The 72,089-nt window shown below is 38.0% G+C and overlaps 1 protein-coding gene across 1 annotated transcript; it reads right to left on the bottom strand.

Annotated features, from left to right (window-relative positions):
* Window positions 1–34,087: 34,087 nt before the first annotated feature.
* Ent3 (equilibrative nucleoside transporter 3) lies at window positions 34,088–49,014 on the bottom strand. The gene is made up of 7 exons (XM_090380529.1): window positions 48,181–49,014; window positions 44,100–44,174; window positions 40,342–40,586; window positions 39,951–40,224; window positions 38,380–38,567; window positions 36,314–36,554; window positions 34,088–34,479 (listed from the first exon to the last, which is right to left on the bottom strand). Exons 1-7 carry the CDS (start codon window positions 48,632–48,634, stop codon window positions 34,178–34,180), a joined length of 1,779 nt encoding a protein of 592 aa, XP_090236655.1. The 5' UTR covers window positions 48,635–49,014; the 3' UTR covers window positions 34,088–34,177.
* Window positions 49,015–72,089: the final 23,075 nt, after the last annotated feature.

Here is a 72,089-nt window from a genome sequence, read left to right as displayed (position 1 = left end):
GAAGGAAACCAATTCACAGAGGATACACTGCAGCCATGAAGGGATGCACGTGGTCGGAAACATTTTCTAGATAACCAGGAAAAAATTTCTAGAATTTAAACATTGCCACAAACCATGTGGCAATGTTTAAATAAGCAGGTTTATTATGCTCTCTGTCCAGGTTGGGTAGATGGCCCGTCTCCCTTGAGCTTTCAAGGATGTACTCATGTTGGCTATTTATGATCTCTCTGGCTGTTTTGTTTTGTTTTTGTGGTTTTACTACCCTGGTTAATTAATCCCCTACCTATTTTGATGCAAGAATTATATACTGATTTTGTTAGTTATATACTGCTTTGCATACTGTCTTTGATATTATCTTGGTGCTATTAGAATTACGAGATTATATGAATGTGTGCAATATGAATTAATTTGTATTGTATAATACTTGTTTCGGCCTTACCCTACTTATTGGTTTTCTTCAGCTGGGTTCTGAACTGAAGTAATGACGTAATTAATTGATTTTGGCATGTATATAGATGATATAATGTTACTGTTAAGTATTATTTTAAAAATTAAATTAAATTTTCTGTTTATACTCCGGGACGACCAAACGGTCAGAGGAGTTCACAAGATAGATAGAATACAATAAATAGCACCGTATTCACGGGCTTGAACCCCGGTCACTCAAGGCATGTGTACTTACGCACCCGCGCACCTGACCACTAGGCTACGGCAGCCCCTAGTTTAGTTTGGTATAGTATAGTATGATGCTATTGTATAATATAATGGTACGCAAAATTTATGGACTAGTCAGGTTTTCACCTGTAGCTTCTCATAGGAGTGGCCTGGATATAGGAAAAGCATACCAAAGGAACCTCGTGAGGTGCAGAAATTATGAAGGAAACAACAACAACGGAAATAAAACGGTACAGAGGGATTTTATTCAAAAATGTCAACATAGCACTGGCTGCCATGATACTGATGCATCACTGCCAAAGATGGAACAAAGGGAAGAGGTGGTCCTCAATAGGAGATATGGTCACCCCTAATGTCGATGCAGGCTTTGCACCACCTGTCCATACTTAGAACAATGTTGTTGATAAGTTCTTGCGGTAGCATCGTCCGTTCCTCTGTTAGCGCCATCTTCAGCTGGTGAACATTTTCTGGTGGGTGCGGACCTGCCGCTAGGCATCTCCCCGGAGCGTCCCATATGTGTTTGATGGGATTTAGATCGCGGGAACGGGCAGACCAATCCATAAGAATAATTTCCTCCCTTTCCAAAAGCATATCAACAGCTGCAGTGCGTTGGAGTGTGGCGTTTCATCCATAAACACAAACTCGGGGGCAATGGCGCCTCGGAACAGACGCACATGAGGAAGGATTACTTCAGTGCAGTAGCATGCACCGGTTACAGTACCGCCTTCCAGTATCTGGAGTTGTGTACGTCCATCCAAGATAAGACCTCCCCAGATGAGAACACCTCGACCGCATATCGATCCCTTTCAGTGATGTTTGCGGTGTGCTACCGTGTGCCAACCTCTCGGCAGATTAGCTGACGTCCAAAATCGCTGCTGAGACTGAATCTACTCTCATCAGTAAAGAGTACCTTAAGTAAAGATTTTGTGGTTATAACCTTTAGAAATAGTGTTGGTCCTTAAGTTTTGCACACCAATGTACTATTTTTGATTAAATCTTGGTTGTTCTAGTTGACTTGCCTGGATTTGAAATCATGTATTTCTTCATGTACTGACTTGTAATTAATGCTGTACATTAATGAGGTTATTGTTTTGTGTTAGGTGATTTTCTTTGTGGGGTGAGGTTGGCAAATGTATCGTTTCCACTCTCCATATCCTCTTTTTATTCTTTACCAAGTTTTCTTCTCTCTTCCTTTTATGATGAATCCATCTGTGATTCCTCACTGTACTATTCTTCACCAATCCTTCCAGTTCCCATACTTCTCCCTACTGATTTCCAATCCTTTTTCTTCTATTCCCATTCACTTAAGTAAATGTGGGCAAGATGATTAGTAGATCCTGGCCGCCTCCTCGCGGCAGGGATGGAAGGTGAGACGCGGCGACCGGGTGTTTCCGTTTCTCATCTAGTAAGAGCCAGGCTGAGCAAAACATTGCACATTCTCACTACAACACTCTACATAAAAATGGCCGGCTTTGCCGTTTTAGCTCCACCACAAGATAAATAACAGCGGCTAATGGGGGAAATCCTGGGGTCCGCTTCTCAACACTTGAATACTTGAACCAAGAATCCACCATGGGGTGTCCAGTATCAAATAATGCCCGTTTTTGTTCCTGATGTTAAATAATTTTACGTGAATAATAGTAACTGCTCGTTCTCATCGATAAAAATAAGAAATGAGTCATAAAAAATATTTCTTTTAATGCATCAAGTTTTAGCTACTTCGGAAAGAAAAATATTTCACTTATATCCATGCTGTTTCTTATATTCTCTCTATCTCAGGAACTCTTCTGACCGTGTGGTCGTCCTGGAGTATAAACAGAAAAGGTTTTTTTTTTTTATTCTTTTCGCTCACGAATTCCCCTTCTCCAAGATGTACACCACCTTCCAATTGTGTCTTGTCTAACGTAGAGGTACTTGTGGACACTCAGTGCGCGATGCGTTGACCCTTTATTGAATCTCTCAGTTTCATGTCTCCTCTTTGCCTGCGGCATTTTATCTACTGCAGGAGGTCCTGTAAACTTCTTAGTGATCACCCAGTTAGCTGCATAACTAAACCAGGTTTAAGATTTCGCTGAAGGCTCGAATATCGCGTTTAGTTCTTTCAGTCTACTAAACAAATCAAGAAAGGAAAGACTGAATTGCTATAAATATTGAAAACATAAAGCATTATTAGCTCAAATTTTGATGATACTATAGATACCACTTTCAGAGCGCTTTTGCTTGATTTTTGGAAAAACGTGGCCTTGAGGTACAGTTGGTATTGCAACACTGAAGCCATTGGTGTCATATTTCCTGTCTAGACGCGACACTCTGAGCCAGGCATCTGTCCATTCTGCACTTCTTTTCTACTTAGCAAAAACTTAAAATTTAGCATGTCTCGGAAGTGCATAAATAGTGCGGAAAATTTTTGTTACATTTGTGGTGAAGTGACATTTGCACCACAGAAGCATGCCATTACTCTGATAATAAAAAAAACATACAACTGTCATTTGGATAGACGGTTGGGAACCAAGACAAGGAACACCAATGGAAGATTTACTGCAATACTCGTGCTTCTAATCTCCACAGCTGGTTAAATCACAAAGGCCCCATTGCTTTTCGCCGAGTCTATGATATGGACAGAGCCTTCAGATCATTTCTGTGCGGTACCATCTCTTACAGCAGGGGATTTCCAAGAAGAAAAAGTGGACTTTAGGCAACCCGAATATACCATATGCAGTTCCACCGATACCCCAAGGAAAAGGTGTTCCTGTTTCGTGAGCCACCAGCTGAATATGTTTTATAATCTGATGAAGAGTCAGGTGATGGCCAATATAAATCGTTTGAACCCTTCACATCCACAGATCCTGATTCTATTTTCAATTTCTCCTTGCAGAGCCACACAGAATTATGCAAAATGAATCAAATTATCTTGTCAGGGATCTTGATTTAGGCTCAAGACTGCAACAGTGCCTTCAAGATAATGTAGAAATGTTTGTATACCGGGTTAAATCCTTCAAAAGAATTTATCCCAGTTTTTAAAACGGAAAATAACCTTCTTGCTTGCACTGATATCAATGGATTCACTTAATATTGTTGTAATAGGGTTTTAGGAACATCAATTAAGGCCATATTTCTCCGTGTATAGTGTCTGTAAATTGCGTTTGGTTTGTGGTCGATTTTCTGTTTGCTTAACGAAAGACCAGAATTTCCACGAGAAAAGCCATGCTACCCTTGCCTGAGCCCGACTAACTCAGCCACGTTGTGAAAAAGGCCCATAAAAATTCCCCACGCCACCAACGGGACTCGAACTCATGTGTTTTCCACCTGGTGTGGAGAGGACGGCGACTCTACCAATTGTGCTACCCAAGAGGGCGTAGAACGCATGCCACAGGGATTCTACTCCATTTGAATCAATTGTAAGACCTTGCATTTTGCTCCATTTAAACATAGCTGTCACTTTAACAGGCTTCATTCTTGAAACCTGTTTAAGTCATCCTGAGGAGTGCTGTTTGGCACTGATCATTAATGTCTTTATGTCTTCGTCGATGTCGTTTATGAAAATGAGAAACAACAATAGTCCAGGAACCGTGCTCTATTGTACCCCACTTCTGAGATTGTACCAGTCAGAAAACCATCCATTAATCATAACTCTCTGCCTTCTCTCCTGTATTCATCTCGAGGTCCATTGAAGAACCTTTCCCATTATCTTCGTCCGCTTATCATTAACCTCTCATGATGGACTGAGTCAAATGCCTTTCTAAAATCCAAATAAAAATGGCTAAGCAGGTTGTTTAATCTCTTAACCAAATCATGTCGTGTGAAATAAGTATCAGTATCAAATACCTAATGGAATTCAGTTTTATTTACTTCTTATTTTGGGGAGGTGGGGTGTATGTGTGTGTGTGTGTGTGTGTTCTTTTTAATTTTCTTCAGTTCTCGAAATCTGCTTCTTTGATAAGTCGGTGAAAAATCGATTAAAAATATCTCCTGGAAATTAGTTTTTATTTCGGGAAAAAATAAATTTCAAATCAATGAACCGCATAAAAAAATTAATTTCCATATTTATGCTGTGGTATTTAATGATTCTTAAAACCCACCTGCGCCTCAAGATTTTTGAATACTTGTCAAGCTGGCTTCACTTAAGAAACTGCTGATCGCTTGAAAGGATAATATTAAAAAAAAAAAAAAAGAAAGAAAGAAAGAAAAATAGCACGAAATATTTGATTAAAAACTGCATTCGAACTATAATGAATTTACTCTTTATACAAGTGAAATACAAAAAAAGTTAGCAGTTTATTATTTAAAGAAAAATTATACGAAAATTGACTTTCATTTCTGTATTGGCACTTGTATGGAGAGAGAGAGAGAGAGAGAGAGAGAGAGAGAGACGTATGGAATAAAAGATAATTTACTGTTTTTCGGGATGGAAACCGATATTTGTTTTTCGGGATGAAAAACGAATTTTTCTGGGTGAATTTCCCTGCTTACTGACCATCTCACTTACCCCTTCGTATAAAATGAGAAAAATCTCTTACAACGACTCCCTTACCTCACCTAATATACCTTATATAACCCTTTGAATATAATCCCCTCTCCCCCTGTTCAAGCACCTAAATAAAATTAGAACAATATTAGTTATTCTTATCTGCGTCCTAATATTGTGCGAAAGCAGTGTACACGTAATCAAAATGGGAACAAATGTAATATTCCACTAATTTGTGCAGTAATGAAACTCGGCGAATGGTCCCATCGGAGGTGTCGACTATGAAGCCGACTAGCGTGTCTAATGAGTGGTTTCGTCATCGCCACAAACGCTAATCAAAGCGTCACAACAAATCTCTTCCTTATCTTGTCTTCCTAAAGAAAGGTCCCTTCTGAGAGTTGGCCACGTTCAAAGACATCGTATTGCAAATCTTGTCGTTATTGCTTCGAGTCATCCGGATATGAACCTCGTCACTGTCAACACGCAGCAACGAAGTTAACGAACAAGCGGCCCTCAATACACACGAGACCCCTGTACATCGGCTATTCTCATCGTCTGCTTAATCAGTCGATAAATCAAAACTAAATTATCAATGTTTTTTTTGCATTGCGCACAACAACGTCACTCTACTTTCGTCCAATACGTTACTCTGAACTGTGTTACAAAGAAATAACAAAGAACCACACGCGTTAACTTCGAAAAAAATAAACATCGTTTGGTTTTTCAACAAGGCCACTAAGAATATGAGGCGTAAGTGTACAGCGTCTGTAAATTGTATATATTGTATAGATAATTTGACTGTGACGCTAAATGAAAAACTCGAAGGTTGCAGCTTTTCTGTTACGGAATATTTTCGCATATACCACCCTGAAAAAAAGTATCAGGATCTCGCTATTTTCACATTCCATAAGACAAACAATTGAAATTGCTAATATACAACCCGTCACTGCCAATGACCACTGAATCAAAAGGTATACCTGAAAAATTTCATCCACCCAATCACCTAGTGGTGACATATATGGACATAAACGCATGTCAAGCTGATCAGTGCAGTAGATCGACCAGTAAGGTCATATGAAGAGAGCTTCTTGAGGAATCTGTCGTCTTTGTTGAATGATTTCTGTTTGGGATCCAGTTATGACTGTACTGGTATGGAGACAAAGGGCTACCTCTTTCAAAGAGTGGCACACCATGCCAATATCTAGAATCACGGTATTGGGAGCCATTAGTTACAATGGCCATTCACCTCTTTTCATTACTGATGGCACGTTCAGATCAAGACATTAGGTTGAAATCATTCTTAGACCAATGATTCATCCTGTCTATGCTTCATTCCAATAAGACAATGCCTACCAACCAATGCTTCTCATAGATAGTGTCTACGTAGTGAGGACATGCTTTCTGTGTCTGCACGCTCGCCAGATCTCTTGCCCATTGAACTCGTTTGGGAATATAATGGATGTTCATTGACCTAGACCTCCCAGCTTCCTACCACTCTTTCCAAACTCGCAACACAGGAGGTCGAATGTTCACCAAGGCCAAAGAAGGTCGAATGTTCACCAAGATGGTATTTTCCACCTTTTCGATTCTTTGACGCTAGGATGCATAGCTTCCCAAAGCTGAATACGATTTAACCTTTCACGATTCATACAATCCATCATTAGTCTCTAGAAGATTCCCAAGTGCCCACTTCAAATCAACTCTCGTCTGAGAACTCCCCCAACTATTAATAGCTTTGGAAAAGAGATGTAAAAGACAATTTAAAAAGCTACTGCCCTGAAGTCATACAATTCTCCGCAGAAGATGGCAATAAAACCCGAGGAATATTTTTTTCGGACATCGTGTATATAAAAGCAAAAAATTATGGAAAAAAAAAAACGTCTAAATATTATTTAAACGTTTGTTTTTCCAATATGTACTACAAAAAAAAAAAAAAAAGTAAAATTGCAGACTGAGATGCAATTCCCGGAACCCAACGTTTTCTCTTAATTCGAATGGAAAATTTATATTTACTTAACGCGGGTTCACTTTACGTCGGAACTTGTAGCGCCTTTGACTTATTCTATCGAAATCATTTTTCCTGTCGAACTCCAGGTAAAAATGTTCTGTTATTCTTTTGTCACCAAGTTGACGAAAGCGTCTGTGTTCGAGGTTATTTTTCTTTTCAGTTATGTCCCAGATATTAACGTCTCCTCCAGATATGGCAGAGAGTATTGCACGAAATGAGCAGAACCTTCTAATGCATAGCTAAGTCTGCTGTTTCCTGATATAGGGATCCTCTCCAAGGGCCTCGAGGATGATTCCTGGATTTAAAATTCCATCCCGAACGCCTTCTTGTATTGTGATACAAAATCTACTTCTTTTCTTTCTTCTCCCTAGAAGGAAGTCATATTTCTTTGCTCTGTCACTTGACCGGAAAGTGCGCTTGTCACGCTGACGTCACAGATGTAACCTTCTGATGAAAGGTTTTTTTAGCTTAGTGGAAAACAGATTTTTCTGCTTCTTTGTGTGAGAAGGTTGACGGTAGTTTTCATCAAGGGGTCGCTCGTATGACACGCTGTAGTGTTTGAGATCGAGATTATTTTGGAAGAAGTACTGCGTTTGTTATTCTGTGATCGAACCAACGTCCTTCAAAAAGAGTGCAGTCGACATTGCACTACTCTTAGAGGTACTCTAAAAAGAAAACTCGGGTGTTAAATGTTTGCAAATGCCTCACGATATGTACACCATTTGTACAAGAAGTTCGTGTAGATTTAGCAGGAAAATAGATAAAGAGGCTAAAGGGAAGCTTGCTATTAAAAAAAAAAATCTATTATACAGTTTTCATTTTAAAGATATTTCTTCACTGATTTTAAAAGATGATTTTAAGTTTGCTTGGTTGTTACAGTATTTAGAAGAATTATAAATGAACTGACATGCGAACAGCAAATGTATGTTGCACAATGTTTCTTGATTCGGATAATGGAGGTTCGGATAATCGAATTTCGGATAATCTACTTCCTATGTAGGAGACAGCGTCCAGGGAAGGGAAACAAATCACGTCATCCAAAACATGAAGTTCCCATCCGAAGTGGGATTTGACTCCCTTAAATTATAATTTATGAGATGAACTAGAGGGCGCGTCCATCAACAGATTGCTTAATCGTTACAATATTTAGAAGAATTAAAAACGAACTGACATGTGAACACATGTTGCGCAATCTTCCGATTCTTTAATTGATCCGGATAATCGGGGTTCGGATAAGCGACGTCGAGAGTCAAAATCCTATTTTATTTGCAGTGGACAAGGATGTTCTTCCGTTGCGACTGGTGCAAGTTTGACGACTGAATTTGGAGGAGTTGGGGAAAACGAAAACTGTCTTTTGCAAGGTCTTCGTCAGTCATGGATTCGTTCTGTTCGCGAGATGACAGCACGTTTTGGCCGTTGTTTCTGTGTGCACGTAGTTTGTGTCACCACAATCAGCGGAAATCGATCTGGCTGCTGTATTTATGGAGCGTAGTAGCACATGCTCGAGGGCCGGCGTTTGTCTTAGAAAATCAACGAAACTGGCCAGCGGCAAATCTGAGCAATAAAGTTTTAATTTTGTACCCTTTTGATGTTTGCGTTTCCGCGTGGTGGTGCTGTAAGTGAGTGATTTGTTGGCAACAAATTGCTACAATGGAATAATCGATGGGGTGTCATTGTCAGGTGGTGCTGTTGCCCGTTCCCCATTACGGCAACCAATAAGAAGTGGGGGAAATGACTGTCGAAGTTTGAATTTAGTACACCAGATGGTGCTGTTATCGCAAGAGCTGTTCCTAATGAAAAGGTTGCTTTGTATACGAGCTCTATTCTCGAATCCGTCTCCACAGTCCCCCTGACGTCAAAAGTCCGAAGTAAACATTCCACGTGGTGTTTTTCTAATGTTTTATAAACAAAATGAAAACAACAACAACGAAAGGCTTTATAAAGAAAGCCCATGTGTGCTAATAAAATTCGAAATAAGGGATTTTGAAGGCGTAGCACCAGTTGCAAAGTAAAGTAGTGTGTCTTCTCTTATTTCCACCTCTCTCTCTCTCTCTCTCTCTCTCTCTCTCTCTCTCTGTCAGTCTCTCGCTATCTCTCTTTATCTGTATCAGCTTGTCTGTGTTTCTCTTTCTATCTCTGTCTGTCTCCCTCTATCTGTCTGTCTGTCTCTCACTATCCTTATCTACCAACGTCTCTGTTTCTCTGTCGCTCTCTCTGTCTGTCTTTATCTTTCTCTATCTTTATTTATCTATCTATCTTTCTATCTGGCTCTTTTTCTCTGTCCATATTTATCTGTCTTTCTCCCTCTCTCTCTCTATTTGTCTATCTATCTTTCTATCTGCCACTTTGTCTATCTTTTCTGTCTGTCCATATTTATCTGTCTCTCTCTGTCTATCTTTCTCCCTATCTCTTTCTCTTTCTACCTTCATTTTCTCTCTGTTTATCTTTTTCCCTCCCTCTGTCTCTGTCTTTTCTCTATCTCCGTCCCCTTCTCTATTCTCTCTCTCTCTCCTGTCTACCTTCTCCCTCTCTGTTTCTCTCTCTCTCCGTCATTTCTCTCACTCTCTCCGTCTTTTCTCCCCTCTCTCTCTCTCTCTGCCTTTTCTCCTTCTCCGTCCCTTTCTCTCTCTCCCTGTCTCTCTCTCCCTGTTTCTCTCTCTCTCTCTCCTTCTTTTCTTTCTCTCACTCTGACTTTTCTCTATCTTCCATCCTTTCTCTATTTCTGTCTCTCTCTCTCTCTCTCTCTCTCTCTCTCTCACTATCTATTTATGTGTCAACTTTTCTGTGTTTCTATTTCTATATTCGGCTGTCTCCTATCTTTCTCTGTCTGTCTGTCTGTCTCTCAATCAGCATCTTAATCTGCCTGTGTCTCTCTCTCTCTGTCTGCCTTTTCTATATCTGTGTCCCTTCTCTCTCTCTCTCTCTCTCTCTCTCTGTGTCTAGGCATGTCTTTTCTTTTTTTCCCATATATCTGTGTCTGATAGTCTCTCTCTCTCATTTCTCTGTCTCCTATTTCTTATCCTCTCTCTCTTTTCACTTTCTCTATGTGTTTATCTCTTTTTCTCTCCCTCTCTCTCTCTCTCCCCCTTTTTTCATGGAGAAAATAGAGAACAGAAATTTGTATCTGTCGCTCTCTTTAGAGAGATCCACATCAAAAAAAAAAAAAAAAAAAATCCAGCGACGGGCCCCTGAAGAGGCGTTTACATCCATCCATTACCATTTTCCTACTTTCATCTCCTCCTCTTTCATCAATTCATTACGCCGTTATTTCCTTTATCAGCTAATTTTTCAAACTTGTGTGGACACGCTGTTTTACAAACCTGTTGACAATTTGCGTTGTATACATTGGAGTCGTCCCACGGTCCTCATTCTTCCTTCTCTTTGTTTCTATACTTTGCTTGGAGCGATCCCCATTGTCTACATTCCAGCCGGTTGGGCTGAATCCGGGAAATCGATACACAAGGCACAGACCTTTGTCAACACAGCATATCTCATCTACAGCTTCTTTTCTTTCTGCTCCGAATCCCCGGTGATGGGAAGATCAACACACCTTTCCCCCAATTGTAGTAGGCCCTTCTAATGAACTCTTTAAAATCTTCATTCCCAAAGGCGCTGAGCTTCAGATCCACAGATTAAACAAGTTAGCCTTCTCTCTCTCTCTCTCTCTCTCTCTCTCTCTGTGTATGCAAGCTTTTATTCAGAAAAATTCCTCTGCGTTCAATGTTATACTTTGTAGCAAATTATTATTAAGTACGCCATGAATAAAATATCAGATATTTACAAAAATCCTCCTTAATTATATTTATTATAAAAGATCGCCATCAATTATTAAAGTGCAAAGTGGTTAATCCCCCATGTTTTCGTTCACTTCTTCTCTTCAACAAATTATTTCAAGATTATATGTAAATGCAATTATCTAACAAAATCCTCTTTGCTTTAAAGTAAGTGATATTGAGGCATTAAACATTTTTTTTTTTTTGAACTCATTTCATCCTCTGACGCGTTTTTAAGAATTTAGAATTCTTAAAAACAAAAGATCATTAACGATTAGCTGATTATTCATAAATATCTTAAAGCATTCTGTTTTACAGAAATATTACAGAAATTCTAAAGTTTTACAGAAATTTTACAGAAATTCTATTACAGAATTTCTGTAAAATTCTATTTTACAGAAATTCTAAATTCTTAAAAAAATAGACACCATGTTTGTTATTATAGTTAATAAATGCTTACTAATTATTAAATAATTAGAAATTAACGAGGCGATACATTTTAATAACCATACGTATCGATGTTTAATTTTAAATATCTTCATCAGTACATAAAATATTCTAATTTAAAAAAAAATTAGAACACGTGTCGATGTCTAATTTTCGATTCTTCATCAGTAGACCTAGTATTCTAATTTCAAATATTGGAACCATACGTGTCGATGTCTAATTTTAGATATCTTCATCAGTAAATGAAATATTCTAATTTCAAATATTCCATTGTTTAATCCACACCTCATAAAGACTACACAAGAATTATTACATTTTCCAAGTTTTTTATATTATATAATAATAAATATTCATTGTCCTCTCAAGAAAGTAAGGTTTTGTTTTAGTTATTTATTTTATTTATTTTTTATTTTATTTGTTTATTTTATGGATTGGCCAAAAGATCTGAGCAGTGGCCATATCAAGAATAGTCATTTCAATAAAACAGAATAATTTTTAACTCACGCAAGATGGTCATTTTCTTTGGCTAAAAGGGCTGTTGAAAAAGTAGTGGAACATGGTCATTACAATAAAAACAATGCTAGCTTTATTTACAGGTATTTAGCAGTTGAAATCCTTCAAAGCACCCTCCAGCTTCTGTTATGTCTGACTATGGTCAATGGCAAGATGATCATTTTCTTTTGCGAATAGGGCTGTTGAAAAAGTAGTGGAAACATGGTAATTACAATAAAACAACGATAGTTTTATTTACAGGTATTTAGCAGTTGCAATCCTTCAAAACACTCTCCGGCTTCCTTTCTGTCTGATTAATGGAAGAGATGTCTGTTACCATAAACAGCCTGGTTTTGTCAAAAAGAAGAGGAGGGGCAATCAGATCACCACTGTTCTGCCACTGAGGGACAATCAGCTCGTAGTATGATCAGTGTCGAAAAGCGTTTACCTATGTGTAGCTCCTTCATCTTGTGAAATAAATCGAAGTCGCAAAGACATGTCAGGGAGGGTGGAAGAGTTCTCAAGGATTTCCTAGGACACCTATTAATTAATTTACAAGGATGCCCAATAAACAACTATTGAGCTGCCCATGCTGTTTATCAATGTTTCCTGAAATCCAAGGGGACATTCCATTGCGTTTCGCCCTAGTGCGACTTCCTTCTTTTTCCAAGAGCGCCAATCTTGCTTGGAAAACAGTTGCTCCCTCATTTGAAAATGCCAGAAACACACTTTGGATGGCACGCTGAGGTGGAGAACAATAGAAAGAATGGTTGCAGAAAGAAGTCAAGCCGAAATTATCAACATCGTTGTATTCAGTTGTGAAACTAGTTCCAACGAAAACAAAACATCTCTTGAAGATTAGTCCGCGATCATCTATGACTGAAAGGTCATAGAGTGCACGCCACAACTTGCATCAGGACTTCCTAGTCCACCTTAGACAGTCGCAGTCTAAGCATGAGGAATCCATGTCACATTTACTGTTTTGTGTTTGTTCCTTAAGTACCATGTGCACCTGCAACACACACTTACACTAGTTCGGCCAGCAAACAGTTTCATGTCTTGTGAACAGAAATCACTCCACTACTTTATGAACATCCCTCGTATTATTAGGATAACTATTTCTGACGAATATTCCCATTAAAATTAATTTTTATTTTATTAATTATTTTTGTTGAAATGCTACAATTTGAACGATTGAATTAATTAAATAATTAGTTAATTAATTAATTAATCAAAGTTTTTTGAAACTAAGCAACTATAATCCCGTCGGTAACTTTTACAACTTTAATTAATTTTTATTTAACATAATTTGATTATTAATAGAATTTTACAAAACTTTCCATAATATTGTATTAATGTTATAACGCAACAGGCCTGAAGATGGGAATAAATTACTTCTCGAAACGTAGCCAGAATTGAGGTGCTTGAATAATAAATTACATAAATCTGCCCGTGATGTTTTGCCAAAATCTGCATCTTTTCTCACAACAATTATAAATCTTTATAGATATTATATATTTCTTGGTGTATTGTTATAACTTTTAATTAATAATTATTTTTAAAAATGAACGCTTTCTTCTTAATAAAATAAATTTAAATTATAGTTACATCGAAACTCTTAATTTAAAAGTTATTTATTTATGTTTATTAAATAGAAAAGTTATATACATCTGAGCATTTAACGTATTAAATTGGGCTATTTGATATAGTTTTGGTCTTATATTCAGGTATTATCGGTTATATAATAACGAGGTTCTACTGGAGTAGTTTCTGATATTTTTGCTGCAGTCGGGGCCACCGAAGAAAATTGCCAATCATTTCCTATCCGTTTCTTTATTTTTCTTTCTATTTACCTGAAGATAGAATAGTTACAGGGAGCAGGTCTGTCCAGCGAGTTTCCTGTTACAAACATACTCCTGAATCGGTAACGTTAGCGAAATGGAGGTTGATGAGGAGCAATAAGGAGGGAAAGCTGATCTTTGATGTCGATCAGTGCTCACCAGACGATTCTATCAGATGCTTGTCCCTGGAGGCAGATCTGCGTTGGAACCTTCCAATCTCCTTAGCAATGATTCCGGGGAAACACATCTCAAGTGGCTAATAATTAAACAGAGAGCTCACATACAGACAACAAATTGACGTCATTTCCTGATGTTTATCAATTATTTACGAAACAAATGCCTTAATCATGCAAATGTACTTCCATTGGATAGATTAACCTTTGCAGGCGATAGCTAAATTCACGTTTAAACCACTTAAAATTCGTATTAAAGATAATGACAAATGTATTGATAATGAGAACAGTCTGGACAGCTAATAAGAGCTCGCCATTTTTATTTATTCACTTCCTCTTCTTCCTACCTCCATTCATGAACTTATTTTAAGCTACAACGATGGTCTTTTTTTATTATTTTATCGAGCTTAACGCCCTCTATGAGAGAACAAAAAACGTATGATACATGAAATAGATGGAGCTCGTGCAGCTTGTAGCCTCTAACAACGTGTTAACGACCCTTGTTAACGCCCTCTATAAGATTAAAAAAATAGGTTGATATATATGAAATAGATGGAGCTGGTGGTGCGTGTAGCCTCTAACAATGTGTCATGCTAGTTGCTAACGCCCTCTATGAGAGAAAAAAAAATAAAAGGTTGATATATATGAAATAGAAGGAGCTGGTGCTGCGTGTAGCCTCTAACAACTTGTTAACGACCCTTGTTAGCGCCCTCTATGAGAGAAAAAATAAAAATGTATACATGGAGCTGGCGCTACATGCAGCCTCTAACGTGTTAACGCCCTCTATGAGAGAAAAAATATAAATAGGTTGATATATACGAAATAGATGGAGCTGGTGGTGCATGTAGCCTCTAACAATGTGTCATGCTCCTTGCTAACGCCCTCTATGAGAGAAAAAAATAAGCATATATGATATATGAAATAGATAGAGCTGGTGCTGTGTCTAGCCTCTGACAATGTGTCATGCTCCTTGCTAACGTCCTCTATGAGGGAAAAAAATAAATATGTATAGATGGAGCTGGTGCTGCATGTAGTCTCTAACAACGTGTTAGCGCCCTCTATGAGAGAAAAAAAAATAAAAATGTATGATATATAAATTGGATGGAGTGGGTGCTGCGTGTAACCTCTAACAATGTGTCATGCTTCTTGCTAACGCCCTCTATCAGAGAAAAAAAATAAACATGTATGATATATAAAATAGATGGAGCTGGTGCTGTGTGTAGCCTCTAACAATGTGTCATGCTCCTTGCTAACGTCCTCTATGAGGGAAAAAAATAAATATGTATAGATGGAGCTGGTGCTGCATGTAGTCTCTAACAATGTGTTAGCGCCCTCTATGAGAGAAAAAAATAAAAATGTATGATATATAAAATGGATGGAGCGGGTGCTGCGTGTAGCCTCTAACAATGTGCCATGCTTCTTGTTAACGCTCTCTATAAGAGAAAAAAAATAACAATGTATGATATATTAAATAGATGGAGCTAATGCTGCATGTAGCCTCCAACAATGTGTCATGCTCCATGCTTGGGCTAAGCCAAGTAACCTGTATCATAGCAACAGCTCTATAAACCTTTGTCACTTTCATTGGTCGTAAATACCGAATGAATTCCGCGTTCTAATCTCAACGGTGGTATTTTCGAAAAGGGCTGTCCGCCGGAGAAATATTGACAGCATCCTGCATGGGTCTCTTTAAAACCACTATGCCATATTTTTGGTGGGTTAAAGTGCCCTATTTTATAATCCCCTGACATCTGCTTCGCACCCCTTACCTCAGAATGCTCGAAGATGCTTTGTCACCTCCGCCTTCCCCACAAAATCGATACAAACGGCTCTAAACAGCTATTATTAAGAAAAAAAAATTTCCTGCGCATCCATCAAAGTGTTCTCTTATAGCCAGCACGTCAATGCACAACAGAGCTATCTATTTGTAGTGGAAATAACTGTTTGTGGGGTTCTAATCCGGTTCTTGCATTAATCAAACCTGCGAGATGTGCTTTAGTTCGAAAAAGATATTTTCTGAAGGGTTTTAGCCTCTCTCTGAGTTCCTTTCTAGATCCAGGTGACTGGTTGCGATATGAAGACACGGTAGGCTCCTAAGCTACTGAGCATACGTTGGATTTTTTTCTCACTCTAAAAACTGAAGCTTCATTTCATCCAATGGCTCGTTTATTTGACTGGTGATTCTGCAGTAGCGTTCTTCAAATATTCTATTGTAAAAAAATTCCATGGACAATTCATAGGTACTCTATAGTTTCAGAAATCATCAGTTAGATTTTTTTCGTTAGTCTCTTAACTCGAGTTCGTTATAGTTCGTTAAAGTTAAGAGACTTCCAGCGTGGAATGATAATAGGATGACACATAAGAATCGGTTTGTAAGTGACATTTCAAGAGAACCCTGAAACGAATCGTCCGCTCAGAACACAAGTCGACGTTGTCGCAGCACACAAGGCCCTCAGTGAGACGATTAGAGTGCACGTCAGCAAAGCGAAGGACGCTGCATTGTCGTGCAGTCGTCTACAAGCCACTTATCACCTCGACTGATCCAGACGCCATCTAGTGCAATAGAAAGCTGTGATTTGGGATGACGACTTACAGTACTTGATCTACCAGTCTGACGCTTGTTCCTGGATCTGGGATGTCGATGAAAGCTACGTGCCGGACTGTATCGTCCCGACAATGAAGTTTGGTGGAGGCAGCTTGGTCTGAGAGTAATTGACCTAGATCCATTGGTTGTTTTGGACAAAGCCAAAGCTGAAGTTTATCTTATATCCTGGACAAATAGCATGTGCAGATGATATTAGACCTTGGATTGGCTTCTCGTGCCGAGGGACGGGCAGACAGCAGCTGCCCAGGTGTTGGCTGCTTCCTGGTGCCCGTCTTAACATCCAAACACTAACAGTTTTTCAGGCCCGCTATACAAAGTTTCTGTACCATCACAGAGGACAAAGGTGGAGATGGGCATTTCCCTAGGAGCGCCCCCCCCCCCCGATACAGGAATACACACACACACACACATGGTGTCCTGGACAATATTGCGTCATCTACGTTGTGAGAGAAGGGCCATATCTGTATCAGCAGGACAATGCTCCATATCATAGTGCTTCTGTTGTGATGGACTGGTTTCAAGAAATGAGAGTCCTAATTTGGACTGACCAGCTGACAGCCCTTACTGAATCCTGCACACAACCACTGTGATGAATTGGATTCTAGGGCACATAAGGAGAGACAGCTCCCCCCCCCCCAAAAAAAAAAAAAACAGCTGAATTGTTCCCGTTTTGAAGGCCTAATGGCAGAAAACATCGGGGGACCTTTACAAAAAACAAAAAAACTAGTGAAGAATTTTCCAGGAGACTAAAGGCTAAGGCTTCAGCACACCTTATTAGTGTTCCTGTAAATAAAGGCTATTTGTAGATATGCAGATTACCGGATACTAACAGAAGGGCAGTGTATATGTAATTAAAACTCTCTAGTAAATCCAATGGTCTTAATGTCCACAACAAAAACACCACATTGTTATCAGGAGTTGCCTTGATATTGCGCTACTTTCAAACAGATTAATCAGCAGTACAACAGATTTTCTTTTTTTAAAGAAGTGACAGATTAATATGTTTGCAGTGACTCTCGTTTAGAGATAATGCAATATCAAGACAACTCATGATAAGGGCAAAGTTCTTCTGCCATGCGTTTATTAAACAGTTCAAATCCTACCAGCCACCTTGGATGCCAGATGGAGTCAAATTCAAGATCTTATATAAAGTATAAAAAAAGGAGAAGCGCTAACTTTCAGGAGGGTAGTGTACACGCACACGTTTGATAAAGCAATGAAACACCCACAGGTGTGTAACACGAGGCATTTGCTGCTTTCTCTTGCCTCTGAAGTGTCTCTTCGCCTGCCAACACGTAATCCCCTTTTTATGGCGCCCACTTTTTTTAGTACACCCGTCTAGCTCGTGCTTTCTTAATTAATTTCTTGTTTTTGCTGTCCTGACCCCCAGAACATTAATCACCCACTTCACACCACCAGTGGTTTTTACGTCGTAATTAAAACTCAGTTAATTATCCATTGTCCTGTGTCTTGCCAGCATTTTTGCGTCTCTACCAGTAGCGAACGAAATCCGAACAATTAGGTTGGAAAGAAAGAAAAAAAAAAAAGAAAGAAAGAAAAAAAAAAAAAGAAAGAAAGAAAAAAAAAATCCAAAAATCGCCAGAGACAGCGACGGAGAGAACCCCTGATAAATGACGGTAACTGTGGTGAGTCGGCACTTTTCTCTTCCGCCTTAACCTTTTTTCTTTACTCGCTACCCCTCCTGTTAGTTTGCTCAACAACCTTGATGTGTAGGTGTCGCTGTTGTCGATGTAATTTATTGGACAATCAGCACTTGGCCATTTAACTAGCCAGAATGAAAAAAAAAAAAGGTAATTCGGTTGTAATAAGAAACTAGTATTAACAAGACTTTATTTGATGTCCAGTAAGAAATTTCCCCTGAAGAAAACCTCACAAATTAAATACGTGAACGTACTTCATTGAAAAACACACAAGCTTTGGTTTATTTTGTCTCAAAGACTTCGCGAATACAAACAATTTAAAGATTCCTTTTTTTTTTATTAATTTTCTTTCTTTCTTCTCACTTCAAAACCCAGCCACTGAGACAACACAATATTTTCCATTATCTCTCTTCTTACTCTCTGATTCTGTACATATTGTGGTGTTAGATTCGCCTTTATGAACACGAATTCCGTTAGGCTCTTTCATTTCACAATCAGTGAAGTGTGCGCGAGCAGCCATTAATAGCTCTAGTATCGCCATCTAATGGCAGATATGTGAATTATTATTATCACGGCCGAGAAATATTAATATTTCTCAAAATAAATTTCAACGTTTGATTCTCAAAATAAATGAAATGTTTGTTCTGAATCATTATGCAAGGAAGTAGACGTAATTCTACCATTAGTTATATTTCAATGATTCATGATTTATCGTGTTCCTACATATATCCACTTGAATCATACTAATTTTGATCCCAAATTATAGATTTGCTGAAATTGGAGCATCATTTAGTCATCAAGTTTCTCACCAAAGAACGAAATGGACCAAAGGCCATTCACGAAAAGATGGTGGCTGTGTATGGCAACAGCGCACCTTCACAGTACCAGGCATAATTCTGGTCAAAACAACTCAAGTGGGGATAGAGTCCATCGACGATGATCCACCTCCAGGACAGCCTGTGACAGCGGCCACTCCAGAAATGTGGCAAGCTGTGGAAACCCTTGTGCTCAATGACAGACGTTTAAAGATGTCCCAAATCTCGAGGGAACAGTTATAATCATCCTCCATGAACATTTGGGAATGAGTAAGGTCAGTGCAACGTTCCCGGATTTCTGATCCTTGTGCAGAATCAATTAAGAGTATGGTGTTGTGAAGAGACTTTATGGAAGGGATCCTGAAACTCTCATCTCCAGAATTATTAGGAGTAATGAAACATGGGTTAACACTGAGATCCTGAGGCCAAGCAAGAATCAATGCAATGGAAGCACAAGACTTCTCCCTCACCCAAAAAAATATGGCCACCATTTTTTGGGATACTGAGGGAATTTTGTACATTCACTACTTGAAACACAAGCAGACAGTCACATGCATCCCTACTGGAAAACCTAAGTCATAAAGGAAAAACGCCAAAACTTTCCAGAGGTGTGCTGCTTCTTCAGGACAACCCACCAGTGCTCAGATCACATGCTATTGCTGCTGATTTGAAATTGTGACTTTACAGAACTTATCCATCTACATTATAGGCTGGATCTGGTCCCCGGTGACTATTTCCTGTTTCGGAACCTCAAGAATAGCGTACATGGACGTCACTTTGCTGATGATAATGAATTGAAGTCTGCTGTTTCTGCGTTCTTTGATGGAAGGACAAAGGATTCTATTTGTCTGGTATTTCCCCATTGACAAATAAGTGGAACAAGTGTATTGAAGTTCAGAGGAGTTACACTGAAAAATTAAACCCGATTTTTGCCTCTATCTCATTTCCTTAATAGGTAGATAGATAATTTATTGAACGCCCCTCGTGGCATGCACTGTTTTCCTTCGTATCTTTTTCTAGGAAGAATCAGCCCAATGAATTAATTATCAACAGAAATAAGAAGCAGATAGAGATCAAAAGCACACTTAATGCACTCTCAATAACACTGGTTTGTTATTGAAATAATTAATTCAACACCAGTGTATACGCGATACAAAGACCACTTAGCCTTTGATTCCTTAAAAATGGTTATGTAAGATGTAAGAGTGCTGGGTTTTAAGTCTGATTGGCTCAGCATGCATTTTCCAGATTTTTTTTTCTTATTAAGTAAACTTCAGTTAGTGCTAAGTCTAATTTTAATGTCTAAGCGTGAAAAAAGAAATTTTTTTTCTGCAGAAACATTTTTTTTTTACAAGAAAAGGATTATTCTTAAATCATCTCTTCAACAAACTTTGACAGTTTGTTGGGAAAAGCTTTTGCAGTGAAAGATTTTCCCAACGGTCCACAGCAGGTATATCGTACGTTAGGTTGCAGTTTGTTCTTAATTAAGCAACAAGGAGTAATCATCCGACCAATTAGAACTGTCACTGGGTTTGAAGTTTTCGGTATTACCGAGTTGAAGCATCCCTTAGGGATTTTCCCGAAGAAACTGCTACATTTAAACCTGCTAATACTTTACATACTGCCTCTCAGCCTCCCCTACCTTTGATCACATAAATATCTCCTGTTTCTTAAATGTGATCAAGACTTAATCACTCTTCCAGCATTTTTTAAATCTAGCAACCCCTCCTGGTAAAGTCTGAACTCTACAATTTCTGCTGAATCCAATGGGGGTGGGGAGTAGTACTTTTCTTTTGGGAGAGGCGAAGGCTCAAAGTCGCTGCTTTATCTTGAAAAAATTACTCGATTTCTTTTTTTTATATTGAGTAATAGAAGGAGGCCGAATCCAGCGATCATCCCCCTCCAACCGGCTGAATTATAAGTTTCGATAGTTATGTTATCCTCAGGAGTAATCATCCGACCAATTTGAACTGTCATTGGGTCAAGGGAATTACTGACAGCCAGTGCAGTGGTTAATACCTGAAGGTAGTTTCATACCACCTGAGAGCCTTGGTAAAATAAAAACTCTTGTGGAAATATGTTATTGACGACTTGAAGCTGTTCATAATCTCTGATGACACTAAAAGCATTCAAGAAATAAATCGAAATACTGCTGCACAAATTAATCAACTTGTTGACTACATACATATGGCAGGGCTCCAACTAAATCAAAAAAGTCCTCCAAAATATCTATCATCAAGAAGCTGGAAAAAATTATATTCAAGCTGTAATAAATGACAATAAAGTCACCAAGATACCATCCCACATGGATCTTGGTCTCATCAAAGATGAAAACCTATTCCAGGACCATTTCATACACATGTACACAAAGAAGAAAACATATGCAGCCTTCTGGGCAGTTCGCCGGGAGCTTGTTGGTTGTCAGAATACATCCTTCATTTGCAAATACATTGAAAGGTGCCTCAAGCCCATCGCTTTATACGCATCTGAGCTATGGTCCTCAGACCCATCAAGTACTGCACAGAAATTCCTGATAATTGAATATTGGGTTCTGAGGTGGTTGAACAGGATCCATGGTAACCCATTCACCATCTCTAGATCTATATTACATGCAAACATGAATATGACACCATGGAAAATCAAAATTCTCGAAAAGAACTACATCACTCTTGCCAAATTACTGACTAATAGCATAGATTCCTCCAACGTACAAGCAATCACCTCAGCATCAAGTATCCATCCTAGAGAGTGACGTTATAGGTCGACTCTCACCAACCTTGTCTAATAACAATAATAATAATTATTATTATCTGAAACAAAGTACTGAAAAGGAATTTAAAGGCAAAATTGTCTCTCAGTATTTCTCAATTTAACATCCAAGGAATCGTTCAAATAATTTTCAAACACTCAGATTAATCAGTCATCCCAAGTGTTTTAAAAACAGTGATTCTAATATTTTGCTCTATTAGTATATAAATTGCCCTATGTCTAGTCTTATTTTCACATAGCTATGTCTAGTCTTATTTTCACATAGCTATCGAAATGTTGAAATCCAGAAGATAAATCTTAATAAGGGGGGTAGGAAGTGACTGAGGGGTTGTGCTATCAACCCCCAAGCGGACTGTACGTCAAGGTTTGATGCCCTCCTACGGGAACCATTCCATTTCGCAAAACGAAGCCGATATGACGAAGCCGAGCGCGTGGCATTTTGAAAAACATTAAAAGCGAGGGTAGTTTAGAAACACGTTCCCAATGCGCTAATGTTTGAAGTCTCCACTAAGTAGGAAAGTTTCTAAGGACAGATACAGCCTCTGTTTATCAACCATACTGGGATCAGAGATGCAGACTGGCGAGAACGAAAGAGTTATTGAGATAATACAGCTTATTTCGGTGTAGATTCTGAACTGCTCCTAGCTACAACTTAATTCACTCCCCTGACATTTCTCAAGTTTCTGTTCGGGCAAATCAGCAGTGAAATTGCTTTTTCTCTCTTTTTTTTTTTATTCTTTCTAAAAAAACGATCTTAGAAGTTAGAAGGAAAATTTTATGGCCTCGAGTTAGCCTGAAGCAAAAAAAAAAGGCTAAAATAATCTCAGCTGGATTCCTAAACATTTGTCTCCTTCGTTAGTAATTAGTACGACCTCCTCTCAACAGCATCACTGATGTAGTGAATTATACTGACTACCATTTTCTGTCTATTTTTCTAATCTGAAAACAATTCGATGTTGTTGCTTTTATTGTGGATCATTCCTGGAAGCAACAAACACCTCGATGTGTTTTCTTTTGTCATTCGGGTTTCTTGAGATAGAAATTACTGTCAAGGGATTAGAATTGTTGTAGAAGAAGTACTTGAAGTGAATATTTTTTAAGACAAAACAAAACAAATTGACAAAGCAGAGTCGTTACCGGTTTGAATCACAAACTGCAGCAGCCAAAAATTCATTCCTTTATATCTGAGCAAATTTAAGGGGTCTATAATTTTCTAATTGAATTTATAAATTAAAATAAAATCAATATTTATAAAATAATTAACACTAGCGTGTAGATTTTCTTAAACAACATACGAAAATAGATCACTTTGAGAACGTTGGTACACAACGCTTCCTATTTTTTCACGATTAATAACTTAAGAATTAATAAATACACTTTCTATAATCAGATTCCAAAAAAAAAAAAACAGTCCATATCGGCCTCACACTTAACGGGAGTTGATTCGCGCAATAATTAGGCGAATAACTGAGGAATGAAATTTAATGGTATTCGAGCACCAGAGATTTTTTCTGCATTTAGAATTTTAAACATATTTTTCGACAGTTTCTAAATGTTTAGAACAAAACAGTTGAACTTCAGTAAAAATTATGATGAAAGAATTGCGAAGTTTCTTAAATTTTTTCGCACCAAAGATAAAACAGTTGATGGAACTAGCGGCTAAGAAAGGAGACAATAAAAAGGAGTATTCAGCAAGTAAGCATCTTAAAGAGGAAACAGAATAAATAACAAAGGTAGAAGACAGAAGAATATAAAGAAGATCAGACGTTCTTGATGACATGTTCAAAAAGACCAGGATTTCCACAAAATAAGAAGATGGTTGTCTACTTTAATTAAGAATTGACAAAGAAGATTAAAAGAATCAAAAATTGTTTATGCAAACGAAGGATAAATGCTGGAAACAAACACAGAGGGATTAGTGATGTTTGGTGAAATTATTTAAGATTTTTTTTTAATGCGACGTTATAATGCAACGCAGCAATTCAAAAGCGTCTTCAAGACAGACAAAGTAGGAAAGAAAGGACCAGAAACAGAACTTCCAGTCACGATTTCAAAACTTGGAAGAGGTATTAGTAACCATCCAACTAGGAACATGAACACACTGGTTGTTTGTTTTCAATCGAATAGCAAAGATGAACAGCTCAAACTGCTGATGGTGTTCGGAGCCACTGGACAAAAGGAGATCAGACCTTGGCTCCATAGAGAACAGCTTTTTTTCAATTGAATAGCAAAGACGAACAGCTCAAACTGCTGATGATGTTCGGAACCACTGGACAAAAGGAGATCAGACCTTCGCTCCATAGAGAACAGCTGATAAGTTTGTAAGCTGTGCAGCTGCGTTTAAATATAGAATACTGTTTTGTGTAAACTGAAAGAGTATTAAAAGAGTATTAAAAGTTTTGAAGTCAAACAATAAATGGAATAATTTTAAAATTTATAAAATACTTTAAATATTTCTTAAGACTCCAAAATGACTTCATACGATGATTTCTAACGTATACTTTAATAGTTTAAACTCGTATATCGATTTAATATATACTTATTTATGTAAATTGTAATTGTAAAATAGTTTAAGTAGAAAACGCTGATATCCTATTAAAATTCGTTTTGTGTGGAGTGATTAACGCTTTTGTTGTTTTAAGTAAAAGTAAGCTCTGTTTAAGGGAAAAAAGTGTCTGACTGTTATCAAAATGTAATTATAATTAATGGGATTAATAAAAGTGAAGGTAATTACAGTGAAAATTCTTTTGGGCTATTATTAAAATATAATTATATTTAAATTGCATTTAAATCTGTTTAAAGATTCATCAATTTCTGTCTGTGGTTTATTCAGAATCGCTTAGCGAATATTTTTCCAATTAAAGAAATAATAATCGTTAAAATAAATAAGATGAAATACGAAGATAATTTTTTGTGAAGGGTACAAAAAAATCAATTCCTGTAAGAAAATAATAATGATCTTTATTAAAACAATATACAGTACAATCGGCATAGTTAAGCCAATGTTGGCGTGCTGCCATCTATTGGCTTACTTATCAACTACGAAATATAAAAATTTATTTCAGCATTTTGAACTCTCCTTGGAGTTGATGTGAGGAGCAATTTCAAGAAATTTCTTCGAAGGAAAAATCAAAGAAAGTAAAAAATTCCTTTAATTCAGTAAGTTTATTTCAAATTGTGCAATATCTGGAAATAATTTATGAAAGTTAATGTATAACAGCAGTAAGCAGTTTAATTAATATATAAAATAATTCTCAGATAGCTTTTAGAAAATTTAAAAAGTTTTAAAATTATTATTATATCAGTTTACTAATTTTTTAAAAAAATTAAAATTACAATAAATATTTTAAAAATGTGAATATGCCATTTTACAAATTTAAAACTTTTTAAAATAACAACAAAAAGTTTAAAAATGATACTATGCCATTTCACTAATTTAAAACTTTTTTTAAAATTACAACAAATATTTTAAAACTGTTAATATGATATTCTACTAATTTATTTATTTTTTTTAAATTACAACAGAAATTTTAAAAACGTTAATATGCCATTTTACTAACTGAATTAAAAATTACAACAAATTAAAAAAATGTTAATATAATATTTTACTAATTTATTTTTTTCTAATTACAACAAAAATTTTAAAATATTAATATCTTTTTTCTATTTTTTTTAAATAGTAAAATTACAACAAAATTTTAAAACTGTTAATATGATATTTTACTAATTTATTTTTTTAAATTACAACAAAATTTTAAAAACATTAATATGCCATTTTATTAACTGATTTTTTTTTTTAAATTGCAACATAAAATTTTAAAATGTTAATAGTATTTTTATTATATACTTGGGATTATTTTTTTTAATTACAACAAAAATTTAAAAATATTATTATGCCATTTTACTATTTTTTTTTAAATTACGACAAATTTTTTAATATGATATTTATATATTTTTTAATTAAAACAAAAATTTTAAAAACGCTAATATGCAATTTTACTTATTGAAAAATACTTAAAATTACAACAAAAATTTTAAATATTCCATTTTACTAATTTCAATTTTTATTACAACAAAAATTTAATATGTCATCTTACTAATTTATTATTATATTTTTAAATTACAACAAAAATTTAAAATATGTTAATATGCCGTTTTACTAATTTTTTATGCTTATTATATAAAATTTATTACAAAAAGCACATTTTCTTATCTCAATATGCGTGCAGCTTTAATTTTTGAGTCTAATTAACTTAAGACTACGCCTTTATTATTACAGAGGTGTGGGTTCATAGTCCTTATTTTGAAGAAAGTAGTCTTAGATTTTTTTATTTGAAAAGAAAACTTGTTTACATATTACTGTGAAATAGCAGTATACCGTTTATTTATGCATGTAACGAGAACTTTAGTTATTCACACTGTACACAAATCCTACTTTTCACTATAATGGCATAAAATGAGTGAAAATTACTATAGCTAAATGTGAATAAAGGTGCTGCCATCTATCGGAAATATATGATTACAGATCAGGTTAGAATTATAAAATGGCGATTTAGATCCTAATTTATAAAATCTGCTAAATAAAAAAAAAAAAGAGAGTAATATTTGCCTTATATATATATACCCTATTCCTTTTAATAATAATTACTCATACATGGATGATAATAATGGCGTAAATTATACGTCAGCCAATTTGAAGAGCAATCCTCCCATCATCCAAAAAAAAGGAAGGCTAATACGTTGACCTTGTGAGGTGCAGAGCCTCACGCTGGAACTTCACTAAACTTACCAAATGAGTGAACAAGTTAACTTCCGATGCTCTCTTATCCTCTTGCATCTTTAAACATTAATTACAAGAACAAGACAAGAAAGTGCATTAACGTTTTTATCTTTTCCCTTTTCGCGGGGCCCCCGTGGGATTAATTACTCGTTTCTAAGCACAGTTACCCGAAACTGTGAAGACAGGCTAATTAAGATTTGTTTGTACACCAAGTTAGCCGACGAGGTGTTGTGTTGTAATAAAGAGCTAATTCGTGGACGGTGTCAACCCTAAATAGGTATAATTTCCTGATTGTTGCCTGTTTACATCAACGACGCATTAAAAGAATTAAACTCCTATCTTTGCGCCTCTTAATTTCTTATTAAGGTGATAAGCCAACCTTTAGATGCTCATCCCAGAAGAGAATATTATGTTCACTTCACTTTTTACACAGTGTCTCATTTTATCACATAAAAAAAAAACTTTCTTCGTTGTTTTTGAAATAATATGTACAGGGTGTGTCATAAAATGTGGTGATTTCGGGACCGATTCAGAACTTGAAAAAACGTTTATATAACGTGTGATTCATTCTGAACGGTTATGAAGCAATGCCTGTTTAAATATTAAACAAGTCAGTTTATATATGCAAAACGTTATTTCAAGTACACTGCTCGACAAAATTAAAAGAACACTTAGAAAACGTGGCGTAATTCGTGTAGTTTGCGATGAACCAGGACAAAATTTGGTATGATAGTGTAACAAAGAATAACGATTAAATGAGGTGACAGCGAGAAACTTCGGACAAGTAAAAGGAATATTTAGAGGAGTTGTATAAGAATTACCAAAGAGGTCACATTACACAAGTCTATACAAGATGCTCGAAAATATGGTCAAATGACATCAGTACGGTTTATGATCTCCACCAAAGGCTAAACAGACCTGACAATGGTGAACCATGCTCGATATAAGAGTGTGTATAAGATTCTGTGGTAACAAATCCCATTCCATCAGCGTATTGGCTCACCAACCGAGGAGTTGGTTGTCAGTGTGCAATGCGACGTCCAAGGGCATCCCACACATGTTCGATAGAATTTATGTCTGCTGATCGTGCTGGTCATTGCAATCGTTGGATATCTTAAGTTTCAAGATTTCATTCCACCACCACTTGATCTCTATGTGCAGTGGCGTTGTCGTGCATGAAAAGAAAATTGGGGCCAATCGCACCCCTAAAATGTTGAACATAGGGTTCAAGGATCTGTTCTTGGTACTATGAGGCTACGGTATCCCTAACAAAAACATGAGGAGGGAGTGCGGCCATTGATCATTATTAAGCTCCACACGAGAATTCCGCCTCCACCGTAAGTGTCCCTTTCTCTGATGTTGTAAGGATGGTACCGCATTCCTCATTGTCTCCAGATGAAATAAAGTCTAGAATCTGTTTGTAGGCTAAAACGGGACTCATCAGAGAAGAGAACTGTAACCCATTTGTCAGGGCTCCAAGTCACATGTTCATGGCACCAGTTTCGACGAACTCTGCGGTGGATTTGGGTTAATGGGATACAAACCATTGGTTTCCTTGAGTAGAGTTCACTTGAATTTAGCCTTCTTAACTGTGTTAAGAAGGATGGAAATGTTTTGACATGTGGCCACAGCAACCTCAAGAGACCGTTGATGACAGGACATCGTAGAGTTCCGTCTTGCTGTTAGAGCCAGACAGCTGTCTGTTCTAGTTGACGTGCCATCGGGCGACCTTGGCCATCTCTTCTTGTAATGGTTCCAGTCTTCTGAAACGGCTTCCACAGTGCCAACGGTGACACATTAAGTCAACGTGCCACCTCCCACTGCAACTACCCGGCTTCAAGTTGCCCAATGGCCTACCATCTTAAAGAATCATCTAAACGACAAAGATTTGCCATCCTAAGTACTGGAGATGAGGCTATCCCACTGAACAAGCCAAAAAAATGAAAGTGAAGTGGTGTTGTCCCAACCCATGTTTTCATAGGCATGAATAATTTGCATAATGTGAGGCGCCGTAGAGTGGTAGATCGATTTCTATTGGATACTCGAAATTCGCGTTGTTCTGTTAATTTTTTCGAGCAGTGTATTAGTAACAGTAATAATTCATGATTTATAGCAAAAAAAAAAAAAAAAAAAAAAAAAAGAAATAATAATTGTTGGATTTCTATTGGTCAGACGTTCTGAATATAAGATTGTATGAAAATCAATCCGCTAGGAGTTGAGTTATTACATGCGGTCAGACGGACGGACTTGACTTTTTCGTTCCGAATTTTTGCGCATCACTATATGTATGCGTAATGTGCCTGGTGTCTTCATCAAATTCGTCCGTCTGTCCATCCATCCGGTCGCATTTAATAGCTTCCCTTCCCAGTGGATGGATTTTTTGGACCTTTCAGAAAGTTTCTTTCCAAATCCCAAATTTTATTAAAATAGGACCAATTGGAATCCGGAAATTATTATTTCTTCGTCCGTCCGTCCGTCTGCATGTAATAACTCGGCTCACGATGGAGGAATTCTTATGAAATTTTATATTCCGTTCTTTTAGAACGACTTATTGAGCTTTCCCAAATTTAATTAAAATCGATTGATAGAAACAGTAAACAGTGGCCATTATTATTTCTCTTTTTCATACATATCACATAGACTATCAATATTGTGTATTGTAGCTGAAGCACTGGATATTATGTTTGCTGCCATAGGCTGTTGGAAGAATGAACGGGAAAAGTGGCGGATGCGCAGAGAGGAAATTTTCTCGATTCGTGCATAAAAGTCATTGCTTTTTGCTCTTTTTTTTTGTTATAAATCATGAATTATTATTATAAGCCATCAAAGCGGGACATATTGTTCTGCTTTCAGAATTTCTAATGGAATGTTCACTACCTCATCCTTCAAATATCTGTAAACACAATATCCCCATAATAAAAAGGCTGCTGGAGTTAGTTCGGGCGATCTTGTGGGCCAGGGATGTGGAAAATGACGGTTCATAATGCTTCCTTTCGTGGAGGTTTCATTTCTCATTGGGTCTGTTTGGCACTATTGTCAATAGGAGGTGTAGCATCATCCTTTCTGGATAATTTTTCTCCTCATTAGGCTAAGGTACTTCATGCCGTTAATTGTGCCCAGAACAAACCTTGCCTTCGCAACAAGTGGGCCTGGTATTGCACTGCTTTTAAACTAATGGGCAGATTAAAGTTTCAGAGATTGCATTACATGGCCAAAACTTTACTGTCATCTAATCTTTTAAATTAACAGCACAATAAGCTTTTATGTGATGTCATTTGTGTGAAAATAGTGCAATATCAATGCAACTCGTTGAGAAGACAAAGTTTATTCTGCTGCCAGCACCTAATGAGACGACATTATATGTTATATATATTTATATTTCATAGTTTCTATATATATATATTTATTTTTTAATATAATTTATATGTTAAATCATGTTTCGGGCAACAATTACAAGCATTTTTAAAAAGATTTTCCTTATTTTTAGGTCCTAAATCGATCCTTAAGGTACGGCTGCTATTAAGAAACACCCCGTATATGTGCTGCATAAAATATACACCATGTTGCCAAAATAACGGATCGTGCTATTGTTTGATGCGTGGTCAACGTTGAAATAGGGCGTGTCCCGCTCCCGTTCTGAGTGGTGTAGTCATCTATTCCACCATGGCACGTTCGTTCCTCTGGACAGCTCGCTGGATCTCCTCTCACCACTTTCGTCAACTACATATTGTTGCCTCCACAGGACCTCTGGCTGGTTCCTCTATGGTTTGTCTGCTGTGATGTACACAATACACGGATATGTGGGTTCTCGGGATGGAGAACGTGTTCAAGATACTCATTCCTGAATGCTGTGGTGCAAGGTTCTACCCTCATATAGTCAGTGCACTATGGGGTAGCGGTAGTGACAGACGCAGTTCATGAATTCACGGATGGGTGGGCGGCAGTTGTTGTAGTAGGGTTTACGGGCATCAGCGACTAAGGCCACATAAGTTCTGAGGTCGATTTTCTGTTTGCTGGACGAAAAACTTGAGTTTCCTGGGGAAAAACAGCCTGGGATCGACTAACTCAGGCACGTTGTGAAAAAGGCTCATAAAAATTACTCATCGACGAGATTCGAATTCAGGACTTTTCCACCCGGTGAGGGGAGGACTTAAATCCTACCAACTGTGCTACCCACGAGTGTGATTGGACAGTGGAACAATGGAAGAAAGTCATGTGGTCACAGAAATCACGATACACTTTGTTTTGCACTGATGGTAGGCAGAGAGTGTGGCAAAGAACCTCACGAAGCGATGGACCGTGCTTGCCTTGTTAAGACAACCCAAGCATTTGAAAGTGGTGTCATGGCATGGGGAATGTTTTCTTGGTATCAGTTGGTACTGTGAAAAAGTCGAATATCATCGATGCACCTCAATTTGTATCAGATCTACTGAACCCCGCAATGACACTGCAACATCGCATCGAGACAGAATTGTGCAAGAATGCTTCGGGGAACATGACACGGATTTCCACCATCTTCTATGCCCCCTTCAACATTGACCTAATCCCAATCCTATTGAGAATATGTGGAATATGTGGAGCAGCGAAGTCCTCTTCCTTCCTTTCTTCAACTTAGCATTAGTATTAGATTTAGTAGAGGCATATGATGCAAGGAACCAATCAGCATCAGCCAAAAAAAAAAAAAAAAAAAATATTTCCCATTTCACCCAACCTTTCACTCCAAACGTTTGTTCAGTTCTTCTTTGAAATTATTTCATCTATCAACTTCCACAATGACAGATAGAAGTTTGTTCCACCAATCAACCACCCACTGGCTAAAGGCAAATTTCCGCACATCTATTCTACAACTCTCTTTCCACAATTTCAATTAATGTTCCCTCAGATGCGTAATCTGAGCAAGAGGAAGAATCCCATCAGCATTGAGTTTGCTCAATCCATTCAAGACCTTATACACCACAATCAGATCAACTCGCAGGTGCCTAGCCTCCACCTGCAATTTTCAGAACTTAAGTCTTTCTTGATAAGAGCACCCTCTTTGTTCTATTCACCAAACTCGTTGCCCTTCTCTGTATTCATTCCAGCAGCTCTACATCCTTCTTAAAATGAGGCATCCAGACGTGTATGCAATACTCAAGGTGTAGCCTGGCCATTACCTTATACAAGGGGATAATCACCCCCTTGGCCCTGCTAGCAAAATTCCTGTATATCATTGACAACACACCATGAGCTGCTCTGGCAACCTGTCTGCACTCTCAGGAAACTTCATATCTGACTGCACAATTACCTCCGGGTCCTTTTCACTCTCAGTTATCAGTCATTAAGCCTATTATGTCATCATTAATATCATTGATAAATGCAGAAAACAACAATGGGCCCAACATGGAACCCTGGGGAACTCCACTAATCACATTAGTCCACGAAGAGCAGCGTCCATTGATTACCACTCTCTGTCGTTTCCCCACTCAACCGTCCTTTTATCCATTGTAGCAACTTTCCCTTAATGCCATACCACTCCAATTTGTACAGTAGTCTTCCATGTGCAACAGCATCAAAAGCTTTCCTAAGATCCAAGTACAGTATATGATATCAAAATTATTTTTTGCATCCTTTGTAACCACATAATAGTATCCAGTCATATTGGTCAGACCAGACTTCCCCTTAACAAACCCTTGCTGTTTTGAACTTTTCACACCTACTCGATATATTGCTGGAAGAATGGTTAGCCCAAGCACTAAAACACCTTACAGAATCCACGCCGTTTGGCTCACTTGCTGTGTTTTTGAAACAATGGCAGCCCGATTCGATACTGAATAAAGGCTCCTATTTTTTTGGCCAGTGCGTGTGTCCTTTTTTCTTTTTACTGCATGCGTTCTCCAGCTGAGACGTTTTCCTTTATTTGGAAAATGCTAGCATACTTCATTCTATATTGTTAAACTTTTCAAGAATTATTGGATTCCCACGAAATTAACAGATAGTATACACGAAGCAATATGGTCCTAAGTTGCTGATGCTCCTAAAACCCTGCAACAACAACAACAACAACAACAACACTCCACAACGTGCTATTATTGTTATTGTATCTACTTCTCCAATGGAGCAGTACCTTTTTTAGAGTATTACAATATTGAGGCAACTCATGACGATGTGTCTCTACAGTATGAGATCAATTCAATGTATATGAAAGCAACCTGCTACTCTTCGCGACGTACTAAATAAGGATGTGCCATATTTGTACACAAAACATAGTTTCTACACTGCTCGACAAAATTAACCGAACACGTAGAAAACGTGGTGTAACTCGTGCAGTTTGCGATGAAACTGGACAAAATTTGGTCTGGTGGTGGTGTACCATAGAATGTCTATAAGAGTCCCTTTCTGTGATGTTAGAGGGACGGTATCGCATTCTTCTTTGTCTCCAATGGAATAATATCTAGGATCTGTTCATAGGCTAGAAGGGACTCATCAGGGAAGAGAACTGATGAGTCCCGTTGATACTCCATTTTTCTGTACTGATGATACTCCATTTTTCATGGCTCAAAGTCACATGATCATGGCACCTGTTTCGACGAGCTCTGAGGTGATTTAGGATTAATGGGATACAACCCACTGGCTTCTTTGCTTAGAGTCCACTTGAATTGAGCTTTCTTAACATCCGGTTGTAAATGTTTTCACCTGTGGCCGCAGCAACTTCAAGAGACAGCCAATGACAGGACGTCGTAGGAGTCTCGTCTTGCTGTCAGATCCAGAAAGCTGTCTGTTTTGGTTGACACAGCCCTTTGGGGACCTTGGCCAACTGCTTTTGTAATGGTTCCTGTCACCTGAAATTGCTTCCACAGTGCCAAGACATGTTAAGCCAACGTGCCACCTTCGGCTGCAACTGCTGGACTTAAAGTCGTCCAAGGCCACCATCCTAAAGACTCATCTAAACGACGATGACTTGCTATCCTAAGTACTGGCGACGTGGTTGTCCAACTGAGCAAGCCAAAAGAAGGGAATGAAGTGATATGGTCGCAACACGTGTGTTGATAGGTATGAATAATTTGCATAATGTGTGGTTGTGAAAGGTGGTAGGTCGATTTCTATTGGATACTCGGAATTTGGATGCTAAGATGCTTATTATATCTAATATTCGCCTTCGGCGAGTATTCACAACAAAATTTTCATGAAAAACATTTTGTTCTGTTAATTTTGTTGTAAAAATAAAAAAATAATTGATAAAAATGTACACTGCCCTATCAAAAATATTCTGACACCATCTATTTATGAAAAACTTCTAGTTTCAGTGAAGAAACTAAAGAAGGCAAAGTCCCGCCTCTAGTAAATACAGAGGATGATGGCAGTAAATACTGCCATCATCCGAACGACAGACATTTTCCAGGCATATTCCACTGGACTGTTTCACTTGAATACAGTGTAATTCGACTCGTCGCATTATTGGATCCATTTATTCTATGGTCCACAAAAATGGGCCGCTTTTAAACCAGTATTAATCGTTCAATAAACTTGGAGGGGGGATTCTAATACTTTTGGTAGAGCAGTGGAACTAGATAAAATTATCACCCAAGTTTTTTACCACACTGAGAGCAGTTAAATAAGTTTTATTAGCTCTTTCATATTTATAATGTATACGTCAGGCATGGCTACGAACACAGTTAAAATACATAGGCAACGGCTTAGAAAATACTGGAGTTGTATGTAACCTCTATTGCCAAACTAACATTCCATGTTTCAGTAGTGGACACATTGAGATAGGACAAGAGGCTGGATACGGTCACTGCAGCAGCTATAGAGGAAGCGGAGGTCCTGGATACACTAGAAACAGAAGGGCTGGTGACGTTTGTCATTGGAACGGCAGTCGACAATAGTGGCAGGTCACATGGACGAAGTAATGGTGGACCAAGTAGGTAATCGATCATATACGCTACCCCAGATCCTGTAGTAAGCCCAAGACTGTACGACAAAGTCATGATGTTCCCTGAAAATGGAAAACCAAAAATTAGTGCACAATAAATTATTTATAAATATCCATCACCATGCGATCCTCTCCCGAGACTGACTAACTTGGCCACGTTGTGAAAAAAGGCCCATAAAAATTCCTCTCCTTATCGACAGGATTCGACCTCAATTCTTTTCCATCCAATGGGGGGAGGACGCCAATATACCTATTGTGCTACCTTCGAGGACACAGAGATGGGAGCTTGACAAGTTAAAAGTACATCAGTATACAATTAGTGATGACATAAAATGGAAATTGGTAGGTAATGATAATGAAAAGTTAGGTGTAATCTAAAAATTTCTAAAATAGTTAACAATATTAGGCCATCACTGCGATTGTAATCACTGTTCTCCCACATCGGGCGGAAAAGCTGTTGGTTCGAATCCCCTCAATGACGCCAGGAATTTTTATGGGCTTTTTTCACAATTTGGCCGAATTAGTCGGTTTCACTTTTTCCCGAAAACTGGAGTGTTTCATCCAGGAAACAGGAAAATCGACCACAGAATACATGCAATTTACAGACACAATATATTTACCCCTCACAGCCTTAGTTACTTTGACGCTTATCACGCACGCATAATATTAGCGTGAGATTATGCCTGTCTGGACCCGAGAAAATTCCCTCAAACTCAAGGAGACACTTCGCGTGTGTATTCTTTGCCCTGCCCTGTCAGTAACGGCGTATGAGCCTTAGTGCTAGGGTGTATGTAAGCTTTGTGTCGCAGTTCAAAATGACCAAACATATCATGGTGACCAATCAGAGTTCGATACGACAATCTCCTTATCAATAGGCAAGTAATAATTCGGGTTGCTGAATAACTCTTTTCACCACACCCTCGTTCAGGTTAGCGTGGAACAAGTTTCGTTGGAAGAGCACTGGAACCCCTATAGGCAGAAAAGACAATACTCTTCAAGCTAAATTATTTTGAGGTTTATCCTGGAAAATGATTCCTGGATCCGTCATGGTGAAGGATCTCCGGCGCCATTTTTTCATACAACCCTTGAATGAGAGTGGTTGGAAAATATTCAACTAAGTAATTGGGGAAAATATTCAACTAAGTAACTGGGGAAAATATTCAACTACCCCCTGGCACTAGATCCTAGAAATCCTGCCCACTGGATTTCAGTCCATCAGATTATTTCTTACAGGATATGTCTATATAACGGTGAAGCGTAAAATTCGATGACATAAGAGTGGGCATTCGCTTGAGAGACTATGCGGTCTTCTCTCGAAGACTTCAAGGGTCTGTGTGAATCAAAGATGATCATGTCTGTGGTAAGATGGCGACATGAAATCTCATAGGTTGTTATTGTTGTTGTAGTAGTAGAGTTTTAGGAGAATCTGCGACTAAGGCCGCATTGCTCTGTGTATATTGTTTGTAAATTGCGTGTGTTCTGTGGTCGATTTTCTGTTTGCCTGGTGAAAAACCCGAGTTTCCGGGAGAAAAAACCACGTTATGAAAAAGGTCCATAAAAATTCCTCAAGTCATCTACGGGACTCGAACTTGAGTCTTTTCCACCAGTTGTGGGGAGGACGGCGATTCTACCAACTGTGCTACTCACGAAGGCAAATCTCTTAGGAGTTCAGCGTGCAGAGTGTGCCCTCGTCAGTTGGAAATTGATCGACAGGATCGATGCGCATCCAGGCATCATGAACAGAATTTACAGGTGACAAAAGGGAATATCATTGGACAACGACGATGTCTTTGTCCACTAATATCCAGTTTATAAAAATTATGTCTGTTCTAATCCCCTGTTCTCAAGCTCACTCCCTAAAATGAAAAAGAAAAAGAAATCAAAGCGAACAACTCACCAGTTAGCTCTTTCTGCTCGTCAGGAACCATTGATGGTGCTACTATCATGGGCACAGATCCAAAAATGCCATTAGATATTCCCAACAGAAGAGAAAACACCATGGCCCAGCCTTCACCAGGGATCAGCGGATGGCTGCGAGGGGCGGCACACATGGCCATTAGTGGTACCAACAGAATCCGAGACAGAGTTAGTAACACGAGTTGAATCCGGGTCCAATCGTGAGGTATGGATGCCAGAACCTATACAAAAGAGGGACGTATTTAATACAAGGGCTTTCAATTCCGCTTATTCACTTTATACTACATAAAGTGAATAAGCGGAATTGAAAATAGTTTAAGGGATATTGACTTCTGAATGATAGATAGAACCAGTTGTACATTGTGTAGTATTAACGAAAGGATTGTACAATACCGTTTCATCAACTCTCCACAATGTTTTCATTCTTGAGAATCTATATTCGAATCAATCCAATTCAAGTCGAAAAATAAAGGATTATTAAGTATTTAAATTAATTTACTATTAAAATATATATTATTAAAATCATAAATGTAATTAAGATTTTAAGTTAGTTTTCAATTAAGAAAAAACGCCATTGTTTTTAATCAAGGCATCTCACCAGTCGATTAATTTGGACATTAGATTTCACAATCAATTTTTTCTGAATTGAAAAATTTCTCAAAGACAGAAAATATTAAAATATTTCGTACAAGGTTCTTCTTGTACGGGGAAAGCATAATTCTAACATAATTATTAAATGAAGATTTTACATTTATCTGTTTTATCATCTCGGAGGAAACTTTTCGAGAACAATCTGAAAATCGCATGAATCAGAAGCAGAAGGAACCACATGAGTAACAGGACTTCACACTCTTTGTCAAAAAATTAGAAATCTTTATTCAATACCTAGTTGGGTGGCCACCATTTGCCAGAATCACAGCCTGCATGTCGTGGCATGGATTCCATTGTCTGAAGGAGTCTAGCTCCCTATATGACCATTCTTCCACCAGGATATTTGTCAGCTGCTGTACGGTGGTCAGCAGAGGACTGCGAATTCAAACTGTTCTCCACTCAGCCCAACGTGGCTGAGTTAATCGGTCTCATGGAGAATAGTTTTTCTCCTGGAAACTCTGGTTTTTGGTACAGCAAACAGCAAATCGACACCAGAACACGCAATTTTCAGACATTTTAAATAAGGCCCAATATTGTTTAAGCTACTGATGCGCCTAAAACCCTACGACAAAAACCAAACTGTCCTTTCCAACATATCCAAGAAATTCTCAACTGGATTCGGATACAATTTTTGTATGGTGGATAGTTGCATTACCGTGTTGAAAGAATCCATCTCAATCTGGGTAGAAACGAAGCGTTGCAGGGTCAAGTTGGTCCGATACAACAGAAAAATATTCATTGAAGATGACATGACCTTCTAACGTAATGAGCTGACCGAGTCCATACCAACAGAACTTATTTCCTCCTGCAGCGTAGTTAGGTTGGAAATGGATCCTTCTAAGGATCCGTCCAGTGTGAAATGGATCCGTCCAGTGTGCAGTCGTTTCCTGCACACTGGACCTTCATTTCTAACAGACAATTCGCTTTAAATTCCTGCGATCTCATTTAGTGTTAGTATCAGCCATATAGTCCAAGGAAGCCACAGGCTTTTGCTGCTCTGGCCGATAAGAAAAAGAATAGATTAGAAAACAGACAAGTTATGCGCTTCTCTCTTCATGCCCAGTTACCTACATGAGGAACTTTTAATCCATAACTCGCTGACTAAAAGAAAATCTCCCGCAATCTAGTCTAAACCTCTTCTCTTGTAATTACAATTTATGGCCTCTAGTTCTGGAATTCTTTATAACAGTGAAAATTCCGCCTTCACTCAATTTACCAACTTGCTCAGAGCCTTATAAACCTCAAGCTTAGTCAATCCATCTTTGGATTCTTTTTAGAAATATTAGGTTTCTAATATTTTTACTAGAAAGTGTAGCATGTAATTGCATCAGGATCACCTTAGCGAACTCTTAGATGACTATAGATAAAAGCATTTTAAAATAAAACCCAACTCACCTTTCCAATGAAATCGAAAAAATTAAAGATGGCCATGAGAATTACAGGCATCCAAGAACCCAGGTTGCAGCTGACAATCTCGCTTTCGATACCGGGGAATAAACACAATGTCACAAAATAAGCGAGGGCAATACTCAACATGTAGGGCCATATGCATTTCGCAACATGCCAGCGGTTCACAACGCCCCCTGTTAAAAATATAATAAAGTTATTAGTAACTCACTCCTTGGCATCAAGTTTCTCTGAAACATTCTGTTGTCATACAGAGAAGAGCACTATTGTGTACAGTACACGCAGTGATAGTAATACTTTTAACAACTACAGATACAACGTTGTATGTGAATACTACATACATTATCCTCTCAAAAGTATTCGAACACCAATAATGTTAAATAAAATAGATTTTTAATGACTTATGAGCCTACCTTTCACTTGAATGCGATAAATGCCATTCTTCTGGCAATCATTAAAATACAAACTTTGGGAGGAAGAACCATGCTACCATCTTCTGAGACCGACTAACTCAGCGACGTTATGAAAAGGTCCTTAAAAATTCCTCCTGTCGTTTACGGGATTTGAATCCAGGTCTTTTCCACCCAGTGTGGGAATGAGGATGACTGTCCAATTCTGCTACCCATGAGGGCACGGTGGGCATTCTTCCTCACCGTGTGGAAAATGCCTGAGATTAAATCCCAACTCGACGGAGGAACCTCTGTGTTTCCTTAACACCATAGTCAAGTTAGGTACAAAATTCACCCAGCAAACTAAGAATTGCATAAGTTTTAAATATATATTTTTCAATAGTTTTTTCAGCATTTTTCCCTTAGTTTCCTCGTTGCAAATTAAAGTCAACCGATCCCAACTCTTTTATATCTGTTCCTTATTTACATTTTCTTTACTAGCATCTTTTACTACCATCAGTGTGGGCTTCCGAATAATTTTCAGAGGATCGTATATATGTCAAGGACACTAAGAGCATCACAAGGACATTACAAATGTGTATTATTATTAACACAGGTTTTATTGTAATGTGATATATACTGAGGGTCCAGCTTAAAGTAACCCGAACTAACAACGAACAGAACATTCTGTAGCCGTCAGAACAGCTGAAGACATTGGAGCATGGACTCCAAGCGATCCACTTTTGCCTCAAATTGCACGGTGCAGATCTCTGCTGCGAATAGCTTGTTCTACTTCATCCCACAAATGTTCAAAATTGGGTTGAGATTCAGTTATTGAACATGCCAAAGAAGTGTGGTAAAGCCACCCTCATGCTTCTGGAAGTAACAGTTACCAGTGGATAAACTATGAGCATGATAGAATGCACTGGTCAGCAATAATGTCCAAGAAGACTATAATATTCAGACGTTGATTCACGTCCGTTAACAATCACAAGTTAACCACTGCATCTGATCATCTGATCATAAACAACCATGTTTATTTGTTTTACATAAACATCAAACATATGAGTCAATCAGTTCAATTATTTTCTTATTCTATAAATTTCATGATCCCAAAAGAAACGTATTTCATGATAAAAGTAAAATGAATAGGCTAACAGAAAGTCCTACTTTTGATTCCACTCCACATCTGGATGTGTTTTGTGAATGCAGTCCCACGCATGCGCACAACTACGTCTTGGACTCGGTAAGTTTTGGTTGGAGGAGCAGACGTGACCGACTCTGAAGACATTCTCCAGTCATTGTCATCACTAAAATCCATAGTTTGGTCCAGCATCTCCGTAGATTGGAAGGCTGAGTCAGCTCTTGGCGAGGACGGAGGAGAGCGAAGAGACAGAACCCCATACTTCCCTCCTTTGCTCTCTGCAGGGTCCAGCATGTCCACCTTTAAGAAGTAAACAAAAGGATTCTGTAGATATTACAGCACTAATAGCTAGATTAATTGCCAACTCAGAGAGTAAAAGAGGATTTAAGCGGTTCAGTATGGAAGAATAATACTTACAAGACCAACGTCTTCTGTAGGCTCCAACGGTATTCGTCTGTGTAGATCATCTGAATCGCTGGAAGTTGAACAAAGCCCAATGTAAAACTGTACAAAATCTGTCCTCTGAAGCACAAAGTGGATAATAACACAGAAAATTACAATCCCAATGGAGATCGAAAAGAATAGGATCGTGTTGAACTTTTCGTCTTCTAACAGTGCCTTCGTAAGTATCCGGTTAATGGAGATCAGCAACCCTGCTGCACCTTAAAAGAGGAAAAAATATACTGTAGAAAAACAGTACAATGTCCTTAAGAGTATTTTGAAAATTCTCATTGCATTTTAGCGTGTAAAAAAGTATTATATTAAGTACATGTTGAATTCTGTCATCAGAACTAATCAAGAAAGATTATTAACTTTATAGGGGAGGAAATTCTAAAGTTAGAAACAGACATTGAATCATAAAACGAGGTCAACATTTATCAATTAATTTCGCTTGAACCCAAAACAATGTATGCTGAGCTTTTGCTAGCTCAAGGTGAGTCATTTCTTTGTGAAAGATGCCAGCAGTTAGAACTGAGTTCAAAACTCGACATACTGTCAGGCGTGATTGAGCTTCTGATGAATTGAGTTGATGCCCTCGAACAAATTCCATCTAGGAGTTATTCAGAGAGATTATTAAATATATAGGCGACGGGTATTTTCTGCCCCAGAAATGGATGTTAATCGGTACAGAATTCTTTGGTTCAGCAGGAGGAGGTCGAAAATGTGCTGAAGTTCTGTCTAGATGTGATAGGAGGGATTTCATGATGAAAACCTTGTGCGTTAATTCTAGACTTGAGGCACTGCCTAGGAAGGATTTTCTTTTCCAGTACGGTAGGCTTTGGTAGGTGGAATTTATTTTATAAAAACGGAATTCACTTAAACGAAGGAGATTCAAGGGTTTTTGCTAATATCATTGAGGAGACACTAAGTGGTAGTTACAATCACATGATTCCGAATTGTATGAGAATTATAAGAGAATAAGTTACAAAACCGCTGATGGGGTAAAACCAGAGAAAGTTGTTTATAAGAAAGCACTAACAAAGAGAGCTAAGAAAAAGGGATAAGGAGTTCTTTTAATATGTGGAGACAGTAAATAGTAAATCTAGCCGGTCCCTTAATTGGTTACGTTGGATGATCCATAGAAAGCCAAGCCAAAAACGATTGCTGTAAAATAATGATATCAGAGAAGCGTACACTGTCCCATAGAATCACGTTTCATTTTTCTTAATTTTCAAAGTTTTTATTAAAACAGGATCAACTTGCTTACCAATTTTTATTAAAACATTTTCTATTATGTATAAGCATCAAAAAACAAATAATAGTTAAGAAATATTTTTAAAAATTTCTAGAATATTCCAGAAAGGTGTAGAACACACCTGAATGCGGTAGAACATTGTAGAAGATTACATGAACGTTGTCTATAATAGCAGCCATTATCAATCCACTGCAGGGTACTTAACAGGTTACGTTGAGGGAAAGGACCATAATCTGCCACACTGGTCGAGTGCGGGTTGACAGATCATAAATGGTCAGTTGACAAATCGACCGTATTTAGTAGTCAGGGGGTTGAAACCCGGTCCACTCAAAGAGCATGTGCTATTTCACCCTCACCCTGACTACTCGGCTGCGGAGGCCTTGATGCTATATATTCAGTTGTAATTAGAAAGGCCATATGAGTGTATTAAACTGTTGAGAATGTTAATAAGAGAGTCATTAGACTCTGGGAAAGTGTTATTGTCTCCCCAGTCTACAAATGTGGTGGTAAATAAAGGCCAGCGAGTTAACTTCCGTGATAGAGAAGACCCTGTCGACTCAGAACCAGCTCTACAAATAAATTTGTTTATTTAACTATAATTCAGTAAAGCATCCCTAATGGAAGGCTGTTATATAAATTGGAAGACGTTGGGGTTACTTGTAAGATCCTATCCTGGATCTCCGGCTGGATGAAAGATGGGAAACAGAGGGTTGTCCTAAATGGTCAGTCTTCAGAACGGCCTGGTGAAACAAGTGGAGTCTTTTAGGGCTCGGTTTTAGGTCCCCTTCAATTTATGTTCCCTCATAAATGATTCAAATGATTAATAAACTTTGGCAGCTTCAACGGAAGTTGTCAACGTTTGCTGACGATCTGAATTTAGGAAGAGTGGTTAACAATTTGGCTAGGCCATGTTGCTTCAAAAAGTTTTAACAGTTGTATATGTGGTCCTAAAATTATCAACTAAAGTTTAATTGTTCCAAATGTAACGTATACATTTAGGGAACAAAAATTGAAGTCAAATATAAGCTAAGAGGAGAGGAGCTAAATGTCCTTATTGTTGTTGTTATTGAGTTTTAGGAGCATTAGCGACTAAGGTCATATTGCTCCGAATATACTGTCTGTAAATTGTGTGTTCTGTGGTGGATTTTCGGTTTGCTGGACGAAAAACTCTAGTTTCCAGGAGAAAACCATGCTACCCTCGCCTATGACCGACTAACTCGGCCACGTTGTGAAAAAGGTCTATAAAAATTCCTCCCATCATCAAGGAGTTTCGAACTTAGGTCTTTTCCACGCGGTGTAGGAAGGACGGTGATCCTACCAACTGTGCTGCCCACCAGGGTAGGAGTTAAATGTAATTCCAAGACATGGGTGTTACGATTTAGTCTAACATAAAATTTTCCATGCAGTGTAAACTGGACCCTTGCTAGTAAGGAGGAAGTCTTTATTTAGCTATACAAGACGAGGGTTACACTGCATTTTGAAGGTTGTATTCAGGTCTGGTAACCGCACCTAAAAAAAGACAGAACTTCTGCAGAGAGTTCAAAGATTGTTGTTGTATTTGGGTTTCAGGAGCATTAGCGACTAAAGCCATTTTGCTCCTTATATACTGTCTGTAAATTGCGTGTGTTCTGTGGTAGATTTTCTGTTTGCTGGACGAAAAAACCATGCTACCCTCGCCTGGGACCAACTAACTCAGGTACGTTGTGAAAAAGGCCAATAAAAATTCCTGACGTCATCGATGGAACTCGAACCCAGGTCTCTTCCACCCGGTGTGGGAAGGACGGCGATTGTACTAACTGTGCTATCCACGAAGGCAAAGTTCAAAGAAGGGCAACCAGTGATGAGTGCAAATCGATGCATATAAGAAGAACGTAAGGTGCGGACCGCAAAGTGTAACTAGACATCTAAGGGATGATTTGATTAAAGGGTGTTTAAGGGAGAACAAGTTCTCATTTGTTCTTCCTCATTGGTGAGACACGAACCAAGGGATCCAAAGTATAAAATAACAGAAGATTGAATCTCAAGAATTTGCTGTTTTGCTATTATTATTGGCTAATGCAGATAAAGTCTGCTTCAGACTTTATCTGCATAATTTTAATATTTGCAAGAAAATTCTCCTTGACTTTTAACGTTCATTTGACATTTGTTTTGAAGTACATTAATAACAATTTAGTTCAAATATCTGCCACTTGGAGTGTGGCCTTCGCTTAAATAAAGAGAATCCAGCAACGTATTGAAAAACATCTTTGCTATTTTCGTTACAAAAATAGATTGTGGGATTAGTGACAGTGATGGGACAATATTGAATTATGTGTAAGAGATGCAAATAGCGCCATGTTTCCTCTTTTTTACTGCATGTTTTTGAAGTAATAAAATTCTAATAAGATAGGTATAAGTTAAGAAAACCAAGGTGATTTTTTTAATGAACTAACCGACCAAATTACAAACTTTGAACGATAGTCTTGAGGTCATTACTTACTCTCTCCAGTCATCACAGCCTGCGTATAGCGAGATGGGAGCATGCTGGTGTAACCATAGAAACTGGACTGTTGCACTGTGGGAGAAAGACACGGTTAATATTTTCATTTAAAGAGATGAAGGCTTGTTATGATGGTATCTTATTAATATCAGTGGCTTACAGTTTCATTAGGTTCAATAAACTTAATCTTTGTGACTCAGTTCTAGTGAGACACCTGATGTGACAGTAAGGATATTAAAAAAAGTTATTGTTATTCCAAAAAATGTTTTTTTTTTCTCCTGGTAAAAGTTTGATACACAAAGTGGATGACGTAATTCCTAAATGGCAAACAGTTCATAAAATTCTCCTTTTAAAATTGATTATAAATGACGTTTTAGAAAAGAGTAAAGTTGTCTAAATTAAATCAGTTTTATAATAAAAAAATTAAATAAAATCAAAGTATCATATCTATGTATTATTATTTAATATATTTAAATTAATATTCGATGACTCTTGTTAAAAACCGACATAAGAATATATGCGTGCACGAACAAGGAAATTTAAGCAAATAAAAAAAGGAACATAAATGTAGGATGTATGAACAATTTTCTATTTTGTGTTTGCGTGTTTTATTTTACGTTCAACTTCAACTAGCAAGGTCAACTTCAGCTTTAAATTTTATGAAAGGTCGGTGTCTAGATGTCACGAAAGCTATTTACCCTCAATGGAGGCAAAACATAATCCCTGGTTAGCATTAGCAAAGGCATATGATGCAAGAAAGCAAGCTTATATGGCATCAGCCAAAAAAAAACAAAAAAAAAAAAACTCATTTCACAAATCCACTCGCTCCAAATCTTTGTCAAGATCTGCCTTGAATCTATTTAAGTTGTCAACTTCTACAACAACAGATGGAAATTTGTTCCAGCAATCAACCACCCGCTGGCTAAAGGCAAACTTCCGCACATCTATCCTACATCTGTCTTTCCTCAATTCGAATTTATGCCCTCTCAGGCGATTATTCTGAGCAATTGGAAGAATACCATGAGCATTGAGCATACTCAAACCATTAAGGCTTTATACACCTCAATCAGATCACCTCGCAGGTGCTTAATTGGCAAAACTTAAGCCTTTCTTCGTAAGAGCGTAAGAGCAACCCTTTGTTCCATTCGCTAATCTTGTTGCCCTTCTCTGTACTTGTTCCAACAGCTCTACAACCTTCTTAAAATGAGGCCTTCTCTGTATACAATACTCAAGGTGTGGCCTGACCATCGCCTTATACAAGGGGATAATCACCTCTTTATCCCTGCTAGAAAAACTCCTCTATATATCATTGACAAGACGCCATGAGCTACTCTTGCAGACCGTCTGCAATGCTCAGCAAACTTCCTATCTGCCTGCACAATTACCTCCAGGTCCTTTTTATTCTCTACCACTGTCAATGTAGTACCACAGAGTTGATACGTTGCTCTGGGGTTGCTGTTTCCCATGTGTAGTACTTTACATTTTTCAATGTTAAACTTCATTTGCCACCTCTCAGCCCACCTGCTGAACTTTTCTAGATCCTGTTGCAGCAGCGTACTGTCATTAACAACCCTGCCGACCTTCGTATCGTCTGAAAACTTGGACATTAAACCTGATATACCTTCATCGATATCATTGATAAATATAGAAAACAACAATGGTCCCAACACCGAACCCTGGGGGACTCCACTAATAACATTAGTCCACAAAGAGCAGTGTCCATTGATTACCACTCTCTGTCTTCTGACACTCAACCAGCCCTTTATCCATAGCAGCAATTTGCCTCCATTGTCACACTGCTCCAATTTGTGCAGCAGTTTTCCATGTGCAACAGTATCAAAAGCCTTTCTAAGATCCAAGTATATAATATCAAAGTTATTCCCTGCATCCAGTTCTTTTGTGACTGCATCATAGTATCCAATCAAATTAGTCAGACAAGACTTCCCCTTAACAAAACCATGCTGTGTCTTGTATAACTGAAGTCTTGTCGAGATGATCCTGCAGTGCTTCTTTAACTAATGCCTCCATTCTGGCACTGGTTAAAGAAGCAAAGCGATTTGATCAGTGCCAGACTCTGAAAAAACAGAGCGATTTGAATATTTAAAACTCACCAACCTTAATAGTTGAAATTAAATAACAACAGAAAAAAATATTTAATACTGGATAATCCTATATGATAAAATACCACAACGCACCCCATAAATAATGTAAATGACAGTGGGAATTAATTATGTGAAACAAATATATATATTACACTGTAATGAGAAATTAATTATCCGAAATTATCTTAATGGTCGATGCAATTCACGTTTTTAAATAACCGATTTAATATTTAATATTTTAAAATTTTCATATTTAGATATTTAAAAACAAATTTTAAATATTTATTAAGTATTTTTATCATTAAACTCGAATAATATTTAACTTCAACATTTAAAATATTTAATTATATAAAATTTAATTAGTAAAATATATAAATGATCGTCCGAAAATACTAAATAAATATCATGGTTTCATCTACAACTCCTTTCTGTAGGGCGTCAAAATTCTGCCATTCGTTGTCCACCCCTGGCACTCTCAAACACCTGTCTGCGAATGAATTTAAGCGAAAGAGCTCAGACTATCTAGCTAACATAAGAAATCAGACTTACCAATGCAGTAAAAGTGATCAGTGGTGTCAGCTAGTGAATGGATGTAACTCCTATTAGTGGAGAATCTTCCTTAGTGACTTCATATTAGAGAGAAAGATTCATCTCCAATCAAATTAAGACATTTCTATTTGGATTAAAATATGCGAACTCATCTGATCAGGTCTCATTTAAGATAGTGCAACGTATCATTGATTGTTCTGGTAGTATTGCTAAGAGTCAACTAGACGGTGCTTGTTTTAAAGTATAGTTCTGCTTCTATGGAAGTTTTTCAAATGGAACTAACACCTGACTTTTCTTTTTTTTTTTTTCAGTTTTACTTAACAGACCTTAGTCAACTTATTAGTTAAGAGTTACCAGTGGTTCTCCGCAGGTGGGTGATATTCTCTGGGACACAGCCCCTCCCCTGGATGTGTCTCAGAGAACATCTGTGTGGGGGATTGAACCCTAATAAACTGAAACACAAAGAAATCATATAAAGAACTTTATATTATTCTAGAAAATGCAATCATATAAAGTACTTACAAAAAAAAATCGCACCTGTGTAAATAAACTAAAATAATCACTGGAAATTTCATCTCCATATGACAAAGACTCCAGAATTTTCTTCTCTTTATCGAGAAAAACACAAGAGAATTATTTCCTAATGATATCAAACTGATCAACATGTAGTGCTAAAACCCTCGTTTGACAGGTCAGTGGAATGATTAAATATAGTTTCATTTGCGGGATGAAATTCCTTTCCTTCTCATATTCAGTGCACCTGTTGACATTGAGTTGAAAGGTGAGAGGACGAAAGGTACTTGCTGACACTGCACTTGAATTTATATTGACTGTAATATTCAGAAAATGAAATGAAAATGCGAATGAAGATTGTTCACAGGAAGAAATGTTCAGATAAATGAGGAAAAGTTAGTTCGCGAATTTGCAGTTAAAATATGATTGACTAGTTGAGGCACGTGTTTGGACTTTGGAAGAGAGCAATTTGGAAAGGAGTTACAGATTCCATTTCAGAAGAACAGTGGCCGTGGACAGGGCCGAATGTACACATAAGCTAAACAAGCTACAACTTAGGGCCTCGTATTATAAGGAGCCTCGTTCCACCTTAAAAATTCTTTTTTAATATTGCCACAGTGAACCGATGAAGGGTGTGATACGAAGTGCAGTGAGTTTGTATGTGAGGAATCATTAATTATGTTTCCTGTGCTTTTCTGGATAGGTCAGAAGTACAAGCATGAGAGTAGCAGATTAATATTTGTATTGGCTTCCACCATTGGCCTAGAGATAAGTATTAAAGAAAGTGATGGTAAATATTAAGGTCATTTAGGAAACTGCCAATAAAACATTTTCTTAAAAAAATATTGTAAAGAAGCAATCTAAGAATCAGTACTATCTTTGTCAGATCAGCTTACCTTCCTAAATATTCAACTCACCTGTGCATCCGAAAGACACCACAGCCACTGCCAGCAAATTGACGTAATAGCCAGTATCCTCGGTGAACACTTCAAACCAGACCTCTAGAACGGCCACGAAGAGAAGAGTGAAGAAAGATAGGATATACCCAAAGGTAATTCGGACGTGTAGACTAAGAGTCTCTACAAGTAGGTTGTTGATAATCACAGCTATGAAAGCGACCAAGATGTAGATCAGGCTCATATCGAAAACTATTGTGGTTCCGGGATAACGAGCCTGAAAATAGTCCACAGCAATAATAAAACTGTTGTAAGGAAGGAGGAAGCCCACGCCTGCAAGTAATAGAGCCAGATATATGCAGTGACACCGATCTTCTGGAGGATGGGAGTGTCCATCATCAACATGTCGGACGAGACGATCCGCTCTCGACCCTCTTCCGAGTTGGATGTATCCCCGACTTATGTTTTCATCCATAGTTTTCAATGGTACCAGTCGAGGCTTATATCAGATCATTCTTACAACTTACTCACCTGTCAACGTAATCAGATGAGATATTCCAGTAGTGGAGGTATCTGTGCTACCGCACATAGACGCAAGGTCATGTATCTCGCCGTTTTTTATCCTTTGATAGTCATTACTTCACGGAACAGTTGCCCACGGTACATATTCGAATGAATGTCAATCGCTGTTGGTTCCTTGCCTCAGTAAGTATTTTAAAACAGTCAATTGGGGTTTCTTTCTTTCCTTGTCTTCAGCCTTTAGTGTCCAGCCTGGTTAAACCATTACTGATGAACGCGCAATTGAAAATGTTAACGTTACTACACCTTTCTGTCCGCCATAATGATATCTTTCTCTGCAGGTCTATACAGCTGAAAGAGATCGATCAGCTGATGTCACAGTGCGTCCTACGATTACGTCATTTATTACTAATTTTTGATCTTTAATTTGTGCTCCGAATAATAAAATAAAAACATAAAAATAAGTTTTATTTTATATTTCGAGGAATAGTTTTTGTATAGTATTAAAATTACTAAAATGTGTAAAGTATCTATGCTAATATCGAAATATTTCTTTACAGTTTTACTCAATAGATGGCGACACACGAGATACGGATAAATGCTGACAATGCAGATTTATAATTAAACAGCTTTTATTTTATTTTACTCTTTTCTTTTTATTTATTTTACTATTACACTTTTTTTTTTATAGAAATAGTCGTCCGAATGAGCATTTTTTTAAATAAAAACAGGAAGAGATCCGAATTATAAAATTATGACAGCAGTAAAAGGTAAGAATATGTGCACAAAATAAAAATATTTATTTTTTCCTGTCAGCAGGAATACATAATTATGGCTCTAGTTCTGTTTATACTCCATTAAAATAAAAAACTTCACAGGACCAGAAGAGTTCCTAGCCATATCTTAATTACTGTTCCAGTTCGACAGCCATTCATACATTTTTTTTTTTTTATAACAGCTTATGATTTAGAAGTGTATACAGTGGTGTACATATGCGGTTTCCCACAACCACAGCCAGGCCTAATTAAAAAAAATAGAACGCCAGTTATAACCCGTCTCTTAGTTAAATAAATAAGGTAACTGTCACCACCGGGGCCGAGTGGTGATGCGTATTTGTGCATAAGTACATGTGATTTGAATAACTGGGATTTAAGCCCGTGATTGCTAAATACGGTGCTGTTTCTCGATTCTCTTTCTCTTGTGAACTCCTCTGACTGTTTGGTCCTTTCGGAGCATAAACAGAATATTTATCTTTATAGCAGCAAATCTCACGATTCAATCAACGTATTTGATAACTTCTTTTTGAATTTTTCCTAGATATCGAAGTTTTGAAAGGAAAATCGGAAATAGGAATGTGCGTTTCTTGTCTTCTTTCCCCCATTCACTAATAATGGGAGTAGTGTCCGAATACTTTTAAAAAGAGAAATTTTTATTTTTTTATTTCCCTGGAAAATTCCCATTCCGATTCCACGGCACCCCCCGGAAATATTGCTATGTATATGGAATAAGGACTCCCATCTTTTTCAGCATTTCAAAAGTTATTTAGAACATTATGCTGTAATTTTTTACTAAATTTTATGTTGGCAGGTTACTCCTGTGCACACGTTCCCCAAGGAGTACTGTTACATCAAATTCAACTCACAGTTACCCACATGCTACTGTCCATCGAGCTAAATCTACGAAAGAGTGTCTTGATGAACACGAAGAACACTTCAATCATCTGCCCTAGTCCCGTCCAATCCTCGGATCTCAATCTGGGTATCTGTGATGAATTGGAAAGCCACGTCACCAGTAGAATCTTCTATTTGTCATGTAACAAATTGTCATTATTTCCTGAAATTGGTCCAGCACTAATACTGGACTACTGACATGTGGAAATCTGTCTCCTGGTCTGATAAATCCCGTTTTTTTGTTGTTTTTTTTTTAACAGCTCTATCATGCTGATGGGTGTATCCACATCTGGAGAAAGCAACGTGAGTCCATAGCACCTGGTTGTACCGTTGGTGTTTGGCAAGAGCTTTATTCTTTGGGGATTGTTTTCATTACATACTCTGGGTTCTCTGAAAACCATTAATCAACGGCTCGATAGGAATGCCTACTTTTTTTACCCTCGCCACCTTCGTGATGACAGTGTATCCAGAAAACTCCATTGTCAAGAAAACAACTGTCATGCCATGAGGCCTAATAGGTTTCTAACTGATATTTCTATTTAATTTTATGCTAATTGCGTGTATTCTTTAGGTCGGCTGTTTTTTGGAGGAAGATCCCGAATTTCCAGATAACACCATAACCCTCGCTTGAGACCAACTAATTTGCCATGTTATGAAAAAAAATCCAATAAAATTCCTCGGGTCACTGACTATTCGAATCCAAACATTTTCCGCATGGAGAAGAGTGGGAGAAGAGTTTCGAGTCGGAAACATATTCCTCGACATCTCTACTTAGTTCTAATCAAAACTCTTCTTTTAGCTTGTTTGTATACCTCAGAAAATGTCTGCAATGCTTGCTTTTTGCAGAGTTTTGCAAAATTTGCAGAGTTAAATATAAATAAAATAAAGATGAATTTCAGTATGCAGACACTGAGTTGTGGAAGTAAGAAGAAAGGAAGGGATGCATTTGCATATAGCTGAATCCTTCCTTCCTGGTTGTTCAGGAGTGAAATTGTGTCAATAAATAAACCAATTTAATGAAAATAAAAGAAAATGAAAGGCAATTTCATTTTTATTTGTGGCAGTTCAGAAAATCCAATTCTTAGATCATTTAGCCAACGCTAATGCAATAACACACAGGTTTTTCAGTTTCATACATGTCACATTCAAGTTGAACACAAACCAAGCGAGCCAGACATAAAACGATTACAATATTAACAACAGTTTTTTTGGTAATTCGTTCAAAGTGGGTCAACAGCTCGGATGCAACCTGACACGCAATCCATTCTCATTTAATATTGATATTAATTATGTGATAATATAGCTCCTTTCAATATTAAATGAGGATGGACGGCTGAGGAGTACATGTCAGAGCAACAGTAAATACATTGACAGTAGTGGGCGCTATTTGGCGACCACTTAATTTCAAGAAATTTGTGGCTAACAAGCTCCCTGGGCTTTCTTCCTGATCACGTGACATTTTTTCTTTTAAGATTATTTAAGCAGAATACATATGCAGATGATACTCCATCATGGAGAAGAATTGCAATAAAATATTGAAGTGTATACACAGCTCATCTGAAAGTAATACACTGGTGTGAAAAACTTAAGGACCAACACTATTTCTAAAGGTTATAACCAAAAAATCTTTACTTAAGGTACTCTTTACTGATAAGAGTAGATTGTGGACATCAGCTTATCTGGCGAGAGGTTGGCACACGGTATCATCCCGCAAACATCACTGAAAGGGATCGATATGGCGGTCGAGGTGTTTTCCTCTGGGGAGGCGTTATCTTGGATGAACGTACACAACTCCAGATACTGGAAGGCGGTACCGTAACCGGTGCACTCTACTGTACTGTGGTAATCCTTCCCCATGTGCGTCTGTTCCGAGGTGCTATTGGCACCGAGTTCTTGTTTATGGAGGATAACGCCACACCCCATCGCACTGCAGCTGTTGATATGCTTTTGGAAAGTGAGGACATTGTTCGTATGGATTGGCCTGCCCGTTCCATTGATCTAAATCGTCTCGAACACATATGGGACACTCTGGGTAGACGCCTAGCCGCGCATCCACACCCACCAGAAAATGTTCACCAGCTGAAGATGGCGCTGACAGAGGAATGGACGATGTTACCGCAAGAACTTATCAACAACATTGTTCTAAGTAAGGACAGGCGGTGCAAAGCCTGCATCGACATTAGGGGTGGCCATATCTCCTACTGAGGACCCTTTGTTCCATCTTTGGCAGTGATGCATCTGTATCATGGCAGCCAGTGCTATGTTGCCATTTTTGAATAATGTCCCTCTGTACCGTTTTGTTTCTGTTGTTGAGTCGGTGTTGTTTCCTTCATTATTTCTGTACCTCACGAGGTTCCTTTGGTATGCTTTTTCCCATATCCAGGCCACTCCTATGAGAAGCTACAGGTGAAAACCTGACTGGTCCTTAAATTTTGCACACCAGTATACTTCAACAGTTCTCAAAAAACCCCACAAATAATTGTAAACAGAATATATTATGAAAATCATTCAAAATAATCCCCATGACACTCAAGATATATATATATATATATTTTGTAAATTTTTGAACTTGCATATTGTGATTAAAAGTATTCGGTTCTCGTGGGTGGAATAGTTGGAATGACACCTTCCTCCCCACAGTGCGCGGAAAAGACCTGAGTCTGAAACCTATCTATAAGTAATTTTTAAAGGTCTTTTTTCACAACGTGGCTGAGTTAGTCGGTCTTGAGTAGAGACGAGTGTAGCATGGTTGTTTTCTCCTGGAAGCTCGGGCTTTTCGTCCGGAAAAACAGAAAATTGACCACAGAACTATGGCGCAATATGTCTAAGATGCTGATGTGCCTAAAATAAATAAATAAACATCAATAGTAGTATTCAGTAGTTGATAAAGCAGGCTGTAATTAAAAAGGTTTTCACGATAGCACAGTAGTATAGTCACCGGGTGGAAAACGCCCGGTTCAAATCCTGTCAATGATGCAGGAAACTTTAATCTTTTTTTTTTTTTTTTTTTTTTCACTCCGTGGCTAAGTTAGTAGATCTCAGGCTTAGATAGCAAGGTTATGTTCCCCAGAATTATGGTGGTTTTTTCGTCCAGCAAAACAGCCAAATCGACCAGCGAACACGCAATTTACAGACAATTGCATAAATGGGTATACAGTATAGAAGAAATTCTGGGTCACTCTAATAAAATATTTTGAAAATTTAATTCTAAAGCCCAAGAAAGTCACTTAAACTACCCATTTGTATTGTGTCTGTAAATTGCGTTGAGGAAAGCAGGCAAATCTGGTCGATTTGCTTGCTTTGCTGAACGAAAAACTTTCCGGAAAACCTTGTTTTCAGTTTTTCCGGAAAAAAATCTTGCTATTAGACCGCCTTAGACCGTCTAACTAAACATAAAAGGAGCTTTTGACAATGTGTCAATTCAAACACTGCTTCATATATTAAATAATTACTTCAAGGCTACTGCCCTCACTAATCTCCATCCTTTGCAACCCTCTTAACGAAAGGATACCCATAATATTCGATAGTCACTACCAGACTATGACAATGGTAAGAAGATAAGTACCAAAAGGTGGGGTGTTATCTAACACGCTCTTTGCACTCATATTAGAAACATTTCTAGCGAAGTTTACGAACTTCAGCTCTTACGCTGATGACTTGAAGCTGTTCGTCATCTCTGATGACATTAAAAGCGTTCAAGAAATAAATCAAAATACTGCTGCATAAATTAATCAACTCGTTGACAACTTAGAGATGACAGGGATTCAACTAAATCAGAAAAAGTCCACCCAAATATCTATCACCAAGGAGCAGGAAAAAATGATATTCAAGAACAGTAGAACAGTGTAAATGACAAAAAAGTCAGAAAGGTTACATTCGACATGGATCTTAGTCTCACCTGGAACGAAAACTTTCTTTCCAGGACTTTTTCATTTATAAGGGGTGCTCTTACGAAGAAAGGCTTAAGTTTTGCAAATTACAGTGTCTGGAGACTAGGCACCAGCGAGATGATCTTATAGAGGTGTATAAAGCCTTGAATGGTTTGAGCATGCTCAATGCTGATGTGATTCTTCCTCTCGCTCAGAATAATCACCTGAGAGGGCATAAATTCAAATTGAGGAAAGACAGATGTAGGATAGACGTGCGGAAATTTGCCTTTAGCCAGCGGGTGGTTGATTGGTGGAACAAACTTCCATCCCTTGTAGTGGAGGTTGATAGCCTAAATAAGTTTAAGGCTCAGCTAGACAGATATTTTGAACGAACAGAGGGGTGAAGTGGCAGTGGTTTTTTTTTTTTTTTTTTTTTGGCTGATGCTGCATAAGCTTGCTTTCTGGCATCAAATGCCTCTACTAATGCTAATAAATAAGGCTGCATATGTTTTCATAAAAAGAAAAACATATGCAGCCTTCTTGTTGGTTGTCAAAATACGTCCTTCGTATGCAAATATATTGAAAGTGTCTCACGTCCATCGCTTTATACGCGTCGGAGTTATGGTCCTCAGCCCCATCAAGTATTGTAAAGAAATTCTTGGCAGTTGAATATTGGGTTCTGAGGTGATTAAACAGAATCCATGAAACCCGTTCATCTCTAGATCTATTCTCGAGCCGACCGGGCTAGCCCGGTGGGTAAAGTGCCTGCCTAGCAACCCAAAGGTCGCGGGTTCGAATCCTGCCTCGGGCTTGGATCAAAGTACTGCAAAAACCTTGGGAAGTGCATTATGGCCGCATAAGCCGATGCGCCAACAACTACCAAAAAAAAAAAAGATCTATTCTAAATTTAAACATGAACATAACACTAAACTTTTACCGACATTTGTTGAAATGTTCCATAATATTTGCTGGGAACTAATGCAGACAATCTGCAAATTGACCCCAACAAATTATTGGATGACAAGAAATAGAGACAGAATAATCTGTAAGACTTGAATCGCCGCACCGACCTCCAGTGAATCCTAATTAACACGATCAACACAACGCACTTCATCTACCAGTCCATCAGATGCAATCTACAGATGCATAAAATCAGAAGCCTCTGTATTTCAAGACTTTGGCTGTCCTTTTAATAGATTATGAACTAAATTTATATTGTAAAGTTAATTCTCCTGCGTATACAGGTTCAAATCTAAAGTTTTCCCCGTCTTGTAAATATATATATATATATATATATATATATATATATATATATATACAGTATATATATATATATACCAATATTAAGCCAACTCCACGCAAAGTGCATTGTCAAACGTGAAGGGTAGGAACACTGCTGGTACCATTCTGGTGCGGGACTGCTGGCACTCATCGAGTGCGGGACACTGCTGCAAACCCCTTATAGGGTAGGATCAGTCGGCACCGTTCTGGTGCGGGATTGGTGGCACTCTGGAGAACTTCTGAGTGCGGGATACAGAGTCCATTGGCCTCTGGTGATCATGCAGGGGCATGATCACCAGAGCCCAATGGATCACCTGTCTCCTGCTACTTTAACTCCCATTCCCAGACCCCTATTTTCACCTCACAAAGAGCGGACTGCTCCTCAACTTCAGTCCGTCCTCCTTTTCCCTCTTTCTGTTCCTTCTAACTCGTACTCCTGTTCTATGTTTCCTCCCCCCCCCTTTTTTTTTCACTTGATCTTTGTCAGGAAGCTCAGGCAACCCTCGCAAAGGCCAGCCAGAGTATAATGGGCAGCCTGGCTCACCTCCAAGTGGTGGTGGCGGACACATGGGGTCCCACTAGGGGCTCTGCGGCCAAGCAGCCAGAGACACAACAACAATAACAACAGAACATAAAACTACTCTGACAGAAACCAGACATTACACTTTTTCTGGCTTTTACAGAGATTCTGCACTTCTTCACAAAGTACCATGGTGCAGATGTGGGAAACCACAGGTGGCACCTTTCACAAAACACTATGCCACTATATGGTGCCCTTAAGGCTAAGCTTACAGCCCTGGGAATTACAGATGGCCATGCTTGCTGCTGTGGACCCTGCTTGGAGAGCTGGCATCACTTCATGCATGAATGCCAGCTTTATGATGACATCCACTGCCAGCTCATCACCTGGATCACCTTTTTTCCCAGAGATAGAGAACGACACCTCCTGGGAGGCAGGAATATATTGCCTTCTCCAAGTTCGCTGAAGACTTGTACAGAAGACTGGACCTGAACGCACACTAGCCACATAATGGCTAGAAGCCAAAATGTGCACAACACCAAAGATGACCTACCAAGCAACCAAGAAAATAGACAAAAAATCTGAATGACGGACGAATAGCAGCCGTTTTGGCGGCCTGAGCCTAGCTCTCCTTTAACAACCCTTCCTGGCAGGGGGACGAGGCGACCCCTGCCAGGAAAGTGGGGTAGCAGAGGGGCTTTGCCCCTCTGCTATGCCACTTTTCTTTCTGGTGAGGCATGGGCATGCCTCACTGACCACTTGGGGGAATCTCCTCTGTCGCTCCCATACTTCTGCCTCCCCCCCCACTCTACCTATCGTGTATAGGTAAAGTTGGGGAGGGGAACGCCACACTAAATTTAATCCAGCTTAAAAATAATCTTCGCCCAGTCTCGGACTAATTATCACACGCACTGCCCTGCTCCTGCCACATGAATGCATGCACACGTGCTGTATGCAAACATCCAATGTAATTAACGCTGCATGGTGCGTATATATTTATATATATGTGTTTTTATGTGTACATGTTTTTTTTTTTTATCCTAGCCGCCGAATTCTCAGGCAATTACGCCGCAGGACCTGCCAGAGTAACTTAAGTCTACTGGGCTCCTGGTCTGCCTCCACGGGGCAACGCTGGGCTCCAGCGGCTAAATGACAGGTGAACAACGGTACACGACATTACACAGGTACAATACCCACACACTTTTAAACCTCTGGCACTCCCAGCAAACTGGTACACCCACAAAGAAAGGAACGCGAAGATGGGGGAAACCCCTGGTGCCACATGACAACAATATACCTTACACCTTATATTCTCTGAACTGCGCAGTAGCACCGTGGTATCATCACTGTCCTCCCCACACCGGGTGGAAAAGGCCTAGGTCTGAATCCTGTCTATGACGCAAGGAACTTTAATGGGCTTTTTTTTCGCTCCATGGCTGAGTTAGTCGGTCTCAGGCATAGATAGCAAGGTTTTTTCCCCCAGAAAATGGAGTTTTCTTCCAGCAAACAGACAAATCGACCACAGAACACACGCAATTAAGATATAAGACACAGCACAGCAGATGAATTTAATTATTCGGGTGGCCTAAAAATAGTTTTTTTTTATATTCTCTGAAATCGTATAATATTTCTGAATTTTTATTATAAAATATATCCAGTACTACGTTTCTATAAGCGACACTGCATATTAATAAATATTATTAAGTATTAAGAAGAAGAAAAATTTATTGCACAATCAAGATACAATAATGACCGCCACAACCAGGAGCTTTCCAAGGTCATGGGGTAATATAAAAACATGTATGACAAATAGGTGAGAAGTAAACCATGACATTAAAATAAATAAAAAAATTATACGCTATTAAATTAAATTTAAAATTATATTAAAATATAATTAGATAGTTGAATCAGAGCTGTACTACTCAATGTTCTACGTTGATAATAATATTAGTAAAATAATAAGAGGAGTTTACCTCAATATAGTGCGTAGAACACTTCCCTATGATACCCTCCAGAAATTAAAACGGAAAAAAACGAAAAAATCGACAACTTACCGGTACATTAGAGTAAAATATAAATAATTAAATAATCAATTTAACACAATTCAAATCAATTTAAAACAATTAAAAATCAAATTAACGCAATTAAAAGAATCTAATGAAAATATTCAAAACAATTTTCCTTCCTGAAGCTGACAACGCTTTTCGACCGTATGTCGTGATCATAGGAATGAAAATTACCGAATCGGGATAAACCTGATACTTAAATAGAGATTATTTGTCTTCGCGCATGCACGTAAAGGTCCACGCATCGGAGATCAAATATGGCCGCCGAACATTAACAGAATTCTCGTGTAATTTAATTTCAACGGTTTCTGCAATTAATAGTCGCGTATAATTACGTTGAACGATAAGTATTTTGGCTTCGTTAAATAAAAAAGTATGGTTTTCGTTAATGGCATGAAAGGCTAATTCTGACCCTGCTGAACGAGAAGCACGAACTGAGGCTTCATGTTGATTTACACGAATATTAAGAGAAAATCGCGTCGAACCTTGGTAAGACGAGTCGCAATCACCGCAAGAAATGTTGTATACCAGATCATTAATTTGTGTTGCAAACGCGGAAAGAACCGAGCGATTGTTCAGTATAGTGTGTAACTTCCGTATTGGCCTAGCTACAATTTTAAATTCGGTATCTTTAAAGAATCTGTTAAGCTGTTTGTGCCACTGTTTAACATATGGGACAGAAATAAAGTATTTTTTGATATTACTATTGTTGATTGGTGTAGTATTTTGTATCCTATCCTTAGCTAGTACCCTAAATCGTTTTGAATATTTTCGTTAGATTCTTTTAGTTGCGTTAATTTGATTTTTAATTGTTTTAAATTGATTTGAATTGTGTTAAATTGATTATTTAATTATTTATAGTTTACTCTAATGTACCGGTAAGTTGTCGATTTTTTCGTTTTTTCCGTTTTAATTTCTGGAGGGTATCATACGGAAGTGTTCTACGCACTATATTGAGGTAAACTCCTCTTATTATTTTACTAATATTAAAATATAATAAAATATTTTAATTAAATTAAAATATATTATTTATACTTTGTAAAATCCGTCTAAACTAGAATTCTAACAGGCTAAGAGTAGAAAACTTGCTTCTTGTCCAACTGGTGAGGGAGAATTCTGCTCTCTGGCCAAAGCTATTGGCCCCAATTTTTGCCCATGTTCCCACCTCTGTCAAAACCAGATGGTTCCATTGTCACATCAGCCAAATACAAAGCTAACCTGCTAGCACCCTATTTTTCTACCAAATCATGTATTAATGATCTTGGTAAATCATCTCAAATCGTTTCCAGTACTGTACAGTCCGATCAATGCCTCCAGTGATCTGCCATCAAAAGTATAGAAGGATTTTGATGAATTTGATGGTAAGAAATCTTTAGGTCCTGATGGTATTTCTCCAATTTTTCTCAAAACTCGTGCCCCTGAACTTACTCCGGTTTTGTGTCATTTCGTTTCACTTACTTATTACAAAGGTGTTTTTCCTTTTACCAAATCCCATTGCGATTACTTCTACTCTTTCCAAATTAATGGAGAAATCAATTAACTGCCAACTATTAAACTATCTGGAAATCTTTCATCTGATCACGGATGGCCGGTATGGATTCCATCAGTGTTGTTCCACTAGTGATATTCTGGCTTATGTTACCCATCTATGGACAAATTCAATGGAAAAGTTTGGTGAAATTCAAGTCATTGCGCTTGACATTTCAAAGGCTTTTGATCATGTTTGGTATAACGGTATTCTAAATAAACTTCCATCTTATGGTTTACAAGCTGTTCTTTGTATCCAGTTTTCTCTCTGATCGCTCACTGCGGATGATAATAGATGGCTGTCTTCTAACTTCTCCACTAATGCTGGTGCTCCCCAAGGCTGTTCTTTCTTTCACTCTTTTCCCTTTTCCTCTTGTATATTAATGACCTTCCATTAACCGGAAATCCTATCCGTAGTTTTGCTGATGATAGCACATTGCATTCCAACTTCCAGTGTGAGAAACATTGCCCTGCTCAAACAGCTTCAACTTCTCGAGTATCCACTGCCAATCCTTAAGTGCTGATCTCCAGGTAATTCTCCAGAGGGAAAAGATGACTCAGTTGATTTCAGTCCTGTCTTATATCTCGCAAAAAGGATTCTTCTGCTTCGATGACGTTCCGATTTCTAGGCAAGAACTTGGGGATTACCCTGACTTCTAATCTCTCTTGGCATAAAGCACATTACAAATATTCCTTCCTCTACATCTAATAAACCAAGTCTTCTCTTTCGCTCTCGGCGTTACTTTTCTTTCAAACATTTATTGACTCTGTAGAAATCGTAAATCCGGCATACTACGTAATATTGTGCCCCAAAACCTCTCTCAGGCTTCTAGATTCCATTCAAAAGATGGCAGTTAGGTTAATTTATGTCTCATAGGTAACACAGTCTCTCCACTCTGTCTCACAGACTTTCTGTTTCGGTTGCATTCCATTTCTATAAATACTTATGGGCACTGTTCTTCTGAATTGGCTTCTATAATTCCCGCTCTCTCTCTCTCTCTTTCAAAGCAGTTCCAACACGTGCTGCAACCAGACATCCTTTTACTGTCCAACTTCAAACTCACAGCACCAACTGTTCACCTTCCTCATTTATTCATTCAACTTCTGTTTTCTGGAACAACCTTCCTTCATATGCATTTCCTGAAAAGTACAGTCTATAGAAATTCAAGTCTAATATCAACAAGTATCTTCTTTCATCTTTTCAATCTTCATTCCATGCATGGTACTAAGTACCATAGGTTCAAAAAAAAAAAAAAAAAAAAAAAAAAAGACCTATATATATAATGATCCTTGAGAATGAAAAACATATTTAACATGATATACTGCAAGATAGTAAAGTAATTATAAGGAATTGTGGTTTCTTTCTTTGGCAATTCTTTACCTTTAACTTTATATTTTGTAGTTTACAGTAATATACCTTTGTAAATCTAAGCAAAAAAATTACAGTATTTTTAGTGTGAATCCCTTGGAACACTATCGCAAACCCCCAGGGATTCGCAAACCACCGGTTGGGAACTGCTAATTTAGATGATCCTGCAATGCTTCTTTAACCAGAACAGAAGTTAAATTAACAGGTCTGTAATTACTCGTTGTATCCCCAATTCACCCTTTGTGAATTGGGGATACATCTGCTCATCTCCTCTTTGGGGATCTCCTCTGAGTCCAGAGATGCTCTCATAATTAAGGCTAAGGGTTTGCTTACTTCCTTTAATAAAACTGGATAGATTCCATCCACTACAGGTGTCTTTCTTGTTTAATTTCTCCTCCACTTTCTTCTTAATAAAAAATTTAGCTTCCTGTTAGAATTTAATAACTTTGTCCTCCACATCCCTGCAGAATTCATATAAATTCTGTAGATGCAAAATACTCGTTGTTTGTCAGCTGTCGAAGCAGGATAAAGTCAAACCATCGACGATATGAAGTGGACCAACCTTTCATCCCCTTTCTAATTTATATAAGTAGTCTTTGCTGTTTTTCTTTGCATGATTTCTCCAAATCTGCCTTGGCTTGCCTAACCTTCTGTGATTTGATTAAAGCCTAGCTTATATCTACCATAGGCTTCTGATAATTTAAATGCATCCCTTGCATTTTGATTCTCTGCCATGAGTCTTAGTTCATCATACAACGATTTACACCTAAACCTTGAACAGTATTTGTTAGTTGTATGAAAAGTCTAGTAGCTTCAAAGATTAATTCCTAGAATACTTCTGATTTAGAATTTTCTGTTGGTAATATCAGGGAGGGTTCCTGGAGTATGTCGCGCCCGGTGCCAATTGAAATTTTACTTGTTAACAGGAGAGATTGCTTCTACAGGGATGGGATACACTTAAATAGAAAGGGTGCAAGAATTTTTGCTGATGCTGTCGAGGCAGTGTTAGGTGGGTCGGAAAACTGCTAGTTGGGGGGGATACAAGGACTAATAGATTAACAGTAGCCACTGGCAGAGGTGGAAGTGATTCTTGCACTGCTTCTATTGAAATGAGCAGAAGTCTGAAAAACAAGATGCAGGATATTTCAGAGACTGCTGGTAGTCATTGCGTGACAAGTAAACACATGGGTTGTGTTAGGGTAGCTAAGAATAGAAACAGGTGCATGTATACCTGCGTGTACACCAATGCTAGGAGTTTGGTAAATAAATTTGATGAATTTGAGGTATTGCTCAAAACATCAAAGGCAGATATTGTTGGGATATCAGAGACGTGGTGTCACACAGATATAAGTAATGCGGAACTGGAATTTGGGGAATACAATGTGTATAGAAAGGATAGACAAGACAGGACAGGAGGGGAGGAGGGGTTATGCTATTAATTAAGAAACACATAAAGTCCAAGGAAGTGAAGCCAGTCGACATCGATGGACAGGGCAGTGCCGAATCAGTTTGGTGTGACATAAGCATAGGGAAATCAAAATTGAGAGTAGGAGTGTGCTATAGGCCTAATGACTCTGATGAGTATAATAAGATATTGTACAGGGAAATAGAGTGGGCCAGTAAATCAGAGAGTCTTATAATGGGGGATTTTAATTTCCCAGATATTGACTGGAATTTGTGGGTTGGTCACTCGCACACTAGCAAGGCTTTTGTGGATTTATTGGATGATTGTTTTCTACACCAGCATGTTCGTGAGGCAACAAGAGGGAGCAATACTCTTGATCTGATTATCAGTAGTGACTCTTCATGCATTAAGAACCTGCAGATAAATGAACCACTAGGTGGCAGTGATCACAGTGTGTTGAAGTGGGATTTACTCAAGGAGGTAACTACCATCAGAGGTAAAGGGAAGGGTTTTTGTTTTCGTAAAGGCGACTATGATGGTCTGAGACAGTATTTAAATTCTATACAGTGGGACCAACTGATGATGTTACCAACAGCAAACTCAAAATGGGAAGCATTCAAGGAACTAATCTTGGAGGCTACCAGGCTTTACATACCAACTAAGAAATATTGTTCAAGGTTTAGGCCTAAATGGTTGTCAGATGAACTAATGAGACATGTGGCAGAGAAGAAAAATGCATGGGATACATATAAATTAATGGGTGACATGGAAGCCTATGATAGATATAAGTTGGTCTGTAACCAAGTCACAAAGGAGATTAGGCAGGCAAAGGCAGACTACGAAAAATCCTTGGCAAAGGATGCAAAGAAAAACAGAAAAGAGTTCTTTACATACTTGAACTCGAGAAGGAAAGGGATGAATCAGATTGGTCCACTGGATATTGATGGTTCAACAGTTGAGGATCCTGCTCAGGTGGCTAACAATCTAAACGAGTATTTTGCATCTACATTCACGCATGAGGAGTTATTCAGGAAGGAGAATGATGTAGGTAAAGTAAACATTGGCAGTGAGCTGGATGATTTTGTAATAACTGAGAGGAAAGTGGAGGAGAGATTGTTGAGGATAAACATAAAAAAGGCACCTGGGGTGGATGGGATCTATCCAGTTATATTAAAGGAGGCAGCAAAGGAAGTATGCAAACCCCTAGCCATAATTATGAGAGCTTCTTTGGACTCAGGGGAGGTACCCATAGACTGGAGATGTGCAAATGTAACCCCAATTCACAAAGGAGGATCAAAGGCTGACACAAGTAATTATAGACCTGTTAGTTTAACTTCTGTTCCAGGTAAATTAATGGAGGCACTGGTTAAAGAAGCACTGCAGGATCATCTAGACAAGAATTCAGTTATAGCTCAGACGCAGCATGGTTTTGTTAAGGGCAGGTCTTGCCTGACCAATTTGATTGGATACTATGATGTAGTCACAAAAGAACTGGATGCAGGGAATAACTTTGATATTATATATTTGGATCTTAGAAAGGCTTTTGATACTGTTGCACATGGAAGACTGCTGCACAAATTGGAGCAGTGTGGCATTGGAGGCAAATTGCTGCTATGGATAAGGGGATGGTTGAGTGGCAGAAGACAGAGAGTGGTAATCAATGGACACTGCTCAACGTGGACTAATGTTATTAGTGGAGTTCCTCAAGGTTCAGTGTTGGGTCCGTTGTTGTTTTCGGTGTTTATGAATGATATTGATGATGGGATATCAAGTTTAATGTCCAAGTTTGCAGATGATACAAAGGTTGGCAGGGTCGTCAAGGACACTACTGACGCTATGCTGCTGCAACAGGATCTGGAAAGGTTGAACAGATGGGCTGAGAGGTGGCAAATGAAGTTTAACATTGACAAATGTAAAGTACTGCATATGGGAAACAGTAACCCCAGAGCAACGTATCAACTCTGCGGTACCACACTGACAGTGGTGGAGAATGAAAAGGACCTGGGGGTAATTGTGCAGGGAGATATGAAGTTCTCTGAGCAGTGCAGACGAGCTGCAAGAGTAGCTCATGGTGTCTTGTCAATGATATACAGGAATTTTTCTAGCAGGGATAAGGAGGTGATTATTCCCTTGTATAAGGCAATGGTTAGGCCACATCTTGAGTACTGTATACAGGTCTGGAGGCCTCATTTCAAGAAGGATGTAGAGCTGCTGGAACGGGTACAGAGAAGGGCAACAAGATTAGTAAATGGAACAAAGGGTTGCTCTTACGAAGAAAGGCTTAAGTTTTGCAAATTACAGAGTCTGGAGACTAGGCACCGGCGAGGTGATCTGATAGAGGTGTATAAGGCCTTGAATGGTTTGAGCATGCTCAATGCCAATGGGATTCTTCATCTTTCTCAGAATAATCACCTCAGAGGGCATAAATTCAAATTGAGGAAGGACGGATGTCGGATAGATGTGCGGAAATTTGCCTTTGGCCAGCGGGTGGTTGGTTGGTGGAACCGACTTCCATCACTTGTTGTTGAAGTTGATAGCCTAAACAAATTTAAAGCTCAACTGGACAGGTATTTCGAACGAACGGAGGGGTGAAATGGGAGAGGGTTTTTTTTTTTTTTTTTGGGCTGATGCTGAATAAGCTTGCTTTCTTGCATCGTATGCCTCTACTAATGCTAATGCTAATGCTAATGCTAAATCTGGCATCCCCTTTAAAATTTTCTTCATATATGTACGTTTCAAGTTTTAAGGCACTCCTTGAACATTGGCGCCTGGGTGCAGTGCACCCCTTGCACTCTCGGAATGACATACATCAGTTGGTCCTACTGTATAGAATTTAAAAACTGTCTCTGAGACCACCAGTCACGTTTACGAAAGCAAAAAACCCTTCCCTTTACCCCTATGGTAGTTAAATCTTAAAGTAAATCCCGCATCAGTACACTGTGATCACTGCCACCTAGCGGTTCCTTTATCTGCAAATTTTTAATGCACGAATAATTACTGATAATCAGATCATGAGTATTACTCCCTCTGGTTGCCTCTCAAACATATTGCTGTAGAAAACAATCATCCAATAAATCCACAAACGGCTTCCTAATGTGCAAGTGACCAATCCACAAGTTCCAGTCAATATCTAGGAAGTTAAAATCCCCCATTATAAAACATTCTGATTTACTGGCCCACTATTTCTCTGCACAACTGTCCATTGTACTCATCAGGGCTGGATATCATCATTCTTCTCTTTCTTGATTTCCCCCTCTCTCTCTCTCTTTCAGAGAGAGTCAGAATTTTTTTTTTGCCTGGTGCAGCAAAAGCCTCAGGCTTCCTTGCACATACAGCTGTTAATGATGAGTCATTAGGCCTATAACACATTATTTTCCATTTCCCAGAGTTTGTCACACCAAACAGACTCGACATCGCACCCCACTCATGTCACCTGGATGCACTTTCTTAGATTTTGTTTAACTAACAGCATAACCCCACCTCCCTTCCTACCCTTTCTGTAGACAATGCATTCCCTAAATTCCAATTCTACATTCCTTATATCTATGATACCCCAACAATATCTGTCTTTGATGTCTTGACTAGCACTTCAATTCATCAAATTTATTTACTGTACACCCAGCAGTGGTGTACATGGAAGTAAACGTGCACTTGTTCTTACTCTTAGTTATCCTAATACAGACCATGTATTTACTTGTTCCTTGATGATTGCTCCCAATCCCTGAAATCTCCAGCACCTTGCTTTGCAGGCTGCTGCTCATTCTAATAGCAGTGCAAGATTCACTTTTGCCTCTGCCTGCGGCTACTATTAATCTTTTAATCTGCGAATTTCCCCCAAGCTAGCAGTTTTCCGATCCATCTAACACTGTCTTGATAGCATCAGCAAATATTCTTGAACCCTTTCTATTTAAGTGTATCCCATCTCTGTAGAAGCAATCTCTCTTGTTAACAAGCACAGACCCCACAGAAAAAAATTCTACCCCGTGAGGTACCCATAGACTGGAAATGTGCAAATGTGACCCCAATTCACAAAGGAGGATCAAAGGCTGACACAAGTAATTATAGACCCGTGAGCTTAACTTCTGTTCCAGGAAAATTAATGGAGGCACTGGTTAAAGAAGCACTGCAGGATCATTTAGACAAGACTTCAGTTATAGCTCGGATACAGCATGGTTTTGTTAAGGGGAAGTCTTGCCTGATCAATTTGATTGGATACAATGATGCAGTCACAAAAGAACTGGATGCAGGGAACAGCTTTGATATTATATACTTGGACCTTAGAAAGGCTTTTGATACTGTTGCACATGGAAGACTGCTACACAAATTGGAGCAGTGTGACATTGGAGGCAAATTGCTGCTATGGATAAAGGGGTGGTTGAGGGGGAGAAGACAGAGTGGTAATCAATGGACACTGCTCATCATGGACTAATGTTATTAGTGGAGTCCCTCAGGGCTCAGTGTTGGGTCCATTATTGTTTTCTGTATTTATAAATGATATTGATGATGGTATATCAAGCTTAATGTCCAAGTTTGCAGACGATACAAAGGTTGGCAGGGTTGTCAAGGACACTACTGACACTATGCTACTGCAACAGGATCTGGAAAGATTGAGCAGATGGGCTGAGAGGTGGCAAATGAAGTTTAACATTGACAAATGTAAAGTGCTACACATGGGAAACAGCAACCTCAGAGCAACGTATCAACTCTGTGGTACTACACTGACAGTGGTAGAGAATGAAAGGGACCTGGGGGTGGTTGTGCAGGCAGATATGAAGTTTTCTGAGCAGTGCAGACGGGCAGCAAGAGTAGCTCAGTATTGTCAATGATATACAGGATTTTTTTTTTTTTTTTTGATTTGGTAGTTGTTGGCGCATCGGCTTCTGTGGCCATATTGCACCTCCCAAGGTTTTTGCAGTACTTTGTTCCAAGCCCGAGGCGGGAATCGAACCCGCGACCTTTAGGTTGTCGGGCAGGTACTTTACCCACTCGGCTAGCCCGTGATATACAGGAATTTTTCCAGCAGGGATAAGGAAGTGATTATTCCCTTGTATAAGGCAATGGTCAGGCCACACCTAGAGTACTGTATACAAGTCTGGAGGCCTCATTTCAAGAAGGATGTAGAGCTGCTGGAACGAGTACAGAGAAGGGCAACAAGATTAGTGAATGGAACAAAGGGGTGCTCTTACGAAGAAAGGCTTAAGTTTCGCAAATTACAGTGTCTGGAGAATAGGCACCAGTGAGGTGATCTGATAGAGGTGTATAAAGGCTTGAATGGTTTTAGCATGCTCAATGCTGATGGGATTCTTCCTCTAGCTCAGATGAATCACCTGAGAGGGCATAAATTCCAATTGAGGAAAGACAGATGTAGGATAGACGTGCGGAAATTTGCCCTTAGCCAGCGGGTGGTTGGTTGGTGGAACAGACTTCCATCCCTTGTAGTGGAGGTTGATAGCCTAAATAAGTTTAAGGCTCAGCTGGACAGGTATTTTGAACAAACAGAGGGGTGAAGTGGAAGTGGGTTTTTTTTTTTTTTTTTTTTGGCTGATGTTGCATAAGCTTGCTTTCTTGCATCAAATGCCTCTACTAATGCTAATGAGCCTTGCACATTCTCTCCAGGGCCGAATTGATAGACAAGGCTCTCTTCATATACTCACTCCTATCATGTCTGGGCAGAATTGCACACTTTAAAATTTAACCCTAACTCGTGACTTTTTTTTTTTCAACATTGACCTGTACTTGTTAAGTAAATATTCAGACCTACTCTTAACATTATTAGTGCCAACGTGGATAGAGTGTACAACAATATCACATTTTATGCCCTTCAAAGATAACATCTGCTCTAATCAAGCCATCAACTTTTGCCCCTGGTCAACATACCCTTGTCCTATTGCACATAAGTTGCAATGAGAAAGTATAATCCACTGATGAACAAAGCCTTGGCTTTGGATTGTATTTTAATTTATTTTATCACTTTTATGGCATTTTAAATATTTATTTTTATTATTTTAAATATACAGCTATATTAAATGCCAGTTTAATTTTATGGAGGTATTTTATGTTTTGCGATTCTTTTAGTGTATTAATTTCAGCATATTCAAGAAACCAATACAATGGATATATTTGTGATGCAAGAAGCCCTTTGGCTAACACATGACATGTTTGAATCCAAACATATGGAACATATTACCACAAAAAATGGATGGCCCATTAAATGTGTGGCTTAGAATCTTCATTATCAATAAAAACTTTTATTTAATAATCATTATCAAAACACCAAAAAACATTGAGTGCTCAAACTTTGATGCTGTAACTGTCAAAGGTATGGTAAACTGTGGAGGATAAATTAGAACTGAGGATGTCATAAAATCTATCCAGAATTGTAAAAGCTTGCAAACATCAAAATACCTTATGAAAATAAATAAAACATTAAATTTCTATTTTAATGAAACACAAAAATATATACAAAGCTTCTTACTAAGATTTAAAATTATCTACATATTTTATAGATGCTATACATTAGTCACAAGCATCTACCAAAATACCAAGTCTGTGTTTTGAAAAAGAATTACAATTCTTACAATATTATTATTAAACAGTTTACATGCAGTTAAGCTGAAGACCAAACAACATTAAGAAGAACAACTGCATTCACGAATATAAGGTATTATATCACCCTTAACCCATTAGCAAACAAATGGAGGTTTCAACTTAGGTCTCCCCACTGAAGGATGGTATTTTCTGTTCATCAACCAAATTGTGCAACTCTCCACACCTTTTATTTCTTACTTAAAAAGTTGACAAGTTACCAATAATTAAGGAAAAAGCAGCTAAACTGGAGACCAAAATGTGAATACCTCTAAGCCTAACTCTTTAGAACTTATCCAGGTATAATTACTACAGGATGTGCAATTTCTCCCCTAACTTTTCCCAATAAAAAATACATCAATGAAATATGATCAAGGGTGGAATTTAGAATCATGTAGATAGAAATGGAATTATGAGAGCATCACTACACTTGGGAGTGATTCCGTTGGATTGAAAAATTGCCAATGTATTTCCAATACATAATGGTGGTTCTAAGCATGAAGTGGGAAATTACTGACCGGTGCGTCTAACTTCGGCAGTAGGGAAAATCATGGAGGCAATGATTGGGGTTGGAATCCAGGATCATTTAGATAGAAATGGAATTCTGAAAGATACTCAGCATGGTTTTGCAAAGGGAAAATCATGTTTAGCAAATATGGTTAACTATTTGACATGAGGATTTAAGGAATAATTTCGAAATTGTCTATTTAGATTTCAGCAAAGCATTTTATTCAGTCTCACACAAGCAGTTACTTTATAAGCTGGAACACATTGGAATCACAGGGAAAATCCTTAGATAGATAGCAGGATGGCTTCAGGTCAGGAGGCAGAGAGTTGTGATAAATATTATTCCTCAGATTGGGTTGATGCAAGAAGTGGGGTTCCCCAAGGATCAGTATTGGGACCACTGTTGTTTTTGATTTTCATAAATGACATCAATGAATGGATAGAGGGTGTGATGTCTAAATTTGCAGATGATGTAAAGATTGGTAGGGTATTTAATGTTCACTGCCAAGCAGAGCTTCAGAATGACCTAGATAGACCTTATGAATTGTCAGAAAAGTGGCAGCTTTGCTTTAATCCAGCAAAGTGCAGGGACCTGGGGAACAGTAACCCAAAATAACTTAATACACTTGGGAGTTGAACTAAAGTTATTATTGGGAGAAAGGGACTTAGCAGTTACAATACAGTCAGACATGATGTTTTCTGAGAATTGTAGACAAGTTGCAAGGAAGGCTCATGGTGTCCTATCGATGATTCAAGGAACATTTGCTAGTAGAGATAAGGATGTCATAATTCCATTATACAAGGCTATTGTTAGACCACACCTGGAATATGGTGTTCAACTTAAAAAAAGATACTGAGCTTCTTGAAAGGGTCCAAAGACGGGCAACTCGCCTGGTAAGATCGACAAAAGGGCATCCATATGAAGAAAGACTTCCAATATGTGGGTTGCACAGCTTGGGAACTAGGCACCTTAGAGAAGACTTGATTGAGGTGTTTAAGGCTCTGAGAGGCAAAAGTAAAATGAATTAGGATGAAAATTTCATGGTTTAAATAATTTCAGAACTAGGGGCCATAAATTCAAGTTAAGGGGAGATGTTTAGACTGGATTGCAGGAAGTTTTATTTTAGCCAGCGAGTTATAAATTACTGGAATAAGTTATCTACATGGGTGGAAGAGGCCGACAGTTTGGGGAAATTCAAAGGTCATTTGGATGACCTTTGAATCTGGTCACCTACAGGAGGAGGGAAATGTGTAGGTTTTCTATTTCCTTTATTATTATTTTACTCCTTTTTTGGTGCAGCATAAGCCTTAGGCTTCCATGTACCATATGGCTATTACTAATATTAATACTAAAAATACTAATATTCATTGCATATGAGAAAAGCATATTTGTCAACTGCAATATATTCAGTTATAATTTTTGTAAACAATAGCAAACAGCATCCTTTTTGAAGGCATGAAATCACATTTAGAATGGCCAAACACTATTAAAAGCAAAATGCAAAGTGTATGTGAAACGATAAAAACTTGCACTTTTTTTTTATAGGTTGCAGCTAGCCACAGTTAAGCATTTTCCATAATTATACTGCGGCAGTGTGAAATTCACAAGTGCTATTTATAGCCCAAGGTACTAACATATTTGTGAAGATGGAAAGTCACACAGTTTGGTCTATAATGTAATTCAGCCATATTACACTAACCATGGAAAATATTTTCAGAGATGTTGATTTTTGTGTATGCTACAAAATATATCAATGAATAAGTTACAGAATGCATAACTGTAACTCAAGAGTACTTGTTTGGAAAAACAAACTCTTTTTCCTGCATGGGAGTGTTTGTTCTTTTTTAATAAAAACTTTACATTGTAATTGTTGGATGAATTTTACATAATAATTTTTTTAACATTTATGTACTTAAAAAAAACAAAAAATAAAGCAGTTCGTATCATTTAGTCATTTTCACACTAAAAACATAGGGGGGAAAAAAGAAGAAATGGATAAATTTTATTTTCAGCTGTAATATAGTTTTTAAAATTGCATGCAATGCCAGTGTTACATCGAGGTTTGCACTGTATATACTTTATTTTAAAGGCTGAAGGATTCAAGGAAGCTAAAATTTTGTTCGACAAAAAAAAAAAAACAAACACAAAACAAAACAGAATTACAGTGGTAATACAATTGCTGACTAAGGACAAAAAATTAAATGGCAAATGTTCATAAATGCTTGCACTGTAACTTCAATATTTGGGTCTTCCAATTTTTATAATGTTAATGGGTATGTCTGTGCCCACATACCCTTAATATTATAAAATTTGACAGATGCTAATGGATTAAAGGATAATACAAGTGTCACTCAGCTCAAAAAAACAAACTGATTTTTCTCTTATAAATAATATTCATTTTATATCTACAAATTACAACAGTTATAAAGTTTGGATTATTTCACCATGGTATAAAAAAACATTTCCTTTGCCTAATGCCAAAGCCATAATACTGCAACATACTAAAAGAATACATATTTTCTTGGATTTCATATTTAGTTCTCACTTTGTATTGAAATTCAATTGTATAACTTAACGCCTTTAAATAAATAAAATTTGATATAAGGCAATA

The sequence above is a fragment of the Mastigoproctus giganteus genome, chromosome 8 (genome assembly GCF_048544385.1).
Source record: "Mastigoproctus giganteus isolate SK-2022 chromosome 8, ASM4854438v1, whole genome shotgun sequence".
NCBI lineage: Eukaryota > Metazoa > Arthropoda > Arachnida > Uropygi > Thelyphonidae > Mastigoproctus > Mastigoproctus giganteus.
Note: the sequence above shows the minus strand (reverse complement) of the source record. Positions and strands in the feature narration are given on the sequence as shown.

Bases quoted from the DNA above. Each gene is read 5' to 3' on its own strand.
- Ent3 (XM_090380529.1), bottom strand. From the start codon at position 48,634: ATGGATGAAAACATAAGTCGGGGATACATCCAACTCGGAAGAGGGTCG. The intron at 40,587-44,099 runs GTAAGTAATGAC...TCCTCTTTTAAG, and splicing joins GGCTGTGATGACTGGAGAGA to GTGCAGCAGGGTTGCTGATC. The intron at 36,555-38,379 runs GTGAGTTGGGTT...TCTTTTGTATAG, and splicing joins TTTTCGATTTCATTGGAAAG to GTTCTGGCATCCATACCTCA.